At 41.7% G+C, this 70,613-nt stretch overlaps 2 protein-coding genes across 2 annotated transcripts; both read right to left on the reverse strand.

Moving 5' to 3' along the window:
- Positions 1-3,835: 3,835 nt before the first annotated feature.
- Positions 3,836-7,780, reverse strand: ppp1r3cb (protein phosphatase 1, regulatory subunit 3Cb). Its single transcript, XM_079595331.1, has 2 exons — positions 7,565-7,780; positions 3,836-6,437 (listed from the first exon to the last, which is right to left on the reverse strand). Exons 1-2 carry the CDS (start codon positions 7,576-7,578, stop codon positions 5,495-5,497), a joined length of 957 nt encoding a protein of 318 aa, XP_079451457.1. The 5' UTR covers positions 7,579-7,780; the 3' UTR covers positions 3,836-5,494.
- Positions 7,781-20,159: 12,379 nt separating this feature from the next.
- mpp3b (MAGUK p55 scaffold protein 3b) lies at positions 20,160-57,258 on the reverse strand. The gene is made up of 20 exons (XM_079596241.1): positions 57,033-57,258; positions 50,481-50,607; positions 50,133-50,251; positions 49,973-50,050; positions 40,455-40,535; positions 39,764-39,901; positions 38,988-39,069; positions 34,391-34,476; positions 34,200-34,274; positions 33,910-34,106; positions 31,236-31,300; positions 30,447-30,467; positions 29,839-29,880; positions 28,743-28,808; positions 28,265-28,426; positions 27,977-28,057; positions 27,695-27,788; positions 25,571-25,679; positions 23,486-23,614; positions 20,160-21,068 (listed from the first exon to the last, which is right to left on the reverse strand). The coding sequence occupies exons 2-20, from the start codon at positions 50,503-50,505 to the stop codon at positions 20,889-20,891; spliced, it is 1,830 nt and encodes a 609-aa protein (XP_079452367.1). The 5' UTR covers positions 50,506-50,607; positions 57,033-57,258; the 3' UTR covers positions 20,160-20,888.
- Between the last annotated feature and the right edge of the window lie 13,355 nt (positions 57,259-70,613).

The following is a 70,613-nucleotide window of genomic DNA, read 5'->3' on the forward strand; positions in this document are numbered from 1 at the left end:
AGCCAAAGTAGTCCTCCCCTTTTTAGAAAAGGAACTAGATTGGGGAAAAAGCAAAGGGACTCAACCTCGTAGAGGTATATGAGTCTCGACCGCGCATCTAGAGCGCCGAATGACGCGCGCTGGGTTGCCGTGACAACCCGCGCTGTCAACCGGCGCTGGACGGCACACGGTAGGCTGAGCAGCTCGAGCCTTTAAAAAGGGGAGACGAACAACGTGCCGACGTGGTCATACACTCCTTAGAGAATATGAATCACCCACGAACGTAGTCTCACACACTGATTAGGCATGTGAAACAATGAACGTGGCCGTCAAATGAGGACAGGAAACGATCGCATCCAGAAACACATGAGTGAAACGTCATCCTGAAAAGGACGCGATCTTCACTCGTGTTGCTCTTTCAGGAAGAAAATACTCTATTGTGCTGAAGCACATAGGGACCCAACGCGGCAACACAGCGGGGAAACTGCAAGCTTGCTGTGCACACTCAACCGTCTACCAGCTGTGAAAACAGCTTTTGAATTAACAGCGTGTAGACGCAGCCGGCAGACAGGAAATCGTGCAGTCGCTGAAACGCCGTCTCACCAACATAGAGAGATCCCGTCCCGAAACAGCAGACTCGTAGAGCGTAAGATACAATCTTAAAGCTCATTCACTCAGAGAGGACACCACCGGTCGGCTCCGAAGCAAAAAGCACTGGCGCAATGTTTACTTCCGCCTTTTATACCCGCGCTGGGTATTAAACGTGAAGCCAGAGCTGAAGTGGTCTCATATGAATCAATCCGAGTGGCGTTGCTGCGGCTGCGGATGCCATATGCCCCAGAAGCCTCTGAAATAACTTCAGTGGAACCGCACTCTTGCCCTCGAAAAAAATATTATTCTGTTACAAAATTACATGTTGTTGCCTGGGGTCTCTGAAGTCCCCAAAGATCACTAGTGTCACCCCAAATGAAGAATATCAGAGGGTTAAGGTGGACGATGATGCAATTTTCTTCTAGAAACTAACTATGTTGTATTATTTTCATGTATCACCGTGAAGCTGCTTTGATACAATCTGTATTGTAAAAAGAGCTATATAAATACATGGAGATGATAACGGTAGGCTATTGTTTTTTTGTTTTTTTAAATCACTTTGAAACCTATTTCAAAGTTTGCGTTCTCAGGCCACTAAAACGCTGTTGACGTGTAAATGAACTGCCAGAAAGCATTCAAAGTTTTCTGTTTTCTGTTGAAAACATTGTCGTTTGAACACTGGAAACTAAGTTAATAACTAATGATTTTTCCAACAGAATTGAATCAATCAAAACTTACTTAAGCTGGACAATGACTTTATTCTAGAGCTGCTGTACAGCCAAAACAATCTTTGTTGCATTAATTTCCTATTATCACTGTAAAGCTGCTTTGAAACAATCTGTTTTATAAAAAAATGCTATATAAATTAGGGTGACTAAAAGTAGCCAACTGCCACGCATTATGTATGGCTATCGACCTGGATTTATTATAATTTTTATGCAATCTCTTAGTGAAGAAATAGACTTGTTTACTTATTGTTTATTATTTGTGGTAGACATGCAGTATAATCAAAGCTGGAATTTTAATCAGCCACTTGTTTGCCAGTGTGTCGTGTTTAATCAGAGAGCCACAATGCTGTCGGTTTAACAGGCATAGCCTACTTCCGAAAACTCTCTACATTAAGTTTTAAGACCTGTTACAGATGGAGACAGAGAGGTTGACATTTAGTTGGTTGAACTCCAGGCACCTATTATTAGCACATGCTAATATACCTTAACATTTAATCATTATTCTACATACAGTAGCTATAGACCAAATATGTGTGTTTTTAAAGAGGCTTGGATAAATAGTTGCTAATGGTGGTGTTTTACTGTTAAATCAACAGACTGATAGTCTTTTGCAAAATTGTCAGGTAAATACCCATGAGAAAATATCAGGGTGGCAACATGTCAGAATGATAGGATGAGAATGGAAGGACTAGTTGATGTAATGTGGAGGGCTTGTTGTCATTAATCAAATCTGTACTTCGGTAATCAACCCATATAACTAGCTTAAAGCACTGTCAATCATCCGATTATTACCTTTTCATTGAAAAGTCATTGCAAACAATATGAAGACTGCAGTGAAGGCTGCAACACTCTATTCTGTTGAAGAAACAATTTTTGACTTTACGCAATTGTGATCCCTATAGTAAAGTTAATTTAGTTTGCAGTTGCTTTAATCCAAAGCGATTTACAACAGACTTATTACTCAAATAAGTAATAAATAAAAAATTATTCAAATTTATTATGAGGATTATCTCCCCTTATCAGCCCAGTGTAAAGTGATTGTCTTAAGAGCACATGGCAACAACTCATAGGTCAATCCTTATGTTAATCAAACCAGCAACCTTCTGGCTTTTAGCCCTGAGCTATAACCTCTACACCGCAATACCCTATAACAATGCTAATATTCTATACCACATAAAGTAATTATTGTTCCATCTTGTGACAGAAGTTTAATGATTCTGGATCAGGAGATTCAGCAGCTCTGGTTTAATGGCTGAAGTCTGGTTTGCTGTGATGCTTCTAATGGAAGAAGCCTGTTATAGAGCACAGTGCCAGCTCTTTACTGAAAGGGCCCTTTTCCAGAGACTGCCTCCCCATAGTGTTCTTTTTATTGCCACACGATTTAAATTACTGCATCACCTACACTGAACACGATACCATGATTGTAAAATAATGCTTTGCTGCTCGTTTGCAATTTGGTTCAAACATGTTGTAGTAAGCCCTTGGGTTATGACTTCACATAATTTTGAGTTACTAACTGAGGATAAAGCTCTGCAACTTCTTTTTTGATTTCAAGAATAATAATACTATGATTTATTAGAGTGCATATGACATACCTTATGCTGGTGACTAGCAATGCAGCATTTTTCAGCAAGTTTAATGACAGCAGCACTGGAGCTGCATCGATGAACTCCACAAGTTTGTGTAAAACTTGATCATTGTGTACTCCAGCATGACTTTAGTCTTCTTACCTCAAACATATGTCTTTTTCAAAGAGTCACATTATCAATGTCACAAATTTATTTGATTAGTGACCAAGACATGCTAAAGAATCTCAAATAAATATTCTAGTTTATTTCTATAGTTTAAATTAGATTTTAAATCGCAGATTTAAATTGTGGTCTCAGACTTTTTAACCCTTTTTATATTTCCACTAAGTATTGCAGTTTTTTTATGTGCAGGGTGAGACTTAAAACCTAACAGGATTAATTTTTTAGTCAAATTAGTAGAAAAATCATATCCGGACAAGAATGTAAATTACTGAACATCAATACCAAAATTAAACATTTGGCTAAAGAGCATACTAAAGAGCACTGACATTTTCCCACAAAAAAACATCATGTTATACAACATCTGGTAAATGATTGTGTATATCAAGAGTAAACAATTGGTTTATTTCCAGCTGAACTTCCCCTAGCTATGGGAGCAAATGTTTGTCAGCGATCTTACCAGCACTCAGTATGTTACTGGAAGTGTGTTCTACATTAATTTAAACAAAATTGTGCTAACTGGCAGTCTGCTCACTTGACACCTTATTTCTCTCTCTCTCCTTTTTGAGGCTAACAGCTATTTATTCTTCATATTCAGGACTATTAGACCCTAAAATTTAAAAATATGCAGACACAAACCAAAACATAACATTTACAGTCATTAAACCAGAGGCCTGGAAGTTATTATATTCTGAGTCGTCTTACATTTCACTATGATATTGAAGTGATGGTATTAATCTGAAGAAGTGGAAGTAGAACATGCCATATTTACAAAAACAAACAGAAGTTCATTCATCATAGAAACATTAGGTTTTATTTCTAACAGAAACACAGAGTATAGTACAACATTCTTTCAAACAAACATCTTTCTTTGCAGTAGAAAAATATGTAGGCATACACTGTGGCTTGTGTAGGCCCCTTTTTACATTCAACCTACATGATCCCTCTCCGCAATTACAGCAGCTTACGGTTCATCACACATCCACCATCACCTTTGTTCAAGGCGTCAACCTCAACCGATTTTTCTATTTCAGTGAAAGGGGGGACATAATCATGAAAAAGGCAACCATCTCATTCAATATTATCATTCTCCTTAGCCACTCTTCCTCACATACTACAACTTCCTTAAAGTTACATCCAAAAATCCCTCATCTTCTATCCTCCAAATAACACTGGAGAGTTTCCACACACCACGGGTCATAAATCACAATGCAGTACACACAGGCACGCACAAAAACCATAGCAGCAAAAATGTTGTAGGAAAGAAGTGTAAAATACATCAAGAGTGGAGCTTTAAAAAAGTACATCAAACGTAGGAAAAATCGGAAATGCAACAGCAGGGATTTAGCACTTAATGGGCTTCATTATCTCTCATGGACTCCCTTATAATGCATCATACTTTAGTGCATTCACTAAAAAGTGACCGATAAACTAAAATGAGATACACAAACTTCAATATGAAGCAATCTCATATTGTACCAGCTTATTCCACTTCCATAATCTGAGAATAACGTGTTTTATGCAGTGCTGCTCTTGAAGGGACAGGTCATCCAAAATGGAAAATTCTGTCACCATTTACTCGCACTTATGTCATTTAAACCTTTATTCAATATGTTTTTCTTCGGTGGAACACTAAGGAAGATATTTTGAAGAACTGTTTTTGTCCATACAATGACAAAGAGAGTCAGTGGGGTCCAAAACAATATTATACCCCATTTACTTTCTTTATATATCATTATATTTTATCTTCTTTTGTGTTAGAAGAAATAAATGCATACAGGTTTGGAATGAAATAAAGTTGAGACAATGACAGAACTTTCATCCTTTTAAGGATGACTTGAATTACATATTTACGTTCAGTTACATTTCAGAAGCAGGATTCCCCAAATTCAGTGATTTCAGATGGGTAACAACAAAACGATTACCCTTCAAGGTAACAAAATAGTGTTTTGAAGAATCTATTTCAGAGTAAGTGCTAGTTGTTCACTTTGTAAAGGACATTTGTAAAGATATCCAAAATTATGTCATTGTATTACAGTTAGTCACAGAACAACACAAAGGAAGGCATCTATGTTATGAAAATTATTGGTTTACCTCATGTCAGATCTACAGAATAGCGTACATAGTGTGCTACAAAATTAGAAAAATAACATAAACCAACATTTTTCATTCTGAGTAACTGCCATATGGTTACCATGGTTAGTCTCAAATTTGCATAATTTCAGAGCCCAAACATCTAATTTTAAGCTAAACGTGTATCTTAAAAACATACACCAACAATGAAATAATTTGGACAAACATGGCCAAAGAGTTTTCTTTTGAGGGTGTCATTGCTAATTTCTACTCTTCAGACTTTTCAGAAGTCAATTTTGAAATGAATGAAGCGCTCCATTTGCATTTGCCCTTGTTACAAAATTTACTTCAAATTCGTCAGAGGGTCTTGAACTGTCACCAGTAGGGGGTGGTGTTCTCAATATGACCCCAGCTCTGCCACTCGGGGAAGAATCCACTAGATGTTCTCGGGCTCCCGAATTGATCAAACTCCATCTCTGGCCGTTTGCCTTGATTCTTAAAATCTGTTGTCATCGTTTGGGTGACATTGGCCTGGCTGGGGTCGTTCTCTGTATGTACCAGCTTGTAATTTTCCCCGTCGTTATTGTCCCAGTATGTCATATCATGTGTTTTGTAGGATATGCAGAACTCCACCTGCTCATGTGGGGCCACAGAACTTGGAAGGTTGATGGAAAACGAGAAGGTGTCAACATCCTCGCATCCATACACATTATTCATGTACGTACAAGGAATGTCAGCATAGCTTTTCCATGAATCAAATGTTATTCGCACATGGACAACCTTCTCAAAGCTTACATTGATCACTTTGACCGTGCCGGTGAGTGATCTCTCTTGAATTATACAGTTTTCCAAGCATACCAGGTTCTTCTTTAAACCGTTTCGGAAGTCCAAATAGTCAGCGGCAGGCTGAGGAAAGTCCAAAATAAAATTCTTCTCCTTCTCGTCGGCCTTTAGGCCCACAATGGCATCCTCCAGGTCTGATAATTCAAACTGCAGGTCTAACATGGGGTCTTCCTCGAATTCCTTAAACACATGGACTGCTGTCAGAGACATGCCTTTGGAGTCAGCAAAAACCACTTTCTTTTTAGCTTTGGCCTCGGGACTCTTCCATCCTAGGTTGGCAGTGTTCACGTCAGTCTTGGAGCTGATGCAGGATCGCAGAGGTTTGTACTGGTTGACTAAGTACCTGGACTTGCAGTCCTCATATGAACTGAGAAAACTGCGAAGAGGCGGTGAGTGTGCCAGACAGATTCTCATAGCCACATCCACAGGCATAATTGGACTTGGCATTGGCCTGGGGTTCAGTATCTGCAGGACCCTGTCATGAAGACAATGGTGAAAAACATTACAGTGACCAATTAAGCAGGAGACGTGACAGTCACATAAAAAATTTGCCCATAATTTAGAGATTGAGTAAACAAAACCACTATTGTGCAGCTAGATTAAGCTATTTAAAAAAAAAAATAGCCATAGCTGTTGATTTAAGCATTTCAAATTATAAAATATTTATTTTTAATATATGACAAAATACCAGATGTAGAGTTAAGAATTGGGATAAATCCAAAAGCAGCAAAGTATAAAATATACAAAACTAAAATATCAATTCCAGTTTTTACTAAAAGTCACTACCTTGTTAGACAGTTTGTATTTCAATTGTTACTAGTTACATTTTTGTTTGATTTTTGCCTATAACGTAGGCAATCTGGCTAGTCATTACTTCAAATAAGAAATATTACTGGTTACATGTGGGATAGACCGTGATTTTTACCTATAACGTAGGCAATCTGGGTCATCATTACTTCAAATAAGAAATATTACTGGTTACATTTGGGAGAGACAGTGTCTCATAAATAGGTACTAGTATCTAACAAGTACTAGTAAAGCTGAGACTAGAAACTAGAATATGTACTAGAAAATAGAATAAGTACCCATACTTAAACAACATATGCAATACTAGTCTGGACAAAAGTGAATAGAAGTGAAATATGTATGAAACCCCATAGAATTCACTGGTAAAATTAGTAAAAATAAAAATAAAAAAAAGGAATAGAATAGAATATGCCTGTGACTATAGGGTAGTAACAGTAAATTAAATATGAAGTAGCCTATAGTGACAAATAGATTAATAGCAGGCTAGTAGTCACTTTTGGAAAAAATAGCCTACTATCTAAAAAGGTTAAGTATCTAAAAAGATAGTTAACCAATTATCATCAGCTATTACAATTTTACCAGCAATTAAAAAAAAAAAATACTAGTAACATAAACATATACTAGTAAGAACAGCTTAATATTGGCAATGCAATAGTAGCCTACTTTAATTAAGTAAAAAAATACTATTTTAAATTGAATCTAAATTATAAGTGATATTCAGAGGTAATCTTTTCCAGCACTCAGTGAGAAGTGATAAACCCCCTTACTGCACTATGACGCACTGTGTATTCTTACCTGGTGCAATTCATTGAAACCCGTGGTTTGTTTCCCAAACGACAGACGTTTGTTCTGCTATAGTTTGAAGAAATACAGGTTTTTCCTACGTGCTTTTAAACTTAATTTAAAAACGTGACGACCACCATAACTAAAAACCCGCTGACGAACAGTCGTTTGCTGCGGCACCGGCACGCCCCCTCCGCGGTCCAGCTGTACTGCAAAAGTCAAGCGAGCGTTCAGCCGGTACAATAAGCCTATGCGCGCATTGGTTCACGGTAACCCATCCTGGGAGCCAATGGGAGAGCACGAGAGCGAAGTGTTCCAGCAATCAGAGCGCAGGGAAATATCAGCCATGGCGCGCGTGCAAGGCAGTGGCAGATCAAGCAGTGAGAGCTGCGATAGAGGCGGGAGAAGAGCGTCACCCAAATTTAGATAGCCTGTAGACCCGATGACGCGCGGTTTGTGGATCAGAGTAATTTCCTTTGCTTTATTATTTTGCATAGACGAGTGTCACTGTAGGAGATAGTATAAATATATTTTGAAGTGCTACGGTCTTCACACATTTAGATATAAGGAGGTTGTTAGTTTGTCACATGTTTGTAAGTCTAATAGGCTTGCTTAGCCTACTTGTGGCACAACAAGGAAATTGCTGCTTGAGTTGTGGCACAGTCGGTAATTCATATGCTCGTAACATAATGGCTCATGGAGATGCGTGCTTGAATCTGGCCTGCTGTCATTTCCCTTCCCCTTAGCTTGTCAAGTTTACACTTTTATAATCTACATGCAAATAGGTAGAAACCCACTGATTTAAATTAGGTAGAAATCTTCATGAATGGAATAATATCAGGGAAATAGGGGGACATTTTTTTATTTTTTCAATTGTGTTAGACATTTCTCTTTGTGAGTGTAATCACTTTGAAATATTTGTTTTATAACACATTACCCCATAATCATAAATGTATGTAGCCTAAAGAATGGAAAGTCATTGATCAAAAAGAGTGGGAATTCTGTTCATAAAAGCGAGATCAAGGCATTGGTGTTAAAGATTATGGCACAGAGCATTGATACCAATCTGTCATTTGTGGGTGTTAAACATTTATGAAGCTGTCATGCTCTATTGTTGTCACAGTGGATGGTCAATAGCCTACTGTATGTTGCAATGACAGCAGCCTATTGAGTAATGTGACCTAAATTAGCCAGATCCATATCGCAACAGTTTACGAAGTGTATAATATGATTATCACAAGATGACTATTATTTATGATAAGAATGAAAAAATACAAAGTACAGTACTTCATGATGTTGACGTTAACTTGGGCTATAAACATTTATAAAACGTAATAATATTAAACAAGTAAAATAAAAGCTAAAAGCTCTCTCTCTCTCTCTCTCTCTCTCTCTCTCTCTCTCTCTCTCTCTCTCTCTCTCTCTCTCTCTCTCTCTCTCACACACACACACACACACACACACAAGCTTTCATTTCTATCCTTGTGGGGACATTCCATAGGCGTAATGGTTTTTATACTGTACAAACTGTATATTCTATCCCCTTACACTGCCCCTATCCCTAAACCCAACCATCACAGGAGACATTCTGCATTTTTACATTTTCAAAAATATATAATTTAGTATGTTTATTAACCCATTCCCCTCATGGGGACCGCTGGCTGGTCCCCACAATGGAGGTGATCTCAGGTTTTACTATCCTTGTGGGGACATTCGGTTCCCACAATGCATAATAAACCAAGCCCACACACACACACACACACACACACACACACACACACACACACACACACACACACACACACACGTTTCCATGTTTTATGGGGACATTCCACATAATGATGTTTAAATTATAGCCTACTGTAAAAACTGTATATCTGCTAACCCTTAACCTAGCCTACATAGACAGTGATTTTTACCTAACGTAGGCAATCTGGCTAGTCATTCAAATAAGAAAAATTACTGGTTACATTTGGGATAGACAGTGTCTCATAAATCCGTTAAAAAAACTGATGTCTGGACAAAATATTATATATTTTTTACCTTTTAAGAAGGTCCTCTATTCATTTTGACATGTCTGAGACAGTTTTGTCAATACATTAGTCTCTATCTCAAGAATGGAAACTTTGAGCAACTATTCCATTAAGCACACTTGCAAAACAGGAAGCGCACTGACAGCCTTCACAATCAATTTAGCTACAGCTGGCCATCAGCATAATGCTGAAATACACTAATCAAATCACATTCTCTTTACACTGTTAGTGATGATGTTCAGTAATAATTAATTTACCTCACATAGACATGACTTTAACTATGTTTGGGGCTTTATTTAACATTTTGAGTATTGGGTTGACTTTCAGGCTTATTGTTTTCACAGCGAGTGGTGTTGGTTATAGATGATTTCCTGAGGTACTGTAGGTTGAACAATGCAGGGAGTGTGCTTGATATCAGCAGTCATGCAAACATGTATTGAGCCAAAACAAGAGAGTCCAAAACAAGACAGAGCTTGCAAGGATTTAGTCATTTCAGTCAGTAATTTTTTTTTCTTTCTTAAAAATATTTTTTTTTACGTGGTCACTCACTTCCTCAGTTACCTGAGGTAGACCTGAGGTAGTTTAACCAGCTGAAGTGTGGGTAGTTTTGCATAGTGTGGCAATATTTACAGAGCTATTGCAAGAATAGCAGTATTTAGAGAACCAATAATGTGTAATGTGAGTGTTTACAAATGTTGTTTTCAAATGATCTTTTTAATTCAGTTACAACAATAGCTCTTGAATTGACAGAAGATACTTTTGTATCTTTGTAAAATTGCAACTTCAAAAGTAAACAAAAAGAGGTATTTAAAATTATCCATTTTGTCTCATTATAATCTGCCTGTCTGAGGTTTACATATAACTAACAAGTTCCCTAAAGCCTGTTACTACCATCTGCTGCTCGATGGCTGTATTAGCAGTCACTGAACTTTATAGGCTATATCAAGACCAGAGAGAAGAGCACACACACACACTCATGTGGAAAAAGAAAGAACACCCTTTATAATTTTATGGTTTTATGTATCAGAACATAATAAAAATCATCTGTTCATTAGTAGGTCTTCAAATTAGGTAAATACAACAGGAGACATAATACACTGTGTCATTATTTAACAAAAATAAAGCCAAAATGGAAAAGCATGGGTGACAAACTAAGTACACCCTATACTGCTTGTAGAGCCACTTTTAGCAGCCATAAGTTGAAGGAATCCTTTTCTGTGTGACAGTAACAGGAGTAATTTTGGCCCACTCTTCTTTACAACTTTGCTTCAGTTCATTGCGGTTTGCTGGTATTTGTTTATGCACAGCTCTCTGAAAGTCCCGCTGCAGCATTTTAATCGCGTTGGGGTCTGACTGTGCCAGTGCACTCACAGTGTATTTTCCTTTTCAGCCATTCTGTTGTAGATTTGCTGGTGTGCTTGAGATAATTGTCCTATTGCATGACAATTTCAGACAGATGACCTCACAATTGACTCTAGAATACTTGGTATACAGAGGAGTAGATGGTTGACTCATTGACTGCAAGGTGCACAGGTCCTGTGGCTGCAAAACAAGCCCAAAATAATCAACCCTCCATTAGCATGATAGACAGTTTATATGAGGTGTTTGTGCTGATAAGGTCCATTTTTGCTGCGTTTACACTTGGCATTAACATGCGATCACCATGATCCGATCAAGCAGCTCTATTTGTTCATATTGTTGTAACCTGGCCCTTTAAGTCACTTAACTGCCTACTGTGTTATTGTAGTTCATTGGTTGTTCAGATACGCACTCCTTAGTATAGAGCATGAAGTTACGTTAGTTGTTGTTAGAGGTTGCTCGCATGCTCATCGCACGTCGGAAAAACTGCCGTCCAGTGCCGGAGCAAGAGTGCCTATCAGCTGTACCTACCTGATATAAGTATGTGTTCATGAATGTGACACTGTTGGGGAGTGTGCTGTGAACTATAACTTACATCTGTGTCCGAAGAACTTCAGTAAAACTTGTGAAAGACTATCCTTGTCATGGCTCATTCCACCCGCGTTTCCATATACATATCGACAGCACGACAACTGGTGTCAGAAGCGGGGATGTGTTTGAAACTCCGTGAATTAACCCAGAAGGATATCGGATATCGATAAAAAGAAAAGAAAAGTGGATGCTGCAGTGGCATGCTAATTGTTAGCGCTTCACTTGAGGCTGGAGGCACAAGTTGGCTGACGTCATCGCGTCCGATAAGAACCGTGTTGACTCAAATACACTGTGAATTGCCAGAGACATTAAGAAAATCAAATTCTCCTGGAGGTCGCCTGTAAGGAAAATTGACTGAAATAAAAATGAAGACAAAACTATATAGATAAAAAGCCCTAAAATCAAATGCTCCTGGAAGATTTCTGTGAGAATAATTAACTGTAAAAAGAAAAGAAAAAGATAATAAAAAAAGATAACAAAAGATAACAAAAAAAGAAAAAGAAAAAAAAGATTACAAAAAAAAACACAAGAAAAAAAAGAGATACCCCCCCCCCCCCCAGAAATATTAAAACATGTCCCAGGAAGATTTATACCAAGGAGTAATAGCAGCAGCAGCCCCTGATCCCGACCAACCTCCAGACTAGTTGAAGGCGATGCTTGAAAATCAGAGCAAGAATAATGAGCAACTCCGAACGATGATGACTCCAATATTGCACCATATTGCAAGTAGTACCCAAGCCCCGCAAACATCCATTTCCACTGCACCTAGGTGGGACACCCGTGAGAGCTTGCAGACCACTGTCAGAGATAGGCGGATGCCTTACTGTGATTCACAGTTTCCCTCAGAGGACCCAGAGAGGTCACGCAACATTACAAGCGGACCGTTTGCTGCTGAGCTGGAAGTCATACAACAGAGAGCACATACTTCAGGCCCCACCAGAGCTACCCCCTCTATAGACAGGTGTTAGGCAGCGAAATAGTGAGGGTGGCTCTCAGCTACTGCCACCTTCCTACGCTGTTGAACAAAGACACAGCATTCCTCATCATCAAGGCCAACCTGTTTCTCAAGAGGGTCCCAGAGCAAAGCTCGCTATTTTTGATGGTAGTGGGGACTGGGAATCATTTCTAGTACCATTTGAACGGCAGGCCAGGAAGTATGGCTGGAGTGGAGCCCACAGGGTGGACTATTTACATGAGGCAGCAATTAAGTACGTCTGTTTACTTCCTGAGCATATTCGAGAGGACTACACTCTTCCAAAAGAGCAGCTAACTCAACGTTTTGATCAAATAGACCCCCCAACCACAATTAGAAGGAAACTTGGAGAACTCCGCCAGTTCAAAGAGTCGGCAGCAGAGTTCGCAGAAGAGGTACAACGCTTAGTCACCTTAGCCTACCCTGGTGTGGACCTTGATCTGCAAGACCAACTTGCCACAGATTTCTTCCTCAAGGGGCTTCGTAACCAAAAGGGGGCTTATGAAGTAATGAACAGAGATCCGCATTCATAAGTGGAGGCTCAAAGACTTGTCGAGGCCCATGAGCACAATTATCGAGCCACTGTGGGGCGTGATGTTGATGCAAAGAGCAGAGCCAGGTGTATTTCATGGGTAGATGATGATGACGTGTCCGTTGAAACTCCAGCAGCCTCACGCAGGGTGCATAGTCCGAGCTATGTCACTGCAGACCAGCTAGCCCTTCTATCGCAGAAAACTGCAGCCCTAACATTGACAGTGGAGAGAATTAGTAAGAACTATGTGACTGCTGACCAGTTTCACCTCCTTTTTTTAACCGAAAATAAAACATGCACATCTTCATTAAGATCCTTGGCCCACACAGTTGTAGATAAGGGTTTGTATGAATGCTCAAGAAGATACCGATAAATGATCGAAACAGAAGAGGGAGATCTCTCAGAAGGAAGGATTAATTTACGCAGTGGGTGAATAGGTAAATGGGAGTCCCAAGGCACCGCATATGCCCGAAGGGCCATCATTTCTTTCTAAATAGGAACATAGTTGTGAAGATACTGCCTTTTCTAGTATTTTTGACAGAAAAGGTAGATTCGAGATCGGCCTGTAATTGACTAATTCTGTAGGGTCAAGTTGCGTTTTTTTAACAAGTGGTTTAATCATAGCCAGCTTAAAAGTTTTTGGTATGTATCCCAATAACAAAGATGAATTAATGATATTAAGAAGAGGATCTATAACCTCTGGAAGCATCTCTTTCAGTAGCTTAGTCGGTATAGAGTCTAACATACTTGTTGTCGATTTAGATGATTTAACGAGTTTAGAAAATTCTTCCTCTCCTATAGCAATGAATGAATCAAATTTTTCGTCAGGGAGAATACAATGCACTGCCTGATGCGATACTGTAGTAGACGGTTGCATAGTTATAATTTTGTCCCTGATATTATCAATCTTATAAGTAAAGAAGTTCATAAAGTCATTACTGCTGTGCTGCTTGGAAACGTCTGAGCTTGAAGCTTTATTTTTCGTTAGTTTTGCCACTGTTTCAAATAAATACCTAGGGTTTTGTTTATTTTCTTCTAATAGGTTGAAAAATAAGCAGATATGCCTCTAGTTTTGTTTTCTTCCAGTTGCGCTCCATTTTTCTTGCTGCTCTCTTAAGGGCCTGAGTGTGCTCGTTGTACCACGGCGTTGGACTATTTCCTTTAATCTTCTTTAAGCGTAAAGGAGCAACTGTGTCTAAAGTGCTGGAAAAAAGAGAGTTGAAGGTTTCTGACGCAATATCGAGTTCATCTAAGCTATCTGGGATGCTGAGATGATGAAATTGATCAGGAAGTTTATTAATAAAGCAGCCCGGTCTCACCCCAAAACGTCATATACTGACGGGTCTTGACCATACGTCAACATACGACGAAAAGGGTACCCCTATAACGTCAATATGAGACGTAGACATAAGCGCACCAGCAGCGCCTCCTAGCGGTACCCTAATGCATACCTAAACCCAACCATACCCGAATTGTCACACATGGACGTTAAAGGGTACCCTTTTCGTTGTATGTTGCCGTATGGTCAAGACCCGTCAGTATGTGACGTTTTGGGGTGAGACTGTGTTAAATAAAGCAATCTTTAGTGGCAGAGGTGATAAGACTAACATATTTGTAATACGGAGTCGGCTTTGCAGCCTTTGGCTAAATGAAGTGTACACAAGACTAGATAATGATCTGAGATGTCATCCCTCTGCTGCAGAATTTCAACGCAACAACATTTATTCCATGTGATAATATTAAATCTAGAGTATGGTTACGACAATGAGTAGGTCCTTACACGTGTTGTCTAACTCCAATAGAGTTAAGAATGTCTTTAAATGGCAATCCCAATGCATCTTTTTCGTTATCGACATGTAGATTAAAATCACCAACAATTAGGACTTTATATGCAGCCAGTACTAACTCTGATAGAAAGTCAGCAAATTCTTTGATAAAGTCTGTATGGTGGCCTGGTGGCCTGTATACAGTAGTCAGCACACATCTCAAACGTGATTTATCATTTACACTAGATATTGTTATATTAAGGACCAACACTTCAAAATAATTAAATTTGAAACTAGACTTCTTAGTAATTCTGAAAATATTACTATAAATTACAGCAACACCTCCCCCTTTGCCTTTCAGACGAGGTTCATGTTTATAACCGGAATCTTGGGGGATGGACTCATTTAAAGTAATGTATATCTGGTTTTAGCCAGGTTTCTGTCAAACACAGTACATCTAGGTTTTAGTCTGTAATCATATTAACAATAAGTGCTTTTGAAGTAAGAGATCGAATATTCAGCAACCCGAGCTTTATCATTTGTTCATTTGTATTATATCTGTTTTTTATTTGTTGAACATCAATTAAATTTTGACCCTTAGATGGGTTTTGAAATTTTTTGTATTTCCTAATTCGGGGAACAGACACAGTCTCTATATGATGATATCTAGGTAAAAGAGTCTCTATGTGATGGGATTTATCTTACCTGGGTTATGTTAAGCCGCGTTTCCACCGAAATTACCCGGAACAATTTGTCCCAGGAACTTTTTTCCCAGGAACTTTTTTTGCCCCAGACCGGTTGCTTTCTGCGTTTACACCGCGGTCTAAAGTACCAGGAAGATTATAAACTGCGCGCGTCTGCTCCTCCCAGTCTGCGACGGACAGTAATCAGTTTTGAGCGCAACATTTATAATAAGTATAGAGGAGATTCAAGCTGTGCTGTAGTTGTGTTTGTGATGTATTGCGGACATTGAATGAGATGGCTAGGACGAACGCGCAGAAAATTTCCTGTTACAATACGCTTAATAAAGCCTGAACCTCGTCGTCGGTCCAGTCCAGCTGTGTTTTTTAATTTTTTTTTATTAAATTCCATATTTGCAGACAGACAACTCTTAATGCATGAAGCCACGAACCGCAATAGATTTTTTAAAATGCCGGTTAAAATAGAATGCTGCGTGGAGTCCTCCAGTCAAAATGCGGCGTGAACACAACCAATCAGCACACAAGTCCCACCCCCGAAAGTTCCTGAACTTTTAAAAAGTACTACCTCGCCAGCAGGGACTTTCGGAGGGGGAAATATTTACCCGGAACTTCATTTAGACCCTGGTTCCTGCGGTGTAAACACACCGAGTACCACCCCAAAGTTCCTAGTTCCTGGGGAAAGTTCCCGCGGTGAAAACGCGGCTTTAGACAGCTAGCAGACGGTCGGTTTAGCCAGTCTGTCTGCTTCCTGACCTGAGCCCCAGATTGTCATGGTTGAGCTCTAAGACTATGTGCCATATTACTAGAGAGAAGAGCAGCACCATCCCAGGAGGGATGAATACCGTCTCTTTTCAACAGGTCAGGTCTGCCCCAAAAACTTTTCCAATTGTCTACGAATTCTATATTATTTTGCAGACACCAGTTAGACAGCTATCTATCTCATCACTCCTGCGAACAGGAAGGGGGCCAGAGCAAATTACAGTGCCTGACATCGTACTTCCGAATTCACACACCTCTTTAACGTTAGTTTTAGTGACCTCCGGAGTCGAACATCATTAGTGCCGAAGTGAATAATAATCTTAGAGAATTTACGTTTAGCATTAGCCAGCACTTTCAAATTTGCTTTGATGTCAGGCGCTCTGGCTCCCAGTAAACATGTGACTATGGTGGCTGGTGTCTCTATTTTCACGTTCCGTATAATAGAATTGTCAATAACTAGGGCACATTCAACAGGATTCTCAGTGGGTGTTTTACTGAGTGGGGAGAACCTGTTTAATGTTGTAATCGGAACGGAAGAGCGGTGTTTTGTCCAGCGAATATAGCGTCTTACCGTCACCCAACTGCCCTGCGGCACGGGCTCTACTTCAGCCGGAACCGAACACTGTACAGAGTTCACTAAATTAGTCGCATCCAAAGCAGTATCTAAAGCCCTTGCACTCTTAATAAGTTTGGATGCGTGTCTCTAGTTCTGAAATCTTCTCCGTCAGCCTGACTATCTCCCTGCATTTATCACATGTAAATCCTGTGCTGACAGAGAAAGCTATGCTATACATGTTACATGAAGTGCAAGTGACAATAAGAGGAGAAGTCATGACTTACTGTGTTTGTTGACTGGCGAGAGAGCGCGAGCAAATGAAATAAATAAAGAGCGCATGGATGGCACGCTAAGAGGCTAGCGAAATACTAGCGTTTTGTGCTAGCAATGAATTAGATTGAAGCTAACGATCACAGGTTAATATGTGATGTTGAGTAAGTTATATTTAGCAGTTTAAACAACGGCGAATGATGGTAAACAGAGATTCAAAACAGAAAGATATACGAGGCTTACAGACGCAAACCAACTTAGCAGCTCAGCAACTCAGCAGTATCAGCAGGGCAGACAGGAGCAATCAATCAGCAAGGAGCAAAGTGTGACTTGTCTTTTCAATGTGTATGTGGACAACATCCAGATACAGGTCGCATGTTAATGCCAAGTGTAAACGCAGCCTTAGTTTTAGCCTAACTTGACGATGTGCATTATGGCTAAACATCTCAACATTGGTCTTGTCTGTCCAAAGGAACAGGGAACACTTCCTATAACATATGAAGTACTCGTTACATTATAAGAAGAATGACATCTACCCTAATGTTACAGTAGTCTTTCTGTTTATTCCGAGGTTTACTGTAGTCAGCTGGATCCGGGCCGTATCCAGATTAGATGGTGGACCTGCACTTAGACACGACCACAGTGCATGATGTAGTCAGCTGGATCTGGGCCGTATCCAGATCAGATGGTGGACCTGTGCCTAGACATGACCACAACGCATGATGTAATCAGCTGGTTCTGGGCCGTATCCAGATCAGATGGAGGACCTGCACCTAGACACGACACCTGAAGTGTCAACAGAGATTCTGTCAACTAGACTCTCCCCTGTGATGACCTCATTAACACAACAGCTATCGCCACTGATCCTTAACAAACCTTTCTCCATACCGGCATGATAACTCTGATCTTCAACCAGATAGAATGTTATGTTCCAATCCAATCTGACTTCTGACCTATAATGCTGCCTGAATCATAATCCTACACTGTCCGTCCGTTAGCCAGAGAAGAACAGTTTTTTTTCTTCTCCATTCTGTCACCTGATGGGAGTTTTGTTTCCTTGCTACTGTTGTGCTGTCGATGGCTGTTGTGTTGATACTTCGTCGCTTTTGGCTTGTTAGATGGGGACACTTCATATTCAACAATATTGGTGCATTGACACCATTATATGAGAACTGAACTGAGCTGTACGTTCACATCACTGTTTTCTCCAGAGCGGCTACAGTATATATAAATGAACTAAATTAATAAAATTTTTACAACAAAAATGACGCAACTATGACGTTATTTTCTTCTAGATCTGCTGTACAGCAGAAACAAACTTTGTTGCATTATTTTGCTATTATCACTGTAAAGCTGTTTTAAAAACAGTCTGTATTAAAAGCGCTTTATAAATAAAGGTGACTTGACATTGTTCCCGAAGTTTTGAGGTTTGTTCAGATGCAACTTTGTTAACCTACGCCATGTTCTTTTTAGAGAGTAAAAGCTTTCTCCTGGCAACCCTTCCAAAGAAGCCATACCTGTCCTGTCACCCCCCCCCCCCCTCCCCTCCTCCACCCTCCCTCCTCCCTAATTGTACTGCCATAAACTGAGGCCTGTAGAGTCTGAAATGTAGTTTTTGGGTGTTGTACGATCAGGGCCGGATTAACCATTAGGGCAACTGGGCAATTGCCCAGGGGCCCAGGACATCTAAGGGGCCCTGGGCACCGTCAAATATTATGTCAAATATTATGATTAAAATGTCTCCACAATCTGCTTTTGAAGAAATGTAGGATCGTGCATTCTATCAGTTTGCCGTTCTGGCGCCTCCGTCTCAACACTGTACAGCGCGACGTATATTCACATGAAATGCAGAGGAACGGGACACTGTAGTTTATAAAAATTAATTATTTGCATGTGCTTTAAAGCCTTGCCGGTTAAACATGTCATTCGCTGCTGATGCACTGTTCTAATGGGCGCTTTTCTGAGCGCAAACACCCGACGCGCACATGCACTAAACGCCTGTCTAACAGCGCCTGTTACTGGACTAAGTTATCTTTCGAGTCTTATTGCTCTAATACTGTCAATACACACAAGGTTTACATAAACAAAGTTGGTTATGTCTAAAGTGAAAGAACAGTAGAAAAAAAATAAGAAAAAAATCTGTTTGTCAAATGCGTGTATATTAGACTCGTTGCGCGCAGATCTTAAAGTGACAGTAGCCCTAATAGTAAACATGATGCCGTTTGTCCTTAAAGGGATAGTTACCCAAAAATAAAAATGATGTCATTATTTACTCACTCACTAATGTTGTTCCATACATGTATTAATTTCTTTCTTGTGCTGAACACAAAAGAAGATATTTTGAGGAGTGTGGCTAACCGGGCGGTTGCTGGTCCCCATTGACCATAGTAGGGAAAAAACTATTATGGAAGTCACTGGGGTACATCAACTGTTTGGTTACCCACATTCTTCCAAATAACTTTTATTTACAACAGAAGAGGGAGATTTATTTGGGTTTGAAACGGCTTGAGAGAGTAGGCTAAATGATGACAATTAAAAATTTCCCTGTTAATAAAACAACAAAATACAAAGAGCAAATCCCTCACTCTTGACTGAGAACTTTAATAGTAGCTTTAATAAGAATCAATGTACAATTTATTCAGTGAAGTCTATGTTGTTTTATTTTCATATTTCATATCATTTAATGACTTTCTTCAATGCTGTTAAATACACATACTGTAGCTGAAAAAATAAATATGTTTATTTCATTTGTATATTAAGTTAAGAAGGGGGGGGTCCTACAAGTCATTGTGCCCAGGGGCCTCTGAACTCTTAATCCGGCCCTGTGTACGATTTCTCTGAGCATTGCAGTTTGACCTTTGGGTAAATTTAGAGGGACGTTCACTCCTGAGAAGATTGGCAACTGTCTTGAATGTTTTCCACATGTGAATAATCTTCCTTACTGTAGAATAATGGACTGTACAACCCTTCTCAGATTGATGGCAGCCATAATTGCTTCTCTAATTAAATATTATTAATAATATTTTTGTTGTTGTTCTCTCTAATAAAAAAGAAGTTCAAAAAAGAGAGTCTTTTTTTTTATTATAACGATCCACATTAAAAAAAAAATTAAATGGTACACATTCATAACGTTACTGTATGGCCCTAAAGACATTGACATGCTCTGTGACTTTATTTGCCAAATGAACTACACAGACATCTACATTCATCAGTTTTATGCAAAAACATTGAAAATTACAACCAAATTATGACAGGCTGTGACCAAATACGAAATTTTATTTTACACAGGTATAAACACTTTTGCAAATATACAGTATGCTATTTTATATCATTCCCATTTACATTTGACTAAACATACACAGTCAGCATAAGATAACTTTCACACTAGACGGTTTGAGCTGGTAAGAAACCAGCTTTGACACAGTGAGTAAACCTGAGTCAGTGTTGTCCTCTCATTCAAGTGGTCCTGTCCTCATTTGATGTTTATCTGTGCAGCTCACTCGACAGAAATAAGGACAACCATTATTTTTCGACAGAAAATTAATTCTTTCAGCGAATAGTTATACATTTCTTGTCAATGCTACGGTACTTTCATGCAAAATCTTATGAACAGAAATCTTACTAGCGCACTTTCAACATTTCAGACGGCACTTTTATTTTGCTTTATATTACTTATGTCAAACAGGATGAAACAGAAACTGGCAGACAGTAGACTCAGAAAGAGGCCGAGAGGTTTATGTTTTCAATAGCCTACACCATATGCGAGTGTTTGAATTAAGGAAGGAGGGAGGGAGGATCATGATCGGACCCAGCTGACAGGCACCCACTGCGGCTCCCTCTCGAGTCGTTCCAGAATATTCCTCAGCTCCACACATGCGCTGGCAGAGTCCTCCTTTACTAGGACCCTGTCCACTAGATGGCCATATTGCTGGTCCATCTGCTCGGCTGACTGCCTCATGTCCTGCAGGTCTTCATTCTTTTCACAATGTGAGAGAGAAAGAGATATAGAAAAAAAATCCCTTTTAAAATCTACTCTCAATGCTACGCTTGATTTAAGCGCTATGGGAAAACATCTTTGTTTTACTGGCTGTGAACACAAGTGGCAAACACGCCAATAATTCACTGTAAAAAAATGCGCTGTAAAATAACGGTAATCTACTGGCAGCTGTGGTTCACCAGCAATGTACTGTTAATTTACAGCCATCTACCGTAAATATACAGCTCTCCTTTTCTTCTCTCCTATTTTACCATAAAATACCATGGAAGGTAACTCATATCATTTGGGAAACCAATTGCTTATATTAAAAACTAGTATTTATACTGAAAGTACTGTGAAGTTACTTCATTTGAGTTCACTGAAAATTGATATCTCTTAATATTGAACTGCAAACACCTAATGTGTAATAGTGAATTGATTAAAAACATGACTAACTAAAATCTTTGCAGTTCGCATTTAGCAAACATTAGCATACATGTATGTGCTAAAGTACTTAGCAAGGAGATTGTCACTGCATTAGCGATACACAGTAACTGCTTTTAAATAAAGCAACCGGCAGCATAACATCAGTGCCTCTTGGCTCATCTTTGACTGAAGCACAGGCTCTACTCTCCAGCAAAATGGTGACCCACAAAACTAATTAGTTCAACCAACAGATCTCTCCTATATCATCTTGTGCAAAAACCCATAAAACACTTCAGTTTAATATTTACTCTCCTTATCAGTTATTGACTTTGCATAACTTTTTTCTATAAACGTTTACAAATATTTCAGTAAACTTCTTTTGTTTAGTAAATCTGACTGTTACGTTTTACAAAATATTACTGTTTTTCCTTGATTTTATGTTATTCTACTGGCAGCTGTGGTTGCCAGTAAATTGCTGTTTTTCTACAGTTTTATGCTGTAAATTAATTTACAGTTGATTACCGTTAAATTACGCTTTTTAACCCTTTTAACCCCACTGCAAAATCTTCAGTTTTCTCTACTACTCGCCGACAGAAGAACCATTTCAAACAATGAAATATAAAAAAAATAAAACAGTATTAAAAAATGTTCATTACAACTTTGTAAATAGTGCTCTTTTGAGAAATGCATGTTCTCTTACGAGAGTATTCTCGTATTGCGTAATATCTTACGCTAGGGGAAAAACTCTTTTCCACGAGATATTGAAGCCAAATATTATCCTTAATTTTGAAATAATGCAAAACGCGTTGCGGCAGCATGCAGACATAGGCAAGACGGCTTGCGCGCCTATTGGCTGTCCTGCGGCAACTGCAGCAGCCTATCGAGAGAGGCCTCTCGTGACGTCAGATCCAATAAGTTACTACGTCACGTCCTGCCAAAACAGGCGTGGCCTAGTCCTATAAATATAGCTTGACAGACTGATATACTTTGATTTTCTTCTCTTCAAGTGAAGCTCTCGCCTTCAGTCGCTGTTCCTGCTACGCTATCCGGCGTATTATATCCTTTTTCTATACTAGAGTGTGTGCTCGCCGCTGCGACTCACACTCTCATCCTAAAAGAGCCGAGCGCCTTTTTCAAGATGCCTCGTACCTTCTCGTACCTCTCGTGTCAAGCCCCACTCAGCGACGGGGACCGCCATGTAATCTGCGTTTCCTGTCTGGGTGAGGATCACGCAGCTCTCGCGCTCGCTGACGGCGGATGCCCTTACTGTGAGCAGATGCCCATGGTGACTCTGAGGACTCGCATGGCATCTTTCGCCGAGACTGCACCTCCGCCTGCTGCGGTGCCGCGCCGTAAAAAGCGCCGTGCTCAGCAGGCCCCGGAACCTCCTCCAGCCCGCGAAAGCTCGCCGGTCCGCGTTTCTCACAGGTTCACAAAGTTTCTCAAATACTTGTTGGGGGCTGTATCCGGGGGGAAGCTGCCACAAAGCAGACTATGTCGCATTGGATGAGGGATGCTATTGCTCTAGCCTATTAGGCAGGGTCAAGCTTCGTCTCTTGGTGTTACGGCTCATTCTACCAGGGGGGTTGCATCTTCCATGGCTTTAGCAAGAAGATCCCCTTGCAGCAAGTATGTGATGCAGCAGGCTGGTACTCTCCACACACATTTTTTCGATTTTATAGCTTGGATTTTATGTTACTCCGGGCTCACATGTCCTTGAGTCGACATCCCAAGCTAATGTCTGAGGCCCTACTCGTGTTTGTGCGCACAAACTACACAACCTTGAGGGGTACAGTGTGGGAAAAAGATCCTGCGCTTTATTGCCGTACTGGGGGCCTGTCCACACGTGTTCACAACCGGTCAAACAAAGATGTTAATCCCATCGTAACCCAAAACGTTTTTGTCAACTGTGTAAAATTTAAGAGTTGAAGTTGAATGACTGAGATTTACTAGCCCCATTTGGGTAGTATGGTGATATAAATCAGTCTCACCGTGATGTGTCCATTGTCACCCCTTCCTGGCGATGTGGGAGAGCTCCGTTGCCGACAAATCTCAGGGATGCGTGGCTTTACAAAGACCACATAGGGCTTAAACTCTGCCGTACGGAGGACTTTCAGAGCCTGGGAATTACAGTAAAAGGAAATAAAATCATAGCATGGCCATAGCATGGCCATGGCCTAAAATAGCATAGCATGACCAATTATGTGCTCAGCAAAAATCAAGACCAGAGTCTCTGCTGATAACAAAAGTTGTAGATTCAAATCCAGATTAGATTGAGCAGAAACCTTACCACTGTGGAAGATATCACCTTTTACACTTACATTTATTTATTAGCAAACACTATATCCAAAGTGACTTACAAATCTGAATATTATACACCCCTAAACCGCATGACTTTTTCCCATGGAACAGGGAGCTATTTTTCAAAATATCAAAGCAATTCTTTTACAAATACAAATTAATACAAATGCATAATGCATAATGCAATTTTCGTGAGGATTTACGCATTCACGTGGGTCATACTTTTCAGGTACAGAAATCTGTGTAAATACAGAAAAATCACATCCCTTCTTTAAAATCACTAAAAAGCTAATTTGAGTGTTCATGGTTTGGCGTATACTAAATGAAGCAAGGGTGTAGAGTTAAATTCAAGCTATTTTAAGCCATGAATAAATTATTTTCACAGGAAAAAAATCTGTTGAAATATGTCATTTTGATTATAAAACATGAATTTTAAGGAATACAATTATTGACTGCAGGCCGACTTGGCCAAGGCCATGCGCTATCTGTATGCATATCACATGATTAAATAGTCTAGACATCATTGTTTGGCACCAGGAAGGTGTCAGCTGCCACTGTCAGCCCAGATGATTATAACCAATCAAATTTAAGAAACTGTTCAGCTTGTGCAAACCATGTGTAACTTGGTTATTTTTTAACATAACCTGCAAGGTATAAATTTGTGCTTATTTTTCTGGTCTTAGAGTTGCTCTGCTGTGTCTGAAGTACTCCCGGACGCTAATAAACCTTATTACTGCAAAGAGTAACTTGGGAGAGGTGTCTTGATGCTGCACAGCTAAGGAAGGGAAACACTAAAGAATCTAGTGGACACTTTGGAAGTGGTAAGATGGTGATAATCACCCCCAGGCAACTGGGTTGCTAAGCACCTTAAAGTGCCCCTTAACGTTTAAAAAAATATATATATTCCCTTTCATGCAGTGTGTAATATAGCTGTTTGTGAATGTAAACGTTCTGCAAAGTTGTAAAGTCGAAAGTGCACGATAAATAAAGTTATTTTCTCCCAAAAGAAAGAATCGACTCTGAACCGCCTTATGAGTTGTTTGTGTTTCAAATCCAACTGCTTTATGGTTCTACGTCACTAGAAGATACATTTGCAAAATGCCCGCCTAAGTTGTACGTTGTCCATCCGCATACAACTTGACCAACCCTCAAATGTAATTTTACTGACGACTGCTTCTTAAATCTCGGAGTTCAACGCGGGATTCGAAAAACGCTTGCTCTTGAAAGATGGGTCAGTACCCAGTATATTTGGAACCAGTGTATGGTAAATATACCCAGTATATGGTAAAATCCCAGTACCCAGTATATGGTAAAATCAACATCATCATTACTGTCTTTAGTTTACAATCACCGAGCTGTAGAAAGCCTCAGGACACTGCTAAAGTTATTATGGTAATGGTCATTTTTGTTTCCAACAGGCACTGTACTAGATCAATTACAACAGACTGTGCCATCTGGCCAATCAGAGCAGAATAGCTCACGGAAAGTAGGGATTTACAGAGAGTGATTCATCCATCGATTCTTTTGAGAATCATTGAACAATGTGGTGATGTGTAATGTATAAATGAAACAGTTTTTTGACCTTTGATGCTGTTTTAGGAAACCTCCAAAATAAGACTAGGAGACTTTAATAGCATAATTGGGGCAGTTTAAGTCATATTAAATTAGTCTAAAATTGTCTATGACACTTCACATATCACAAGATATGAGAATTAGAAATACAGAGAAAAGTAATTAAACTGACAATAGTAAAAATAAGAGAATGCTACATTTACCTCAGGTTGAACATCTACCAGACACACTTTATTTCTCGCCAGGACACTCCGGATTGACTCCAGACTAGTCCCATATTGGTTATTCTTATATTCACCATGTTCAATAAACCTGGACATACACAATATGCGTTTATCATTAATTAAAACGCCAGTAAAATGAAATTTTATAACATATCAAAGGGATAGTTCACCCAACAATTCTCTCATTATTTACTCACACTCGTCGTTCCAAATCTGAATGACTTACTTTCTCAGAACACATAAGAAAAGTTGGTAACACTTTATTTTACGGTGTTTGTGATACAGAGTAATTACTTAATTAATTACTTAGTTGTGGACGTTGTAATAACATGTAACAAAATGTAGTTAACATGTAACTAAGTTATGGAACTTACAGATTTTAATTATGCATATGTAATAGGCAGCTACTGTTACATATGTAACAAGCCGAGTCGGATACATACGCGTTACAGACTTGGTACAGTGTAATTATATGAGAAAGTACTTAGTACTACACAATGTAACAACAAGTACTTAGGCTACTAAGGTTGGGAAAAGCCTGCAGTTACACATGGTAATTTTGTACTTTCTGTAGCATTACACGTATTGTCTGAAAGACTATTTGTTCAGCGCTGAGGTTTCCTAAGTGCGCTTGAACGCTCAATCACGTGAACTGCGCCTGGTCAGAAAATACAGCGCGCTGCTCAGTTGTTCGCGCTCAGAGATGATGAGAGAAGACTCAGAGACCCTTTTCTTTAATTTTGTGTGCGTTTTATGAAAAGCAAGTAAGTTTTACTACTGTTGCATGTTTGTACTGCATTGTGACGAATGTTGTGAAAGTTATGTATGTTCGTGCAAACTAGTTTATTCGTTGAACTGCGTGACCAATTAGTTTAGTCATGATGCCAGAGCGTGCTGTAATATGCGACATGTTTCCTGTGTGCAATAATTAGCCCTCTATATGTCGATTTAGACCTTATTTGTGTTAGGTATTTAGAAATATGCCTCTGCGTTCGAGTGCAGTGCATTTACTGTATATTTGGTGCTACCTGTATCGAGTGTTATAGTGATACAGTGATATGCTGCATAGCCACTTAATGGTGCAGCAGTACAGATATTAAAGGGCATATAGTGACATGTTTGTTGCACTGTATTAACGTCAATTATTATTTTCTGTACTATACTGTTGTGAATGACAATAATGAGCATAGTTTAGTATTCCTTTATTTGTTTATTAATCAGTAATTATTACTATTGCATTATTTCTTTTTCTTTCTCTCTGTTTAGACCACATACACTTATTTATACAAACTTGTATATTGGCATCCTGATCCTGGAAATAAAGCTGATAAAGGATTCTCTGGCCGGAATCTTTCTGTAGTGCTCCCATCCTAAACGAACCACTAGTCCATATTTTACACGTATGTAACATAAAATAAAGTGTATCAAGATTGTATTGAAGTGCACTTCATGCGTATCTACATACCTTATCCATTTAAACCACTAGTTCACAGCTTAAATCAATGCAGAAGCTTCTTAATTACATTAAAATTACAGAATAATACACAGGTATAAGCTACGTAAAATAAAGTGTATCAAGATTGTACTTAAGTGTACTTCATTTCTATCTTACCTTATCCATGTGCACCTTACTTTGAATTAACTCACTAGTTCACAGCTTAAATACATGCAGTAGTTTCCTAATTACATTGCAATTACATAATATTACACAGGGATAAGCTACGTAAAATAAAGTGTATCAGGAATGTACTTAAGTGTACTTCATGTGTATCTATAAACCTTATCCAACTCGGCTTGCTACATATGTGTAACAGTAGCTGCCTATTACAATGTGCATAATTACAATCTGTAAGTACAGGCTGTTCCATAACTTAGTTACATGTTAATTACATTTTGTTACATGTTATTACAACGTCGACTACTAAGTAATTAATCAAGTAATTACTCTCTATCACAAACACCGTAAAATTAAGTGTAACCGAAAAGTTTAATGCGGTTATGATAGATGGTAGACAAAGTATTCAGGTTTTTGGGTGAACAATGCCCTTTAACAAAATGTCACAGATGTGTTCCAAATTATTTAAAATATTTCATAGAACATACTTATTAGATTGTATGTCAGCCTCAAAGGCCTGCTTGGAGATGAAGTGGTATTCTACGCCCTCCTTTTCATGGCTCTTTCTGGGTCTTGTTGTGTCTGTTAGAAAATTATTATATATACAATCATTTCAGTTAATGTCACATATTTGAATTTGCAATATATGATATGTAGTTATTGAGATTAGAAGCTCTTCAACTTCAGGAATTTCTTTGATTCAGCTTCTAATGTATCAGCCAGGACCTCCACAGTCTCTAATGTAGAACTAATCGAAAGAGTTAACTCACGTGGTACAGCAACACCGTACCGATGAGGATTCTCAGCAATCACCTTCTGCTTCAGCTCATTGATCCGAGCACCAAGAGATCCTAGAGAGAGCGAGAGAGAGAGAGAGAGAGAGAGAGAGAGAGAGAGAGAGAGAGAGAGAGAGAGAGAGAGAGAGAGAGAGAGAGAGAGAGAGAGAGAGAGAGAGAGAGAGAGAGAGAGAGAGAGAGAGAGAGACCAAATGAAGTTACATTCTGAAGACAAGCTGATATTTGGTCATTTAGATTCATCTGAAATCCCTCGAATCTTACCTATCAGCACCACAAGCCTTGGTTTATCTTGAGGTCTCATCTGATGTAGGGTCACCTCTTCATATATGAGGAACTCATTCTCTGCAGACTCCGCTAAATGAGACTCTTTGGTAGAATCCTGATGATCCTTGCGGCTTAGCCTGAAGCTTCTCCTTAGACCAGCTGTGAGAGCAGAGAGATTTTCCAATAGATCAAAGTAGGAAAAGAACATCTAAAAACGAAGATCAGAAATAGACATGACAGAATTGATACATAACATGATACAAAGATCAGACAAAAAGACAAGGGTGGAAAGAGGTGCATCCTCCAGACTAAAAATATTACGTCTCTCACACTGCAGCTGATTTTATGTTACAGCTGCATCTCAGGGTCAAATAGCAACACGCTGTTCATCTGCTTTGTACATTTTAATATGCATTGAATAAGTTAAAGCAGCAATGCATCTATTTACCTTACAAGTATGAAAGAAACGTGGTACCTGAGTAAAACTCCCAGGAAAAGGCCTGGCCACAGGACGGTGCCACCGCCTTACACTTTGGAAAAACTACAACTAATGTTAGACCATCACACATCCAGCATAATTCTATAGAGACTATCATGAGCTATCAGCCATGCCAAAGCCTGCGTGAGCCATTAGCCCAAAGCAATAGTTCCCTGGCTATAGAAGTGCACCTGTGCTTTATACTTAAATGAATAGTTCATCCAAAATTAAATGTTCCAAATCGTTTTTTTCCCCCAATGGAAGTCCATTTCCATCACATAAGGAAAAAAAACATGCTTTGGTAAATCATAAATATGAGTTGAAATTATTCTCAAAATAATTGTCATCATTGTCTTTTGATCTCATAATTATGTCTTTTTATCTCATAACTTCTCAACTTTTTATGCCATAATTATGACTTTGTATTTTTTTCTTATGTGGAGGAAATGGAACAATAAAATAGAAATGCTGAAGAACGTACTGGCCGCTTTTTTCCATAAAAAGAAAGAAGTGAATAGAGACTGGGGCAATCAAAATTAAAAATAACAAAAAAGCACCATTGTTCATGTTCTGAATCCACATGCGTGCAAATATGGTGCCTTTAGGTGCAATGTGTCAGGTTTTATGTCAAAGTGACATGACAAATAATTTAAATTTTAATATGTGAAAATGCAAATGAGATATGAGATCTACAGCAAAGGGGTAGATTATAATAATTATATATGTGAATAATGACTTAAATGTGTTCCTCGCAGACAGAATTTTGGGGTAAACTGTCCCTTTAAGTAGTAAGCGCCACAAAGAATGAGCACAGAAAAATCTTCCTCTTAGCAAAAAGCACACACTAAAAACCATTGAGACTAAAACTCAGAGGGAGTTGTCCAAAGCTAGCAGCGGAGCAGTGGGCTGTCAAGATGTGACCAATGGCTGGGGTCTTAGGATGTGCCAAGCGCTTGATTGCTGTGGTGAAGTGCACCGAAGAGCTCACAATGAACCCAGATGATATTTAAAGTGATTAACTCCACACAACAAAGCGTCATCCAGAGCCAAAGCCATATGGAGTGCATTTCAGTGTGTAGGGTACATCTCTCACCTACGTGCTGTCCACTGACACTGCCCTCACTGTCACAGTCCTCTGGAGGGTGGGTGGGAACACAACAGATGAAAGGGTACAGGAAGGAGAGGACAATCAGTGGGGTGACGGGATATATACATTTTACAAGGACATTTTGTAGGCCAGATACTCAGAGGTTAGAGTTATTGGAGAGGCAAAGAGAACCACAATAGCAAAATGAAGCAGCAAGCACTGAGCGCAGGGATTTCAGCATCTGTACTGCATTCAGATGTTGAGTCCTGTAGTTATTTTCATGGACTAGCCATAATTATAAGTTAGTAACTAATACCCGACCCGTCATACAATTTTACAGACTTAAGAATGAATTTGAGAAGAATTTATAAATATTTTTATTTCATTAGGTTACACTTTATTTTAAGGTGTCACTGTGTAATTAATTACACAAAAAAAAGTTACTAAGTAATTTGAACTAATTAACAACTTGTATGGTTTATGGTTAATTGCTTTTTTAAATTTACTGTAACTACTATACTAAGTAGGCTACAATTGTGTAACAAGGACAATGTAAAATAAAGTGTTACCTTTTAATATTTCATATTTAATGACATTTTGTCAAAATCACCTACCTTTTTCACAAGATTGTTCACCTCGGGTAAGCAGAATAAGAAAACAAACACAATTGCTGTAACATGAACAAGTATGAAAAGCAAATGAATATGGAATATTGCAACAAGTATTGTAAATTTTGATATAGGCCTGGTCAAAAGTATAAATCTAACCCTTCATTTAATCTATCCCAATATCTATTCTTAAAATCCTACAAATGTTTTCAGTGAATTGTACAGCACTTCTTGCAGATGGGGTACTCAACTGAGTACTGAATGTGACGAGATACTTGTGACTCTTATGAGTCTGTATTTTTTAGTGAATCAAAAACATAGAGCTCTACCAACATAGTCCCATTCCAGAAACGAATGAACTATGCACTGTTTTTTAAAGGACTGTTAAAAAGCTTAAATGGATCAAATCAAAAATGGAATCGAATTGAGACCTTGTGAATCTGAATCTGAATCGATACAAACATTTTTAAACATTTGAAAGCATCTGAACGTAAACAAAAACGTTTTCTTGCAAATAACACTGTATTTCCTGGGTCATTTAACAGGAAGGGATTAAAAACGAAATAATTAATCTGAATATACCAGCGTTCTTCTCCATTTGGCTTTGGCAGGTACGCTTTCACATTTTCTCCAAGGGGTTTAGTCAGCACACCGCAAAAAAAGATGCAATTCCACCTGTCTTCTGAGTATCTGCCTCATTTTCGGAAATTTAGTTTTAAAGTTAGCAATCCACATCTAGTTAATTAGTAGGTACCCTATTTCTCTAAAGCTACCCAGTAGTTTCTGAGAACTTACATGGTGTTGCTCTGGGTGATTTAGGGCTCTGATGTGTTCCCATTTTCATCCTATACAACAGTCGTCTGCAAATTTAGAAAAGAGACGATATAATTACAATAAGAAATTTTATCTAAGAAGAATCATAGCGGCATAATGTCCTCAAATATTTACTCAAAATAAATCAACTGCTGTTTTAATGAATTTCTCTAAAGCATTTAATCTATATATATATACATATATATATATATATATATATATATATATATATATATATATATATGTATATACAACAATACAACATTGCAGGGCAGGAGGAGGCTAATCTGAATAGAAAATTGACCAATCAGAATTGATTTTCAAATAAGGCAACATACATTTTTCTCAAAAATGGAATTCCTTCCCTATTAAGATCCAATCAATTGTTCTTTTGAAACCAGTTTCATTTTCACTTTAATGGGTTTAACCCTAACATCATTATCATTATCATGACAGTAGAGAGACTTCAAATGTATCCAAACAAATCCAAATTACTGAAGGATCTCAGAAGTGAAAGAGTGAACAAAAGAGCAATATAAATATGAACAAATCATGATTACACCCCTGAAAATCCCTTTGTGGACCACTACTGCATATCAAGGACATCTAGGGCCCTATCTTGCACCCAGCGCAATTGACTTTGTACACCGACGCATGTATCATTCCTATTTTGCACCCGCGCACAGCGGACTTTTCCTTCCACAGACGCACGTCGGTAAATTAGGGAATGAACTTGCGCTCCCGGAGGCGGTTCAGCAAAAAGAGGAGGCGTGTTCCGGCGCAAATGTTCCCTGGTGCTATTTTGCAGTTTGAGAAACCAATTCCGCCACTGACCAGGAAAAACCTAGGCCATTTCTCAATACCAAGTATGCAAACTTCGGACTTGCGTTCGACTTAGGAGAACGAACTCCCGATGACGAGAGGACGCAAGTCCGGTTATTCTGCAAATGGAACAGCGGCGTTCTTGATCGCGTCACTCAGCACGCTCTGGCTACTCCGGTTATCTTTTTATGTATATTTTAGGCAACAATAAAACTAAATATGTTATAAAACAACTCTCTGCCTCTTTTCATTAAAAAAAAATCTTAAACACATTAAATGGCCACACAAATGTGGTTCAGGCACTGTGTACATTGATTATCTTCACTGCATATATTTATAACAACACAAAATATAAAACACAACCCTGCTTCTTTTTGTTTTCATTTAAAAAATATGAAACATTATTGAACATTAAAACTGACATTTAAAAAACAGAGACGGGGTTGTGTCATTTTATTTTATTATACGTGTACAGTGAAGAGAATGTATAATAAAATAAATATAAAAATATTCTATATTTTAAAATATATAGCCTAAAATAAAATTACACAACCCTGACTCTCTTAAATGTCATATCCAAATCTGATATCCAGTATAAAAGTATAAGTAAATAAAAATAAATAAAGCAAACAATTCAGTCAAACATAAGTCAGCTTAAAATAGCCTAAATATATAAAATTATGAAACTTCACTTTGGCCTCAGCCAAAACGATTTGCCATGGAACAAATTATAGATTAATGAGACCAAAGATCGCCCGTTAGATATACACAAGACGAATTATATCTCATTCACCAGAGCCAGAGCCAGCGGCAAACATCAGAAGCCTGGATCTCACAACTACGAAAACATCAGATACATTTTTCAAATAGGCGCTATCTTTATAAATAAACCACAGATTTGAGCTTTAAACAACTATATTCTCGACTGAAACACTCTTAGAATTACATTTCGTGACACAATAACAGTAGTATTTTGATATTACGTGGGTTTTCTCCTCTGTCATTGACGCTTGCTGGTGGTCCGAGATGCATTCTGGGATACCTGTCTGTCTCAAGTCCGCACATGTCACCTCTACATGCATCCTCGGTAAAAGGGGCGGATCAAGAACACATCCGGGGATCTGAACTGGACTTGGCTAGATGTGAACTTTGAATTGGAACAGTACTCGGGCAGCGACTGATGACGTTTCACAAGTCCACAAGAACACAAGTACAGACAAGAACGCATATTGAGAAACGGCCCTAGTCTAAAGACAGTGGCGTGTTGCGCGTTAGTCATATGCTATTTTAAGGGCGCGTGCTTGGCCATTATGTAGCGTGTGAACAATGCGCATACACTTTAATTATCTAATCTAAACAGACGCAGCAGTTTTAATTTTTGCCAATCATACATTATTACAAGGAAAAATATTAACACACTAGGGAAATCATCGTTGTGTCCATGAAGATGTCCCATCCCCATACAATGTCACTTCTCTGTCTTTTAAGGTCTTTTAAGAACGTCGGTCTCCTCGGCTGTGAACCGCTCCTGGCGTGCGCCTGGCAAATCCGCTGTTATAATAGCAATCCACCATGGAACAAGCGCCCTTGCTCTTAAAGGGAATGTGAGATGACACTGAAGCTACTTCAGACCAACCCATTTTAGATTTGCGTCGGGCGCAAGAGTCATTTATCCCGCAGGTATAATAGCAACAGCGCCCGGGATTCGCCCACAAAGTTACTTGCGTTTCGTGTTTGATACTTGTGTTTCAGATCGTTAAAATAGGGCCCCTAGTCTATTAGGGACTGCCAAAGGTAAATAAGGGTAACTGTTGACATGATTTTTGCTGTGTACCTCTCCTGGAACTGTCTTGAAGGAACAAGGCCGGCACGCAGGTTGCTGTCTCCCACTCTTTTGGCCTGCCACCACGTTGGGTCGTCCTGGCTCACCACCTGCAGGATGTCCCCACATGTGAAAGGCAGTCCTGCCTCCTGGCAGGGTGTGGCCTTGTCTTCATATGGAGTGTAATCAAACAGGGCTCTTAAATAAACCTTAAAGAGACATAAAATAACACTGCATACATTACCTGCAGCAGCTGCTATTTATTCCCTCCTATGACTTTCAAATAAAGTGATTACATTTACCTTACTCTCACTGAATCTGTCCTCCTCCTTAATGGCAGGGATAATCTTCAGAGTGATCGAGCCCTGAGACTGAGACTGCAGCCCGACAAGCAATAATCAAGGACAATAAATCACGCAAGTGCTTTTTTAGATGAAGAATCTTAAGGGAATGACTCAGCTTTTGTAAAACAACAGAGGAATAGTGAACACACCAGAATCTGGCTGATCTCCTCAGGACGTTTGTGTATGATGAGATTTCCATTGACCTCTCTCAACTCATCTCCAACATGCACCAGACCTGAAGAAGAAGTCAGTCAAAAGTCATCATGGTGCATTTAAAATACAGTGGGAACCGAAGGTCTGATACTAAACATTTATTTCACGTTCCTTTCTCATTTAAAGTGTAACTTTAATTTAAAGTGTAACCGATTTTCAGCTGCTTTGTATTGTTACAATCTTTGTATTGTTACAATGTTGGTAGTATATGTAAATAAAGAATGTTTACTCGTATTACGTGTTACAGAAAAAATCATGTTTATTTAGTTGGTTGGATGATTTGTTTCAGGCAGAGGTTTCGGGTGATGTTGGAGCTGATCCGCGCATCTCTACTGACCTGTCTGAGGGTATAGCAAGTCTAGAAAAACCCTTGAGGGTGGAGCCTGTTCTAGGCTGACAGGACTTGTGCCTGAAGGGCCAGTACATCTAGGCTGTAGAACCTGATAAATTTGGACTGCGATGATCAGCCGGCTGCCGCACAGATGTCAGCCATGGATATTCCACTAGACCACACCCAAGAGGAGGCCATCCCTCTGGTGGAGTGAGCCCTCACTCCTATAGGGCACTGCAAGTTCAGGGACTTGTAGATTAGCGCTATCGGATCCACTATCCAATGGGACAGTCTCTGCTTTGTAGCTGGCAGCCGCTTAGAGCGTCCTCCGAAGCACACAAAAAGCTGCTCCGATTGCTTGAATTGGCTGAAGTGCTCAATGTACACCCTAAGGGCCCAGACCTGGCAGAGTGGGTGAGGGGGGAAAGGGGAGAGCAGAAAGCGACATAATCTGTGCTCTCAAGGGCGTGTAGAGCACTTTAGGCACATAGCCTCTTCTGGGTTTAAGGACCACCTTACTGTTGTTAGGCCCAAACTCAAGGCAGGAAGGGTCTACTGAGAGAGCCTGCAGATCACAAATTCGCTTGACCGATGCCAGAGCCAACAGGAGAGCAGTCTTTAGTCTTTAGGCCGAAGGTCAGCTGTCGAGAGCAACTTGAGGGGAAATGGAAATGGAGGGCCTCTGAGTGCCCTCAGAACAATGGACAGGTCCCAGGAAGGGACTATGTTGGGGTGAGGCGGGTTTAGCCTCCTGGCCTTACCCTTAGAATAACACAACACTCGCACCACACTCGCGGTGGGATGCAGGCCTTCAACCAGTGTTGCAGAGGCCGCATGTATAACAGGCCCAAGGGAACTACTGAGTAGGCTGCTGTCATGAGGCCCAGTAGCTTCTGAAATGTTTTTAAAGGGAGGTTGCTCCCCGGTTTGAATGCCGTCGCAGCTGCAAAATTTTCAGGGAGCAATCTGGCGAGATCCAAGCCTGCATGTCAGACGAGTCGAGTACTGCCCCATGGAAATCAATGCGTTGGCTGGGTGACAGCGAGTTTTTTCTCAGGTTGATTCTGAACCCCAGCATTCTAAGTGGTTGATGAGCAGATACCTGTGAGTGCACAGCTCCTCCTTCAATTGGGCTAAAAGCAGCCAATCGCCGAGGTAATTCAGGATGCGAATTCCCCTCTGTTTCACTGGGGAGAGAGCTCTATCCATGTATTTCATAAAAGTGCTCAAAGTTAGAGACAGTCCAAATGGCAGGACTGTACATTGATAAACCACCCCCTCAAAAGCGAATCTCAAGAACTGTCTGTGATGGGGGGCTATCTGGATGCGAAAGTATGTGTCCTTCAGATCCACCGATAAAAATCATTCCCCTGGGCATATCTGCAAGAGGATTTGTTTCAAGGTTAAGTGTGTTTATCAGGCTGTGAGCTAATTGGAGTGAGTAACCCCATTTTATTGTCTCTTAAACCCAATTCGACACACCCGGAATGGCTTTGGGCAGTGAGGGGTTGGAGAACCACAGTTGGCAGCCTATCGTACTGTGATGAAATGCTCTTTTTGTGATTTTTTTTTATTTTTATTTATTTGATTCGCTATAACAGTGGGAAAAAATATTGGCGCCCTTACAACAGGAGATGGGGGTCCAGTACTAGCAACAAACACAATGCCTCCAGCACCCGGAACTGAACAGGGGGTTGGGAGGTGAACACACATTTTTTTCTGTGGCGGTTCGGCCTTGGAAGGACTTAGCCTTCTCCTCTTTGTGCCCAAAACATCAGGACTGCTTAGTTGGCTCAGGGTCCAGCTCTAGCTTAGGGTGGGGTCCCGCTTTGGAAATGGGTAGCAGTTCACCGGGCAGAAGCACTGTTTCACCTTGGGTTCTGCCATCTGCTGTGGCTGAGCAAGGGTGGATGCCCTTAAGGCGACAAAAAGCAGCTTAGGAGCATACTCTTTAAGGCAAAGATTGGCTCATGGCTTGTGATGTCTTCTGCACTGCCGTGAAGCCGTCCACTGCAGGACTGAACAAGCCCGAGGGGGAAACCGGGGAGTCAAGGAAAACTGTCTTATCAGCATCCTTGATTTTCGTTCAGTTGTGCCAAAGGTGGCGCCCAAGGACCACCAAGTTGGCCATGGTGTGCCCAATCGCCTGGGCTGTGGTTTGGTGAACCGCAGGGCACCAGCGGTCGAGCAGCGCAGCTCTCTGAAGGTAGTCGGGTCAGAGCCACTCTCGTCTATGTCTGGAGGAGATGTCGTCCTGCATGGCTTGGACAGATGATAAGCTTTCACCTTCCAGCCGAGGGCCATGGGTGGAAACAGATGCATGGCAACAGCTTCTTCTCTATGTGTAGCCCTTTTGTCCACTGAAGAGGATAAGTTGACGCGCTGTATAGGTTGTGCATGGCGTCTTAGTAAGTTCTACGTGGACTTCTGATAAGAACAGGGCTGGTCGCTGGCAGGGGGCCTGTTGGCTGCAGGAATCATTCATCGAAGCGGCTGCGGGCAGGCTCTTCCAGAGGTGACCAGTCCATGGCCAGCTCAGTTACAGCCTTGGTGAGGACGTGGATGAGCTCTGAGCCCTGCTGAAGTCTCGTTAGTCAGTCTCTCTAGGTGCTGGATGGGCAGAGTCGTCACCGGAGTTCGCCCAGTCCTCTGCATCAGATGCCACGAGACATCGAGCCATCACAATCGCCCTCGGAGTCTGCGAATGTAACCGTGCGGCTCGAGCCAAAAGAGGGGCGTTGGTCATCACGGGTGAAGAGCACTGGTAAATCAGCACGCTGTGGGGAGAGTGAGGCACGCGGGCACTGGGCCAACATGACCTTTTCTACCTATTTGGCAAACGGGAAGACAACAGCCTTTTTTCTCTATTTTCTCTAGTCAGGAAGCACCTTTTTCATTTTTTACCCTCACCTTTCGACTGTAAAAGCAGCCAAGTTGAATTGAAAGCCCATTTTGCCAGTGGTGAAGTGCAACTTTAATACAAAATGTTACATAATAAATGATCTTCATAACAGTACATTTTATACTTTATAAACTATATATTATCTTTATAATTCATAATAATTAAAATAAATAGTACAATAGGTAGCCTATATATTTTAACATGTCTTTGTTTGAAACTTGGGTCCCACTTTATATTAAGTGACTTTAACTACTATGTACTAACATTGAAATTAATAATTTTATACAATGGACTTATTGTGTACATATATGTTTTTATATTGTACTTATATTTTTAAAATACCTGCATGTATTTACAGCGGTAATTAATTTATGTAATTACATTTGTAATTACACTGTTGACTCTTCCCTCACACCTTAAACCACCCTTAAACCTACCCATACCAGCACACCTGTCCCTAACCTTACCCGTATCACACCTCAATAGCAGAACACGTATTTACAACACAACATGAACACAATAAGTACATTGTACTTATTTTTCTATGTAAGTACATAGTACTTAAAGCCACTTAATATAAAGTGGGACCGAAACTTGTATTATTTTCAGGATTAAATAAAAATCTTAGATTAGTCTCAGATTTTTGGACCCCACTGTATAGAAAAACATATTATGTACAAATATTTCTCAATCTTGTTTTTTGTTTTTCTTTGAATGTTACAGGATTTCATGCATTAACAGATTTGTTCAATAGGACAACCTTGCACACAATGTGCACATCATATTTCAGCAGAATTTCCATGGCAACCATGAAATCTGCTCTGTATATTTCCAGTATAATCTGTAATCCCGAAGCAAATCATAATCTCAAGGATTTTAGTCAATATTTTGCTTGTGATCAGAAAAATCCACTATGAATGCTATTAATATCAAGGAAAATAATGATTCTGCTGTGTTTGCAGTATCCTTGCTAACTTCTCATTTTCATTTCATTCGATTTGTATTTTTTTTAATCCTTTTTTATTTCTAATAGAAGAGATTCTCAGTAAATTATTTGCATAACAATTGAATAAATGCTTATTCAATTCCCTCACTTTATCTCTCCATTGAGAATTAAGTCGTCTGTCATGGTTTTACAGACTGAACAGTGTTTGACTTAGATGGTCCCTGATTGCGTCATTACAGATTATGTTACATCAAATCTGCTGAGATAGTTGTCTGGCTACAGTCTAAAAACACACAGTTGACATGGGTAAAAAAATGTTATGCAGATAAGGGGAGGGACCAGGCTGTCACTCACCACTGCGGTCTGCAGCCCCGCCCCTCATGATCCTTGCAACCACCACCGCTCCAGTTACCTCGTCCCTGCGGATGGTCGCACCCTAGGAGACACAATCGATTGCAAAAGTTATACTGTATAAGACTATTTCGTATGTCTTGATGATGGTGGACAGAATAGCCATTTTATAGAAAAAACAGCTCAACCATCGTAAAATACATTTTATGTAACCTGTTCTGATGCATAAGGTACACAAATATTTGGTAACGCTTTAGATTACAGCCCGGAAAGTACTGTGTAATTAAGAGGAATTTACAGTGTAACTTTCTGTAATTATAGTGTGCCTATAAAGTACTTGCATGTAAGTATAAGGGAGCAATATGTAAAGTTTTGGGAATAAGGGGATAACAACCAGGATAATTAAACAAATATTTATACTGTAAGTATTATAGAACTAAGGGGTACTTATTCTACTATTATGATACAACAATCTTACATTTGGGAGCAATTTAGCGAGAACAGACACTGCGTAACTTTTTGAAATAATGGTGAACCAGTACATACTGTATAGCCTTTTTAAAAATTACATTTTCTGGTAATTTTTAAAAATTACACAATCCTGGTTGTTACCCCTTTATTCCATAAACTTAAAATATTGTTCCCTTTTACTTATATTGTAAGTACGTTATAGGTACACTATAATTACCGAAGGTTACGCTGTAAAATCGCTTTAATTACGCAGTACTTTCCGGGCTGTAATCTAAAGCGTTACCAAATATTTTTTTGCAGAAACTCACAAGAGGCTCCTTGTTCTTCACCAAACGCACAATCTTCACTGATTCTTCCTCCAGTTCATCATCTAGATCATCTGGTAGAGGGGGGAGCACAGGCTCAAAATTCTTCTGTGCAACCGTGTCATGTACTGTTAGCACTGCCTGGTGGGTCATGGAGAGAATAATCATAACAAAAGTTGACAGGATGATCCACTAGTGCTGTGGAAAAAGAATGTGCACGTGTGTAAAAGGGAGAGATAATTAACAATTAACATGCAGACAGAGATGTATTGACTTAATAGTAATACAAAAAAGAGAGAGAATAGAGAAAACCGATGCCTGGGGCACATGGAGGAAATGATAAAACGTCGATTTAAATGATAAAAAGTCCAATTAAAACGTCGTAAAATGCAAATCTGATTTTATTTTGTCAAGCCGCACACAATTAAATTAAAATTAATTAAGCTTAATTAGGCCAAGATTCTTTTAAATACCGATTTAACAGAAGTTATTGTGTCAGCCTCATATATGTAACAGAATCTGCATAGTGATGTTGAGGCTTTCGAATGGATTTAAAGGAGCAACTGTTTATATACATCTGACCTTATTTCTAAAAATATCATAAATTGTATTTAGAGATGAGATGATTCACCAAAAAGACACATATACACACAGTTAAGGAAATCTCTACAGAAGGCACAAGTGACTTTCACACCTTCACATGTGGAGTGGTAAGAAGTGTTAATAGCTCTCTCTCATCGTCTTCCAGTGGTCCATTCTGCAGCTCCTCTGCGACCTGTCAGTGCAAAGCACAAGAGTGTAATCAAAAATGCCAAAACCTGACAACAATTCAGGGGCGGATCTACCGGGCTGCCACACTAAAAAAAAAAAGCATTGCCACCCCATCTGCCATCCCAGATTTATCCCAGCATAAAAATAAAAGCAACCATTTTTTTCCTGTGCCTCATTTTAGCTGCTGCGCTTTAATATATGATGACATAAAAAGGCAACAAAAGAAAAAAGGCAAGAAAACATGCTGTGTAGGCTAGTCAACTTCATTAACAGGTGATATAGCCCAGTTCAATTGTTTTTCCATTTGTGTTTGTGAATCGGAAAATTTGAGAAATTTGCAGTAGGCTATTGTTCTCTTACGAGAGATACTCTCGTACTGCGTTGTCGTAGCAACGCATTGGGGAAAATCCTTTTCCACGAGAATACTGAAGCAAAAAATTATCCTTAATTTTGTATCAATGTAAAACGCATTGCCACAGCATACAGACCTAGGCGAGACAGCTCGCGTGCCTATTGGCTGCTGTGCGGCAAATGCTTAAGCCAATCGAGCGAGCCCTTGAGTGACGTCACACCCAATGAGCCCTGCGTCACGTCCCGCCGAAACGGGCGTGGCTTAGGGCTATATAATTCGCTCACAGGCTTATGAACTCTGATTTTTAATCCTTCAGCGAAGACACCTCATCGCTGATCCGAGTGAAGAAGCAGCGCCGTCGAGAGAGCACTTCAGCGGGAGAGTCGTGAAGCTGCTGGCACCGCCGCCTTCTTCGCCTTCCAGCTGCGCGTTCCGGCGCCTATATCCTTTCCTCCTTATTGAGTGTGTGTGAGTTCGCCGGCGCGACTCACACTTTTTTCTCTGTATCAAAAGAGCACGTCTTTTTCAAGATGCCTTCCTGCGGCTCGTGCCGAGCCACACTCAGCGACGGGGACCGCCACGTGATTTGCGCTTCCTGCCTGGGTGAGCAACACGCGGCTATCGCTCTTGCGGATGGCGGCTGCCATCACTGCGAACTTCTGCCTTTGGCGACTCTGCGGACATGCCTGGCGTCGTTCCAGGAGCCCGTGTTTTCCGCTATTTGGACGATTGGCTCATTCTAGCCCAATCTCATTCAGAGATAGTGGCGCACAGAGCCCTGCTGCTGAGTCACCTCGAGAATCTCGGTCTCACAGTAAACTGGGAAAAGAGTTCGCTATCCCCCAGACAGAATATTTCTTTTCTGGGACTGGAACTGAACTCGCTGTCAATGACAGCGCAGCTGTCACAACAGCGCGCGCTGCGTATTCAGCGCACAGTCAGCTCATTCCGCTGCGGCGCTGTTCTCCCTCTAAAGAGCTTTCAGAAAATGCTAGGTCTGATGGCCTCAGCATCATCAGTACTCCAGCTGGGCCTGCTACGCATGCGCCCACTGCAGATATGGCTCAAAGGGAGGGTGCCCTGCAAAGCATGGGCCACCGGTCGGCTTCGCCTCAAGGTCAATCAAGCTTGCGTTGCAGCTTTGAAACCTTGGAAGTCAAAAGACTGGTACCTGTCAGGTGTAAGCCTAGGGACTTCCTCGAGTCTGAGGGTGGTGTCTACGGACGCATCCAACGCAGGATGGGGAGCACTGCTCGAGGGCAGACCGCTGTTTGGCCTTTGGTCAGAACGAGAGAAGCTCTTACACATAAACTGCCTCGAGATGTTAGCGGTGTGCAAAGCACTCACTCACTTTCGTCCCCTGATAATGGGCTGCCATGTACTGATACGTTCAGACAGCATGTCAGTGGTGTCGTACATAAATCGCCAGGGCGGCCTCAGGTCCCTGTCGTTATACAGGCTGACCAAACGCCTTCTGGTATGGGCGCGCTGCAACCTCCTTTCACTAAGGGTGGCGCACGTGCCAGGGCACCTGAATGTTGGACCAGATGTACTGTCCAGGAACCGCGTTCCGGCAGGAGAATGGTCGTTACACCCACACACAGTACAACTGTTGTGGAGGAAATTCGGCAGAGCGGAAGTAGACCTCTTTGCGTCTCCAGAAAATGCTCACTGTCCAGAATTCTTCTCAAAAAGCAAGGACGCCCTGGCTCATCAGTGGCCGCGCCGTCCTCTATATGTTTTTCCTCCTGTCTCCCTCCTGACCCAAGTGGTGGAGAGGATCAGGGAAGAAGGATGCTCGGTGCTGCTGATAGCACCGCTATGGTTGAATCAACCCTGGTTCCCAGCTGTGATGCAGTTAGCCAGCACCGCCCCATGGCCAGTGCCTCTGAGGAGGGATCTCCTTTCTCAAGCAAATGGTTCGATTTGGCATCCTCACCCGGAACTATGGTCCCTTCATGTGTGGGCCATCAACGGGTATCCGCTGACCTCCCTCAGGGAGTGTTAAACACGATCACACAAGCTAGAGCTCCGTCTACGCGACGGCTCTATGCGTCTAAATGGTCAGTTTTTTCTGGCTGGTGCACGTCTCGTAGTGTGTCACCCCCAGACTGCGGAGTAACAGAGGTTTTGTCCTTCTTACAAGAGCTGTTGGATAACGGGAGATCCCCTTCCATGCTCAAAGTGTATGTGGCGGCTATAGCGGCGTTTTCTGAAACCGCACACGGCCAGTCCATAGGAAGGAACGATTTAGTCATTCGGTTCCTTAAAGGAGCTAGGAGACTTAATCCACCCAGACCTCCCACAGTTCCCATTTGGGACCTTTCCACGGTGCTGGACGCCATGAAGGGTCCTTACACGAAGGTCATGAAGGTTGGGGACTTACACGCGCTCTCAGTGAGCGCGTCGTTAATGGAATTTGGGCTCAATGACTCCAGAGTCGTGCTCAAACCTAAGCATGGTTACGTTCCAAAATACCTAAACACACCGTTTAGGGCGCAGGTTATTTCCCTGTCTGCCCTTCCGGTCATCGGGGATAATATGGACGAAAATTTCATCTGCCCAGTGAGGGCATTGAGAGCTTACGTGTCGCGCTCGTCTGCTTTCAGACAGACAGAGCAGCTTTTCGTTTCGTTCAGTGGGCGTCTCAAGGGACTGGCCACTTCGAAACAGAGCCTATCCAGATGGATAGTGGACGCTATAGCTCTAGCGTACGCATCCAAAGGCATTCAGTGCCCTTTGGGTGTTAGAGCGCACTCCACGAGAAGTATGGCTTCTTCGTGGGCTTGGTCGAGTGGGATTGCCTTACAGGATATTTGTATGGCGGCAGGCTGGGCCTCACCGTCTACATTTATCAGGTTTTATAACCTGGAGGTGCCCGCCTTACAGGCCAGGATATTATCGGTTTGATTAACCGTATTTGTATTAGACTGATTTTATGGCATTGTTATGCTGAACTGCTGAGTGCAGTCAATTTTGTGCAGATCTGCTAAGTGCAGTCAATTTTGTGAGAGATGGTGGTTAGAACCCACCTCTTTCAGGATTCTCTGTGAGTCCTACAGGTGATTATGTACTATATGAACCCCAGCTCAGTGCTCTGGGTCTATGGTGTCGGATCACTGCATACACGGCGTCTTACAGGGTGTTCCCCAATGCGTTGCTACGACAACGCAGTACGAGAGTATCTCTCGTAAGAGAACGTACTCGGTTACTAACGTAACCTCGGTTCTCTCTAGAGAGAGGAACGAGTACTGCGTTTCTTGCCGTGTATGCGCTCTGGTTGTTTCGCTTTAAAAATCAGAGTTCATAAGCCTGTGAGCGAATTATATAGCCCTAAGCCACGCCCGTTTCGGCGGGACGTGACGCAGGGCTCATGGGCTGTGACGTCACTCAAGGGCTCGCTCGATTGGCTTAAGCATTTGCCGCACAGCAGCCAATAGGCGCGCGAGCTGTCTCGCCTAGGTCTGTATGCTGTGGCAATGCGTTTTACATTGATACAAAATTAAGGATAATTTTTTGCTTCAGTATTCTCGTGGAAAAGGATTTTCCCCAATGCGTTGCTACGACAACGCAGTACTCGTTCCTCTCTCTAGAGAGAACCGAGGTTACGTCAGTAACCGAGTACGTTTTCCACAACACTTCTTATTTATTTTTAACTGCATTGTAACTATTTTTGGCGTGCAGATTCTCCGACTGCCTGCTCCACTTTCATCGTGGATATAGGCATATTTGCCTTCTGATCTGACTAAAGAGCATATATGGTTAATATTTTCTCTCTACCTTAGATCACATGTAAGAATTGCAACCTTGTGCGGGAACGGCAGGGGTAAAGACAAAACTCACTCTCGCACGCACGCACGCACGCACGCACGCACACACAAAACACACACATAAACACACGGATATGTGATGTACGGTCATTCTCCGTATAGGCGTAGGCCTACTGGTTTTTCTAATGTACATGTGTTTTGATATAGGCTATATTCTTCACAGAAAATGAGCCAAGGCCAATGAGTCTGAGTTTGAAAAAATAATTAATTGTATGCTTTTTCTTTTGCTAAAGAATGAAAACAAACACCATACAAGGGTTAATTTAGGCTGGTTTCACAGACAGGGCTTAGATTAAACCAGGATTAAGCCTTAGTTAAATTAAGACATTTATGTATCTTTTATAAACTTGCCTTAGAAAAAAAAAAGATAACTGGTGTGCATCTTGAGACAAAACAATGGCAGTGACATATTTTAAGATATTATGTCAGTTGCTTTCCGTTAAAAAAGCTCAAACATGCATTTTAGGGTGTGTTCACATTTGTAGTTCGGTTTGCCTGGTTCGTTTGGGCTGGACCAAAAAAAATAAAAATTTAGTTCTGGTCCGCTTAGCGTTCAGATTGGCATTTTTAACATAGAACCTAAAAAGGCATAGGGATATGTTTACAACCTGATTGGTTGGCTTTTATGACGTATTGCCTATTTTAAGACAGACCTTACCCAACATCCAAAACAATGCTTTGTGCTGGGCTAAATGCACTCGTTTTATGTCCGTAGTCCACATATGATGGTATTTTGACCAGCTGAGAACTTGTGAAGAGCTTATAAAATGTGTGAAGTAGTCAAAAACACAGACAGGGATCCCTCCGTCACACAGAAGAGAAGATTTAGGTTTTGACGCCTGTATTGAACTCTGACGGCAACATCACGATCTGTTCCAGAAAGGGAAGCCATGGAGAAATAAATTTCTGATTCTCTCAGCCAAACTCATCCGCCCTTCATTTTCCACTACAGGTGCAGGATTCTTCTTTGTGGAAAAGAATGCTTCCCTCTGCCTTTGTATTGACTATCAGAGTTTGAACAGCATCACGGCAAAGAATACATATCCTTTGATGACTTCAGCCTTCGAGCGGTTGCATGGGGCTTCCGTTTTCACAAATTTGGATCTCCGCAACACGTATCATTTTGGTCCGCATCAGGGAGGGGAATGAGTGGAAGGTCGCTTTTAATACCTGTATTTAATACCAATATCTGGTCATGCAGTTTGGGCTGTCCAACTCCCCCGCGGTCTTCCAAGCAATCATTGGGAGAGACATGAGAGACATAGTTGATCAGTTCATATATGTTTACCTAGATGACATATTGATATTTTCTGCCTCTTTCCATGATCATGTTCAAGTCAGGTGGGTGCTTTAGAGGATGCTTGAGAAAGGGCTTTTTGTCAAGGTGGAGAAATGCGCTTTTCATGCACAGTCAGTCCTTTTCTTGGGGTTCATTGTCTTGTCCGAGGGGGTGTGCATGGATCCCAACAACATTCAGGTTTTGGTGGATTGGCCAACCTCAGATTCCCGCAAAGACCCGCAGAGGTTTCTGTGCTTTGCCAATTTCTACAGCCATTTTATTCTTAATTACAGCAAACTGGTCGTCTCTCTGACTGTCTTGACCTCCACCAAGGTGACGTTCAGGTGGTCTAGTTCAGCTGAAGCTGCCTTCTCCAACCTGAAGAGTCACTTTGTTTTGGCTCCCATGCTTGTGACCCCTGATTCCTCATGTCAATTTATGGTGGAGATCGACGAGTCTGAGGTGGGGGATGGTGCGGTTCTTTTCCAGAGCTCCTGGACTCAGGGCCGGCCCTGGGCATAGGCGGAATAGGCAAATGCTAAGGGCGCCGCCCACCCCTTGGGGCGCCCGAGCGCCCAAATTATTATTTTTATGAACATTTTTTTATTTTTTATTACCAATACTACTTAAACATTATGGATTAAAAAAAGCGATCGTCCGATAAAGACAAAACTACAACATTGCTTTCCCGAATCCCGATCCACCCCGGTAGGACTGAGTGACGCATCAATCTCCCCCGCCCCCGCCCTGCTGAAAAAAAAAAAAACATCCGTTACCTGTGTGTGATTGTGATTGACAGATGGCTGAATTCACTGACACTGATAAGTTGTCATTATGTCAAAAAGACCGGTGCCCAGGGAAGAAAAAAAAGAAGAGAAGAGGAAGAAAAACGCGAAAAAGACAGAGGTAGGTATGATGATCAGTTTATCTATGTTGCATTAAGTTAGTTCAACGATGCCTGTAACGTTCGCTAATTTGAATTAGCTAGCTTATGACATAGCCTAGTTAGTTGAACTTGTGCAGTAGGCTATTTTATGGTATTTTTATTTGAATTGGCTAAATTAGTAATGTTTATGTTATAGCCTATGTATTATTTTTTCAGGAGATATTTTACTTTAACTTCACTATTTGAAAGACAAATATCGTACTTTTTACTCCACTACAATTCTGTCAAGGTCCTTGAGTAGAAAGTAGTGACATATAAATCTTTATTTAAAATGAGTTCTGCATAAAATGTATGTTGCTATATAAACGTAAATCTTTATTTAAAATGAGTCCTACATAAAATGTTGTTATAAATGATGTTATATATGTTATACATATGTATGGATTTATTAAAAATAGCAACATTAAAATTCAATTTAAATAAAGATTTACGTTTCTCCTCTGTTTCATGGTTATAACATCATAAAGTGTAGTTAGTAGGACATTGCCATGCCAGATATACTGGAAAACAAACACTTTCAAAATTAATTTTGAAAATGTAACTACTGTATGCTAGAGAAGTGCTCAATGAATAGAATTTTGTGCATGAATACCAGATGTAATTATTCTTGCTGTTTGTATGTTTAAGCTATAATGTGGTTTAGGTGCTGCCATATTTTTATAGTTTCACTATCATCAGCTTTTTAATAATAAAATGTAACACCCAATGGTCACATATAATCCTCCTCTTCTCTCTTCAGATGCACTTTTGAAATATCTGAACCCCGTCCCTGCAAATCCTGGGCCACCTGTTGCAGACATCTCCATCTCAGCACCGCCCAGTGATTCAGCATCAAGCACATCTCTTCCCTCCACTTCAGCAATGTTTCTGTAATATAGTTTTTTCTGCACTAACATAATATAATATAAACATATTTATATTGTATCTATAATACGTTGTGTGTGTGTTTCCAAAATATTTTCAAAATAAAGAAAAACAAGACAAAGCTGTGCAGTTTGTTTCTGTGTAAGTTTATGAACAAAATTCCAGGGGCACCAGGTGAAATCTTGCCTAGGGCAGCAAATTGGCCAGGGCCGGCCCTGCCTGGACTGCAAGATGAATGAATGAATGAAGCATTTATATAGCGCTATCATATGTACTACTGTACACCCAAAGCGCTTTACAATCATATCAGGGGGTCTCTCCTCAACCACCACCAGTGTGAAGCATCCACTTGGATGATACGACGGCAGCCACAGTACAATGGCGCCAGTGCGCTCACAACACACCAGCTAGGTGGAGAGGAGAGAGAGTGATAGAGACAATTCAGTGGATTGGTATTATTAGGAGCCATGATTGGCAAGGGCCAATGGGTGGAATGTGGCCAGGACACCGGGGTTACACCCCTACTCTTTTACGAGAAGTGCCATGGGATCTTTAATGACCACAGAGAGTAGGGACCTCGGTTTTACGTCTCAAACCCGAAGGACGGATGATGCACTCTTGTGCGTTTTATTCCCATTGTTTGTCACTCACAGTACGGAAGTACAACATTGGTAACAGAGAGTTGTTGACATTCAAGCTTGCGTTGGAAAAGTGGCGTCATTGGTTGGAAGGCTCGGGGGTGCCTTACATCGTCTGGACTGATCATAAGAACCTAGAGTACATTAGATTCACTAAACGCTTAAACTCTAGGGAGGCTTAGTGGGCGGTTTTATTTTGTGGTCGTTTTGATTTTTCCATTTTGTACTACCCGGGCTCTAAATACATCAAGCCCGATGCTTTGTCTCGCATTTTTGATAATTACGAATGTCCGTCCTCTCCCGATTCGATCGTGCCAGAGAAACTGGCAACCTTACAAAGGTTTAGATGATTACATTAATAGTGTATTTTTTACACTAAGTATTATTTGAGCCAGAAGTATGTGGTAATTCTGTATTAATTACTATGGGTTCCCACTTTAGAATACTGTTTCAGGTTCTAAGTAATTCCTGAAGAAGTATCTAATAATTCTTTATTAATTTCTAATATGTTCCCTATATTTTCACTTTAGAATACTGTTTCAGGTTATAAGTAGCCTAATTCCTGGATAATTCTTTGATAATTCTTTATTAATTACTAATGGGTTCCCTACTGTATATTTTCACTTTAGAATACTGTTTCAGGTTATACATAATTCCTGAAGAAGTATCTAATAATTCTTTATTAATTACTAATAAGTTACCTATATTTTCAGTTTCCCTCAGTCGTTGCCTCAAATACATGAATTTACTCATTGGCATTCTATGCTGAGAAATTGTTCTGAATTAAGCGACTGTTTGTGTTTTATTCATATTGTGTTATCCAGTAAAACATAAATCCTTAAATGTTTTATGAATTTATAGTTTAAAAATGTGTTGCTGTTTTACATAGGCTACACAAACATTTAAAAGTGTGGTTTCAGTAAGATTGTTACCAACTAATAATAATAAGAAGAATAAATGTTTCATGTGCACCAAGTGAGCATACTATGATGATTTCTGGAGGATCACTGACACTGATGACTGGAATAAGTTACATTTTAAAATGTTTTAAAATAGAAGACAGTTAAACATTAATATTACTGTTTTGCTGTTTTATTTATTTATTTATTAATATCTTGTCAAGTCACCTTTATTTATGGTGTTTTATATAATGCAGATTGTTTCAAATCAGCTTTACAGCGAAAATGACAGAAAAATTATTCAATGCTGCAAACATAATTAGTTTCGGCTGTACAGCAGCTTTAAAAGAAAATAGTGTCATTGTTCAGCTGAAGTTCAGTGTTGATTCAGTTCCACTGTAAAGATCATCAATTATTAAATTAGTTAATTTCATCTTTTAAGCAGTTCTGCAGAAAACAGTGTCATTGCTCAGTCCTTTTGTGTAAGTGGAGTCAAATCAATAATATTTTTGACATTAAGTCAAGTATCTGTTTGAACGAGTGTATATTGTATATAATCTTATGAAGACATATATGAGTTATAATGAGGATTTGATTGTTTGCGGTATGAGGGTACAGATGACACACACTTACGTCTTCGGCCAGGCAGGATGCGCTATGGAACACTGGGGTCGGACTCTGGAGCTGGAACTGCCTCAGTCGCACATGAATCTGCAAGACAGGTCAGTTCAGATTGATAATCATTCACAAAAACACTATTAAGATATTAGACATTTTCTCCAGCATTATGTACTTTCATAAGATAGCTGAGGCTCCTCTCACTGAAAACCTCCCTGAGGAAGACCAGGTCCTCCTTATGATTAGCTTCTGGATGCAGCTGGGAGGTGAGGAGCGCTAGCATCTCATGTAAACCTGCAGCATGCAAGACAGAAAAAAAAAGTTTACTTTTTAAATCATGAATAATATAATAGTTGTTGCGTTAACCAATACATCAGGATTACTGACACCTATTCGTGTGGATGTACTGTAACATCACATAAAAATTATAAAATATTTTTAGTAACATGGAAACATTTTGTTTTTAATATGATGATCAAGTGAGTATAGTGTATGAGAGCATCACAGCTGCTGTATGAAGTACCTGTGGTAGGTGAGAGAACAGGCATGGCTGCTCATGAGACAGACAGAGAGACAGGAAAAGGGGTTCTCTTCTTCTCTTAGATCATTCAAAATGCAGGCTCATCTGGAAAGCCTGTTATCCACAAAACCTTAAGAGAGAGAAAAAAAATTGGCAAGTTAACATTTTAATTGTTCCTTTCTGTGGATTGCATGGTAATAGCTTTTCAATAATTATTTGGCACGTCAAATCAATGAGGCAAATCCAAAATAATGACAACTAGAGGGTAATAACATTGTATGCTCACTAGATAATTTCATTTTGGCATTAAATGCCATTGCTGTGAGGTTTGCTATGTGATGAAGTATAACAAACCACCACTAGGTGAAATTGTGCTTTTAAAAAAAGATGAGAAAAATTAGACTGGTTACAGAAACAAGAAGAAAAAAATTGAGAGGAACGGGGGAGAATGAAAGACGTGACAATAGCATTAGGCATGGCATTTAATTCAATTACACTTAGTCATCTCAGTTTAATCCGGATAGGATTTTGCTGTGATGAGTCAATTGAAGAAAAGCATTTATTCAGAGGGGATATAGATTCTTGTGTTCTACACAGATCCCTGTAAATGAGTGAAGTAAGTAGAAATATGATCACTTCACTTGAAAACGAGTCCCCGGGGAAATAATCCCCATGGCAACAACAATCAATACTTTATCACTGCTTTTCATCCAGAGATAGATCACAAACAGTGTACGCTGCACTACTTTAAAGTCTCTTTAACCGAGTCTGAAACTGATGCTTTTCGGTTTTACTGCAAGCATGGTTAAATCATTTAGCCCATTTACAAATCAAATAAAACAGCCCTAAACATTTTTGTGAATGCAGTGCTCGAAAACAGGATTTCTTGAGAATGCAATGCAGATTCATACAATATGCTTTTATGCTCCCATGATCGCATTGGAGAACCCTTTTAAATGGCACCTATTATGGAATTTTGAAATTTACCTTTCATGTAGTGTGTAACATAGATCTAAGTGAACAAAAACATCCTGCAAAGTTTGAAATATGAAAGTGCACCGTATATAAAGTTATTGTCTTTCAAAAGTAAGAGTCGACTCTCTCATTTTTATGAATCGTTAGAAGACCGAAGCTTTTTCTCTGACTAGATGACGTCAACTTGTCAAGTTATTTGAATACGATACGTCCACTTATTGCGCTCCAAGGCCAGGGAAAACTTGACAACATCATGGCGACGAGACGCTGTGTTCTGAAGTGCGACTCAAAAGCCAACTTTTTTCATCTGCCCAAGGAGGAGCATTTGAAGACTAAGTGGCTACAATTCATATATACAACTATACCACAGAAGTATAGTCCGAGCCTTGTGCTTTGTTCGCGCCATTTTGAAGACGATTGCTTTACCAACTTAAATGCAATCAAACTTGGATTCGCGAGCCGACTGATATTGAAGGAAGGTTCAGTTCCAAGTGTATTTGCATCAGCTTCCACCTCCGTATCACAACCTGTAAGTGTTATTAATAATTGTTGCTTTTATGTTTTATGTAGCATGCTTAATAATTATTTTGTTTGTTGTGTAAGCACCGTTTAGCTTCTAGGTCTTCAATGACAATTGTATTGAGATATGTGAAGTGTTTGTCGTTGTTTTCGGAGTTGTCTTAAAGAATAGAGTAATACCTCGTAACGTAACTGCATTTTTTAATTTGTTTTTTGTAAAAACGTTATGTTTATGCATCGGGCTAACGCAAACAAAGACTGATTGTGCTTTTACAATATGAACTCTGGGCTATGCTCACACAATCTCTGCACAGAGTATACCAATCACAACTGACTGGGTCATCTGACCAATCAACGCAGATTAGCGTCGCGCAAAGGAGGGGTTTGGAAAAATGAGTCGTTGAACGAATCATTTGGGAGTCGGTGAGCAAATCAGGTAAAAATAAATACATATTATACGACAACAAAGGTGTTTTTTGTCATTGCATGCATGTAAAACTGTTGTTGGGGACTCCCAAAACAACATTAGGAACATTTTAAATGTCATAATAGGTGCCCTTTAAGTTCAAATGTGTGACAGTGGTGACATGTATTATGGAATGGCAATGTCACGGGCCTGGTTGTATAAACACACAACGAAGAAAATGAAGATCCAAGACAGGCTTTAATAGTATCCACAGGCAAATCCAAACATAGACAGGCACGCTAACAGAAGCATAACTGATGACACCGGACACCAAACTGAAACAGAACATATATACAGATGATAATGATGGTGATTGATGAGTGCACAGCTGAACATAATTAGTGTCCGTGACAACAAAAGAGTGACGAAGGCAGACGATGACGAAACATAATGAGTCCAAACAAATGTGATTGTGACAGAACACCCACTCCCGGTAGGCGCGACCTCACGCCATGGAGAAGAGGAGGCGAAGAACATGAGGGGATGGTAAGGGGCCTGGCAAATGGATGGTGAAGAAGGCTGGCGAAGGGATGGCACAGACAGGCAGGACGGACGACCGGGAGGATGACGAACCACCAAGGATGACCTTGAGCAAGGTATGATGGTTCTTCATCTAGGCCACAGCCAAGGGAGTGCCCCACGGTGGTGTTGATGGAGGGAGAAGCCATGGAGGAATACTGATGAGGGTCGCCATGGGGATGACCAGAGGCAATGGTGGCGAGGATGGAGCCCACCACACAGCCGATGAACCGAGGTGGTGAAGAGATGGCGAAGATCTTGGTGGCAACGATGGAGCCGCAGCGACGACCTCTCGAGATAGAGGAGGGGATCCAGAGGTCTAAGGGCTAGTTGGAGCGACCGGGATGGAGGCGGTGCCTAAGGTAGGGTGGAGCAAGCCGCAGCCAAAGGGGTTGTGCACCAGAGAGCAGCAGACAGTCCGCAGCTGAGACAAAGCGTTGTCTGACCCAGTTGGAGCCAACATGCAGAGGGAAAGGGGAAGGCCGAACGGCCGATGATCTACGCTGAGGTGGAGGGCAGAAGGAACGCAGGCGCAGGAGCCAGGGTGACGAGTCGAGACATAGCATTGCGCACCGAGGCTAGAGATGGAGCCTTGGGCTCCTCATGCCCAGGAAGAGATGGCTCCCAACAGTTCCAAGGTGGTGCCATGCTACTGAGAGGAGGCAGAGGTGGTACCAAGGGACTGAAGGGAGATGGTGATAACTGGGTGGCACCGATAGTTGAAGACTGGGGAAGAGACTGAAAGCCAATGTAAGTGGCAAAAATTAAATAAATAAGAGTGTTCGAAATAGTCTTGAGAGGTGGTGGAAGAGAGGGGGCTGGGAGGGGCAAGCAGGTCTGAAGATGAAGATTCAGGCGGGATCAAAGGGGGCAGGGAATCCTCCTATCAAAATACAAAACAAGTGTTCTTTAAAGTCAACAGCAACTCAATCTCAATAGCGGGCGGGCTCACTTCCGACTCCTTGAAGTCCACAAGTTTTCTGTGATTGGTAGGTTTAGGGTTAGGGTTAGTGTAGGGGGATAGATTATACAGTTTGTAAATTAGAAAAACCATTATGCCTATGGAGAGTCCCCGTAAACCACATATCCAAGTGTGTGTGTGTGTGTGCGTGCGTGCATGTGAGTGTGTGCGTGCATACGTGTGAGAGAGAGATTGTGTGTAAGTGTGAGAGAGTGTGAGTGGAAGAGTGAGTTTTGTGTTTCTACCCCTGCCGTTCCAGCACAAGTTTACAATTCTTAAAGAGATAACATATTTGTTTTTGATTTGCATTGCACAAACGATCTAACTTTGTGCAATGAAGCATATCATATAAACTATGCACTTTTTGCATTGCATTGCAGAACTAACTCATTCCCATGTGCATTAAAGAGATAACATATGTGTTGTTGCATTGCATTGCACAAACGAACTAACGTTGTGCATTGAAGCATATCATATAAACTATGCACTTTTTGCATTGCATAAAATAACTAACTCATTCCCATGTGCATTAAAGAGATAACATATGTTTTGTTGCATTGCATTGCACAAACGATCTAACGTTGTGCATTGAAAAATATAATATAAACAATGAATTTTTTGTATTTCAATGCATACCAGTACTGACTAATTCTGTTGTGCAAAGAAGAGATAACAAGTGCTGTTGCATTACATTGCACAAACGATCTAACGTATTGCATTAAAAAATAACATATAAGCTTGCACTTTTTGCATTGCATTGCATTGCATTGCACGAACGATCTAACGTTGTGCATTGAAAAGTAAAATATAAGCTATGCACTTGTTGCAGTGCATTGCATAACAACTAAGTCATTTACATTAGTATTAAAGAGATAACATATGTGTTGTTGCATTGCATTGGACAAACGATCTAACGTTGTGCATTGAATAAAATATAAGCTATGCACTTTTTGCATGGGATTGCATACCAGAACTGACTAATTCTGTTGTGCAAATAAGAGATAACATATGTGTTTTTGATTTGCATTGCACAAACGATCTAACGTTGTGCAATGAAGCATATCATATAAACTATGCACTTAAATGTGATCTAACAAAGGTAAAGAGAAAATATTAACCATATATGCTTTTTATATTGCTTGTAATTGGGATGAAGTAAACATCTGTTGAATATTTGAACATAAAATTATTTGATTATGTTGAATTAAAAACCCAAAAATGCAGCGGGTCCACCAGACCCACGAACACTGGATGAATAACAAAAATATGAGGAGGACCCGACATAGTGGTGTTGAGGGGGGTGGAGGAAAGGTCCCGTCTTGGTGGAGGTTGGGGTGGATGAAGGTGGTTGAAGCGACAGCATCTGCGAACTCAAACATGTGTAAGTACCACCCTTTTATATTGGGCTATTAGGATATGATTGGATAGATGAGAAGGTAATAAGTGACGTGAACGATTGAGTCTTCCTGGCAGAACTTGCGCTAGGCTTCATTTTCAGAAATCACAACCTTGTGCTGATGAAATATTAGATCTGAGAGACACAATTTCACACAAGGAGATGAAACCCTTCAGTTGATGAAATATTGAGGGGTATCATGATTTAAAATTTTGGTACAGCTCGTTCCAGACCAGCTGAAACCTTACTACAGACTTTTTTTTAAAGCCCTCTAATCCATGCTGATTCTCTTAAAAGACTTTCTCTTTCCCATTCGCTCTGATTTTGACGTGCGTGATGTAAAGATTAAGCTGCTCTGTGTCTCTCTCCATCCTCCTCACATGCTGCAGCTGCATTACGGGGATTCTCACCAGACATATGGTCAGATCAGGGTCATCTCGCTAGTACTTTGCAGCCCAGCTTACCATTTGAGAATACCATCGGTGAAAGTGTCATATGCAAAATGCCGCCCCAACACTACCAAACACAAAACCGAATTGTTATGAATGCCAAATTGCTAATTATTCTCCCCAGTGAAACATTTTGTTTTCCAGTCTGAAGACCTTGGGCCTGTTCTGTCTGACCTTTTATCATCCTCTCTTTCTCCAGAAGAACAGTGGGTCTTTTGCCCAGTTTCCACCCTTACAGAATGATTCATGAAAGTCTGAAAACGTGCCTTGCTGGGGGACAAGGTCAATCAGCCACTCTTCTGCCACCATCTGTCCCTTTCACTATCACGTACTGCTGAAGGCCACCATTAGTGTTGGCAGCTCTGGCTCTCTCTCGGTGTGTGTTTGCATTGTGCACATAAACGCCTTGTATGGACACAAGCATGGGCAGCAAAGACATCAAATTAAATCTCTTTGAAGAAGATTATCACAAATGACATCAGCAGGAGGCACTGAGCCCTATGGAGCCAAATTCATTCAAATTCAGCAAATGATCAGAAAACAGCCTGTCCATCAAATCAAAACATGTCACAATACTGTACATGCACCTGCAAATGTGTTGCAAGCAGATAGTTGACAGCTTGCACATGATCATGCATGCCTGTGCACACACATAACTTTAACTTCTAACTTCATTAACTTATATTGGTCTTAGAGAGCAGATTATATTTTCTATCCACTACACCTCTATAAACCTTTTTTGCATTTTTATATTGTCACTAAGATATTTAGTATGTTTATTGGAACATTTTTATGGTTAATACCCACAATATTGGTAAAACCTGATCCACACACACACACACACACACACACACAGTCATGACAACAAATCACAGTTGCAAGAAGGGAATACCTTCAAGATGGCTCAAGACAGTAAAAAAGCAGAAGCTCAGGGGGAACAAATAGAAAACACACAAAATACAACATATACATCACTATTTTTCAATTCACCCAATTCAGTAATGCTTTCTGAATGCATTTACTGTGACAACCTAAAGGAAATTCGAGAAAAATTAAGGGACACCCCGCATCCCTCTACCTCATTCCAGCATACGTGCATCGCAGAGTCTCTCCAAAACTGTCTGTCATGGAATGTGGCCAGTGAAAAATGCATCACTGGATGCTGAGATCCTTTTAAGTGCAGGATCCTTTCTACACTGCTGTTCACTCTGTCTACAGAGCGGATTATACAGCCAGCATGCAAAAGGGAGAACGCCTCCGTATCGCTTACCTTTCACCGCCCGTGTGTGTGGGAGAGTGTTTCCGCTTTCATGGAAAGACCCTCGGCATCTCTGTGGCGATTCCTTCTACCTCAGTGTGTCTCGGTTCTTCGTTACCTCCCCCCCTCTCTCTCTCTCTCTCTCTCTCTCTCTCTCTCTCTCTCTCTCTCTCTCTCTCTCTCACACACACACACACATACAGTCTTCAGCCCTCCCTCTTCAATCTCTTGCTCTATCACCATCCCCCCACTGGTCCTCTTCCTCTCTCTCCTCTAATGATGCTCGCTGTGATATGGCAGGAGCTGATCAGCAGCGCCTGATTCTGGACAGTGTCATGTACTTACAGTACAAATACCTGGTGTTCATAACCAGAGGTGTAAAGAGAACCTGAAAACCATACTTGAGTAAAAGTACAAATACTGAATGAGAAAATGACAATTACAGTACGACTTGAGTAAAAGCCTTAGGGAATCTGATTTTAACAGGACTTAAGTATTTTACTTGTAAAAAACAATTGAAAAACAAGAAACAGTTGAATTTCTGAGAGCAATCATGTTTATTTTCTAAAACCAAAATAAAATGTCAAAACCTCTAAATTGCAATAAATCCGGGTCGACACAACAGCCTTTTAAACGTCTCAGTTGAGGTCAAGTGCTCAAAAAGTGCATAAGTGAACCATATCCTTCAATATAACGGATAGATAAAATAAAGTTAAGTAACATTAATTAGTCAAAGCTTACTTGCAATGGACGTGCAAGTTTCGGCCTCATCACCAGCTGAATGTCCTCATCTCATTTTTGAAACGCATGCGATTCAGCAACTACCTGCTAATGCACTCACATTCAAAGTAGTCATGTTGACAAGTGGGTGAATGAGGGCAAAATACACAATATATAGAACCTTCAATGCCCTGTAGATGGCGATGTCACTTGTTTAGTTGCAGAAATATAAAGAACAGTCAAGCAACAGGAGATGACAGTAACTGTAAGTGTTTGATTTTAGCGCAGTTTTAGTAACTAGGAAACATTGTTTACTGTGCTCACGTGATTCGGCGGATCACACCTGATGAAACCCTTGTGAAACACTTCGAGGCTTCGTTTGGCCATAGTCACGTGACATGGGTGTTTTGAATCATGCTTCGGATCAGTGTTTCGGAACATCTGCGCTTTGGGATCTCGCAAAGCTTCGGAACGACTGTTTCGCGTCAGTCATCCCTAAGTCTAGTTAGTCTCCATTGTCCTATCTTGTTTTGCCCCCTCGTGGGCTTTGTTTTCCCCGTTATTTGTATAATAAATCGTGTTGCCTTGACTACTGTCTGCGATTGGGTTCGTCCTTCCTCACCTGCATAACAGAATGAACCGACCAAAGAAGAACCCAGCAGAGAGTATGTCCTCCCAGCGACAATCGGAGTTCCGTGAACAAAGCTGGTTGTCGGCTCCCACCGACAGGAGGGTCAACCTTCCATTCCCGTCCCAGGGTGAGTGGATCCTGAGAAATTATGCCCAACTCTGGGATTGTTTCTCCCGGGAGGAGCCGCCGGCTTCTTCCTCGAGGTCTCCACCTTCTGCCAAGCTGCCAGTGATCTCGGAGGGTCGTGTCCTAGCCGTAGCTACAGCTTCGACTCCTGAAGCGTCATCCGCACCTGTAAGTCTCCGCGGCAAGCAAGGGAGACGGATCTCGTGGGAGTCTGCTTCGGAGTCCTCAGCGATGGAGTCAACCCTGCCAGAGTCTGTCCTCCCAGCACCAGTTACGGTCCCCGCTGAGCTTCCCCTACCGGTCACAAGCCCGGTTTTGGTCTCTGCTCCGCGGCCAAGGAGAAAGAGGAGGAAGAAGGGAGCTTTCTGTCCTCCATCTCTGTCTCCTCCTGAGTCCGCGATGGCTCTACCAGTCAACGCTGTTCCAGAGTCAGCTTCAGTCAACGCTGTTCCATAGTCAGCTTCAGTCAACGCTTTTCCAGTGCCGGCAGCAGAGAGGGTTGCTCCTGAGTCTGCTGTACGAAACGTTGTTTCTGAGTCTGCAGTTGTGAGAGCTGAACAGAGAGCCGCGGCCGATTCTGCTGCTAAAGCAGTGTTACAGTCGGTTTCAGCTAGTCAGGAGATGCCTGTCGTCATTACTGCCAAGACCCTGTCTGATTATTTGTCACGTCCCGTCAAGATCCTAGAAGTCCCTGTCAGGCCTGTCTTGTCCCCAGACACCGTGCCTAGAGCTGCAGAGAGGGCTGTTCCTGAGTCAGCTGCACGGATTGCTGTTCCTGAGTCGGTTGCAGAAAACGCGAATCCTGAATCAGATATGAGAAGCGCATCTTCCGAGTCTAATGTGAGGAGCACTGGTTCTGATTCGTCTGCAGAGTTCTATGACCCCGTTCCAGCTCCGCAGCCTGCTGCTGCATTGCCTTTCTCCACTGCCCAGCCACCTACTACACCCCCTGTCTTGAGTCCTGCTTCGTCTCCTACTGTTTCCCCCATCAAGATTCGTCCTGTATCATCGCCCCCTGTTGTCCTTATCAAGACTCCTATGAGGTCGCCTTGTGTTTCCCCGGTCAGCCCTGTCTGCACTCAGCCCTGAACTGTTTCCCCCAAGACTGTTCCTCGTGTGTCCCCATCCAAGCCTGCCCGGATTCCTTGTCCACAGCCCTCGTCCGGAAGACCCAAGACCACAGACCACGTCTGGAAGCCGCTCCTTAAGGTGGGGATTCTGTCATGATTCTGCCATCTAGTCCTTGTCTGTCTTTAGGTCTTGAGGCAGGATCATGACAGACCCATGTTTCATGTGCAAACACATGGCCTTTTGTTGGGACATGTGCTTGTGTTGTCTCGTCCTCTAGCCCCGCCCTCCTTGTTATCCTCGTTTTGTCATTATTGCTTTACCTGTGTCACCTGTTATGTTATCATTAGTCTCCCTATTTAATCCCCTTGTGTTTGCTGTCTTGTGTCGGTTCATTGTTAATCCTTGTCAAACCTTTGTCAGAGTCTGTGAGTATCTTGTCAAGAGTTGTTGTCCTGTTGCGCTATTGCCTGTATTAGTTATTTGTTTTCTTGTAGTTATCTGCCTCAGTCTAGTTAGTCTCCATTGTCCTATCTTGTTTTGCCCCCTCGTGGGCTTTGTTTTCCCTGTTATTTGTATAATAAATCGTGTTGGCTTGACTACTGTCTGCGATTGGGTTTGTCCTTCCTCACTCATAACACAATGCAACTGATACTCTCTTTTCCTGTAACACTATAATAACGTTCCGTTTTAAGTAATTTATAAGTGGTTAGTTAATGATGAACTAATAATTTATAAAACCTTCATAAATCATTAGCAAGTGATATGCTAACATTTTATGTATGTTTTGTAAATTCCGTTACAAGTCATTTACAAGTGATTAGTATGATTAATGAATTATTTACGAAACATGACTTATGCGTTCATAAATTAACAATAAGTGATATTTTAATTATTTTATGTATGTTTTGTAGATTCAGCTATGTAATTTACAATTGATTAGTTAATGATTAACTAATGATTAAACATGACTGTGCGTTTCATATATGTTTAATAAATTATGTAAAAAAAAATTTATGCTCACATCAGGTGCACAGTGGTTAAAGACTCCATGTGTTTCAGAGAAGACAGCTGTCTATACCCTCAACAGTCAGCACTTACACTGCAGTACACAGTATTGAACCACACTCCAATGGTTCAAGTCTTACCTTACCTTCAGGTCCTTCAGGGTGTCGTGGAGGGGTGAGGTGTCTTAGTCGCAACATCTAGCTACTGGAGTACCTCAGGGCTCAGTACTTCGACCACTTCTCTTCTCCATCTACATATCATTGTTTTTCCTATCACTGTTATGCTGACGACACACAACTCTACCTCTCATTCCAACCAGAGGATCCATAGGTAGCTGTAGGGCTGTAAACGATTAATCACGATTAATCAAATCCAAAATAAAAGTTTTTGTTTACATAATATATGTGTGTGCATTGTGTATAATTATTTTGTATATATAAATACACACACATGTATATATTTAAGAAAAATATGTTATTTATATATAAAATAGTTATATTTATATATAATATACATCATATAAAAATATATATGCAAGTAGCATATAGATGCAAATGTTTCTCAAATATATACATGCATGTGTGTATTGATATATACAAAATAATTATACACAACACACACACATATATTATGTAAACACAAACTTTTATTTTGGATTCGATTAATCACGATTAATCGTTTACAGCCCTAGGTAGCTGCTCACATATCAGCCTGTCTGACAGACATTTCTTACTGAAGGACCACCACCTTCAACCAAATCTTGTGAAGACAGAGCTGCTTGTGGTGCCCAACACTACAACTTCTCCATTCAGCTAGGTTCATCATCCATAACTCCATCAAGGTCAGCCAGGAACCTTGGAGTTGAGATTGATGATCAATTGAACTTCATAGACCACATTACTAGAACTGCCCGGTCCTGCAGATTTGCCTTATACAACATCAGAAGGATCAGGCCCTTCCTATTAGAGCATGGTGCACAACTTCTTGTCCAAACGCTTGTTCTATCCAGACTGGACTATTGTAATTCTCTCTTGGCAGGTCTTCCAACTTGCACTGTCAAACCTCTGCAACTGATCCACAATGCTTCAGCTAGAGTGGTCTTTACCAAGCCGAAGAGGGCACACGTCACTCCTCTCCTTACAAAATTGCACTGATTGCCAATTTCCGCTCGCATCAAATTCAATGCATTGATGCTTGCCTACAAAACAACCATTGGCTCTGCTCCTTTTTACCTAAACTCATTACTCCAGACTTACGTGCCATCCACAAAATCACTTTCACTGACCTTAATCTTGACTGTGGACCTTTACCTCAATGCTGGTGGAATGACCAGGAATGAACAGCTGAAGACACATAATACTAACACTTTATTTTCTCTTTTACTCTATGGGCCCTATCTTGCACCCAGCGCAATTTACTTTGTACACCGACGCATGTATCATTCCTATTTTGCACCCGCGCACAGCGGACTTTTCCCTCCACAGACGCACGTCGGTAAATTAGGGAATGAACTTGCGCTCCCTGGGGTGGTGCAGCGAAAAGTGGAGGCGTGTTCCGGTGCAAAAGTTCCCAGGTGCTATTTTGCAGTTTTAGAAAACAATTACGCCACGGACCAGGAAAACCCCAGTCTAAAGAGAGTGCGCGTTGCGCGTTAGTCATACGGTATTTTAAGGGCGCATGCTTGGCCATTATGTAGCGTTTGAACAACGCGCATACACCAGTTCCGTTTCAGTTTATTGTCCCCTAAGGGAAACTTGTCTTGCAGCCAGGTAAACATACAGGTAGCACAACAGGTAAACACCACATAAACATATGAATAAACAACACAAACTACTAATTAAAAACACTGTTACACCACTACTCATCTAGGTCAAAGAATTGTGCAAATTTAACAACCGAATTGCACTTGGTATAAAAGAGTTCCTTGTCCTATTGGACTTAAAACAAGGGACTCTGAATCTCCGGCCTGAGGGGAGGACCTCAAAACAACAATGAAGGGGGTGATTTACACAGTCCAATATGGCATCTGCTTTCCTCATAACCTGCCTCTCATAAATATTTGTCAAGGAAACCTGTGGACAGCCTATTAACTTACCAGCCACCTTCACAATATGGCTGAGGTTATTTTTCTCCCTCAGGCTGATGCCCCCATACCAAGCAAGAAAAGCAAAAGTAAGGACAGATTCAATAAAAGATTTATAAAATAAAGACAGGATAACCTTATCGGCATTAAAAGAAGTTAAGCTTCCCTAGGAAGTACAATCGTTGTTGTCCCTTTTTGCAGATCATCTCTGTGTTTGTCAAATTTGAGTTTGCTGTCTATCACAGTACCCATATATTTATACTGCTCTACCACCTCTATGCTGATTCCTTTTATATAGGTGGGTGGAGAAAAAACAGGTTGTTTTCTCCTAAAATCTATGAGCATATCCTTGGTTCTCTTACGAGAGATACTCTCGTACTGCGTTGTCGTAGCAACGCATTGGGGAAAATCCTTTTCCACGAGAATACTGAAGCAAAAAATTATCCTTAATTTTGTATCTATGTAAAACGCTTTGCCACAGCATACAGACCTAGGCGAGACAGCTCGCGCGCCTATTGGCTGCTGTGCGGCAAAAGCTTAAGCCAATCGAGCGAGCCCTTGAGTGACGTCACACCCAATGAGGGCGCTTCGCGCCCTCCCGCGTCACGTCCCGCCGAAACGGGCGTGGCTTAGGGCTATATATTTCGCTCACAGGCTTATGAACTCTGATTTTTTTATCCTTCAGCGAGGACAACTCATCGCTGATCCGAGTGAAGAAGCTGCGCCGTCGAGAGAGCACCTCAGCGGGAGAAGTCACGACAAGCTGCTGGCACCGCCGCCTTCGTCGCCTTCCAGCTGCGCGTTCCGGCGCCTATATATCCTTTCACGTATTGAGTGTGTGTGAGGTCACCGGCGCGACTCACACTTGTTTTACTCTGTTGTATCTCAAGCGGCGTCTTTCTCAAGATGCCTCTTTGCGGTTCGTGCAAACGGACCACGCTCAGCGACGGGGACCGCCACGTGATTTGCGCTTCCTGCCTGGGCGAGGAACACGCGGCTATCGCTCTTGCGGATGGTGGCTGCCATCACTGTGAACTTCTGCCTCTGGCAACTCTGCGGACTCGCCTGGCGTCGTTCCAGGAGCCTGTGTTCTCCGCTGTTGTGCCGCGCCGTAAAAAGCGCCGTGCACAGCGGAACCCGGAACCTCCGGCAAGCCACCCAAGTTCGCCGGCGCCGGCGAGCAGCCTGCTAAAAACTGGCTGGATGACTATATTCTGCCCGGGGAGAAGTCGACGCCTGTCTCAAAGCCCGCCCCCTTCCTTCCTGAGCTTCACGAGGAGGTCGCGAGAGCTTGGACTTCCCCGTATTCTACGAGGACGAGGTCATCTGTTTCTCTAGCGTTCTCCGAGGTCGACGACGCTAAAAACAGAGGTTACCTTTCCCTCCCGCCGGTCGAAGAGCCTATCGCGGCCCACTTATGCCCACCCTCCGCTGGACGGCGGGCTAAGATGGCGCTGCCTTCAAAGGCTTGCCGCACGACGTCATCCCTGCTCCGTCGCGCTTATGCCGCCAACGGACAGGCCGCGTCAGCGCTGCACTCCATGGCGACGCTGCAGATCCTCCAGGCCGATCTCCTCCGCAAGCTGGACGAGAACGGACCCGAGGCGATCTGCGTGGCGGACCTGAGAAGCGCTACAGACCTGGCTCTTCGCGCTTCGAAGTCTGCAGCCCAAGCCATCGGACGCAGTATGGCGGCGATCACCGTGTCTGAGAGGCACCTCTGGTTAACGCTCTCAGACATGCCAGAAGCAGAGCGGACCGCGTTCCTCGACGCCCCGCTCTCCCCTGCTGGCCTCTTCGGGACTTCGGTGAAGGACTTCACCGACAGGTATGCGGAGGTGCAGAAGGCGACCCAGGCTATGAAGCACTTCCTGCCGAAGCGCTCCAGCTCTGCAGCAGGCCGTGCGAAACCGCCCGCTCAGAGCTCACAGCCGAGACCGCCGCCCAGCTCCTCATCTCAACGCCGCCAGAACCAGAGCTCGAGACCGCGCTCTCGCTCTGCCGGTCGCCGCCCCGCGCCGCGTGGCCCGCGACAGAAGGGCCTGCACACAACAGCCGTTTTCACGGCTACCCAGATAAATCCATTAAAGAGTGCATTTTCTGGTGTCCCGGCCACGGCCGATGGTGTTTCTTGTGTAGTAAATCTGCCCGCTGTAATGTGCACATCCCTACACACAAACACGGCCCCACACACAGGGCCCGCGCACATAAAATCGACTCAGTTCGATTGCGCGTTAAAAGTAGCACACGTGCCCACTACCCAGTGCCCACTAATGCTACCTCCTGCTCATCGCACGGTTTCTGTAAAAACGAAACCTGCGTGCAGGCGCTCCGCTCCGGCGAGCGATGCTATAAAGGTGGTAAACGTGCCCGGTCCCCAGTGCCGGCGTTCCCACACAAGCATCACGGTTCCTACGGAGCCCGTCCAGCCCTTCCTCTCCCGCCTGAAGGCTGTCGAGGGGTCGAGCGCGGACATTCTGCCCGCTTTCATAAGCGCGGCCCCGGCCTCAGATGTTGCGAGCGAGACATTACAAATGTCGCAGCTCACGAAAGCCGCTGTATCGCGAGTCGATCAGAGCGCGCTTTTCACTCAGCCCCTAGCTACACGTGCAGATGCATGGGAAAAGCTTCCCGGGGTTTCAAAATGGGTGATAAACATCATAAAAGAAGGCTATTCGCTACAGTTTCGCAGACGCCCTCGCCGCCACACGGCGCGCGTCGAGACTTCGGTAGATTCGAATGTAGCACATCTACTTCGAGCCGAAATTCAGAAACTTCTGAGGAAAAGGGCTATCGAACCTTTATCTCAGGCTCAGAGCGAAGGGGGGCTTTACAGCAGATACTTCCTGGTACCCAAGAAAGACGGGGGTCTCAGACCCATACTAGATCTGAGGCAACTGAACAGAGCGCTTGTGAAACGCCAGTTCAGAATGCTAACGACCAGAAAAATCCTCGCGCAAAATATTTCTTTTCTGGGACTGGAACTGAACTCGCTGTCGATGACAGCGCAGCTGTCACAACAGCGCGCGCTGCGCATCCAGCGCACAGTCAGCTCATTTCGCTGCGGCGCTGTTCTCCCTCTAAAGAGCTTTCAGAAAATGCTAGGTCTGATGGCCTCAGCATCTGCAGTACTGCAGCTGGGTCTGCTGCGCATGCGCCCGCTGCAGATATGGCTCAAAGGGAGGGTGCCATGCAAAGCATGGGCCTCCGGTCGGCTTCGCCTCAAGGTCAATCAAGCTCGCGTTGCAGCTTTGAAACCATGGAGGTCAAAAGACTGGTACCTGTTAGGTGTAAGCCTAGGGACTTCCTCGAGTCTGAGGGTGGTGTCTACGGACGCATCCAACGCAGGATGGGGAGCACTGCTCGAGGGCAGACCGCTGTTTGGCCTTTGGTCAGAGCGAGAGAAGCTCTTCCACATAAACTGCCTCGAGATGTTAGCGGTGTGCAATGCGCTCACTCGCTTTCGTCCCCTGATTATGGGCTGCCATGTACTGATACGTTCAGACAACATGTCAGTGGTGTCATACATAAATCGCCAGGGCGGCCTCAGGTCCCTGTCATTATACAGGCTGACCAAACGCCTCCTGATATGGGCGCGCTGCAACCTCCTTTCACTAAGGGCGGCGCACGTGCCGGGGCACCTGAATGTTGGACCAGACGTACTGTCCAGGAACCGCGTTCCGGCAGGAGAATGGTCATTACACCCACACACAGTACAACTGTTGTGGAAGAAATTCGGCAGAGCGGAAGTGGACCTCTTTGCGTCCCCAGAGAACGCTCACTGTCTAGAATTTTTCTCGAAAAGCAAGGACGCGCTGGCTCATCAGTGGCCACGCCGCCCCCTATATGCTTTTCCCCCTGTCTCCCTACTGACCCAGGTGGTGGAGAGGATCAGGGAGGAAGGATGCTCAGTGCTGCTAGTAGCGCCGCTCTGGTCGAATCAACCCTGGTTCCCAGCTGTGATGCAGTTAGCCAGCACCGCCCCGTGGCCAGTGCCTCTGAGGAGAGATCTACTCTCTCAAGCAAGTGGCTTGATTTGGCATCCTCACCCGGAGCTATGGTCCCTTCATGTGTGGGCCATCAACGGGTATCCGCTGACCTCCCTCAGGGAGTGTTAAACACGATCACACAAGCTAGAGCTCCGTCTACACGACGGCTCTATGCGTCTAAATGGTCTGTTTTTTCTGGCTGGTGCACGTCTCGCGGCGTGTCACCCCCAGACTGCGGAGTGACAGAGGTTTTGTCCTTCTTACAAGAGATGTTGGATAGCGGGAGATCCCCTTCCACACTCAAGGTATATGTGGCGGCTATAGCGGCTTTTTCTGAAACCGCACACGGCCAGTCCATAGGAAGGAACGATTTAGTCATTCGGTTCCTTAAAGGAGCTAGGAGACTTAATCCACCCAGACCTCCCACAGTTCCCATTTGGGACCTTTCCACGGTGCTGGACGCCATGAAGGGTCCTCCTTTCGAGCCTCTTCAGGAGATTGATATGAAACACTTGTCGCTCAAGACGGTGTTTCTCCTGGCTCTCGCTTCAGTGAAGCGCGTTGGGGACTTACACGCGCTCTCAGTGAGCGCGTCGTGCATGGAATTTGGGCTTAATGACTCCAGAGTCGTGCTCAAACCTAAGCATGGTTACGTTCCAAAATCCCTAAACACACCGTTTAGGGCGCAGGTTATTTCCCTGTCTGCCCTTCCGGTCATCGGGGATAATATGGACGAAAACTTAATCTGCCCGGTGAGGGCATTGAGAGCTTACGTGTCGCGCTCGTCTGCTTTCAGGCAGACAGAGCAGCTTTTCGTTTCGTTTAGTGGGCGTCTCAAGGGACTGGCCACTTCGAAACAGAGCCTATCCAGATGGATAGTGGACGCTATAGCTCTAGCGTACGCATCCAAAGGCATTCAGTGCCCTTTGGGTGTTAGGGCGCACTCCACGAGAAGTATGGCTTCTTCGTGGGCTTGGTCGAGTGGGATTGCCTTACAGGATATTTGTATGGCGGCAGGCTGGGCCTCACCGTCTACATTTATCAGGTTTTATAACCTCGAGGTACCCGCCTTACAGGCCAAGATATTATCGGTTTAAATAACCGTATTTGTTAGACTGACATTTCAGTCGTCTATTATTGCATTTTTATGCTGAAACTGCTAAGCGCAGTTAATTCTGTACTGATCTGCTATGCGCAGTGTATTCTGTACTGATCTGCTAAGCGCAGTCAATTCTATACTGATCTGCTAAGGCAGTCATTTTTGTGAGAGATGGTGGTTAGAGCCCACCTCTTTCAGGATTCTCTGTGAGTCCTACAGGTGATTATGTACTATATGAACCCCAGCTCAGTGCTTTGGGTCTATGGTGTCGGATCACTGCACACACGGCGTCTTACAGGGTGTTCCCCAATGCGTTGCTACGACAACGCAGTACGAGAGTATCTCTCGTAAGAGAACGTACTCGGTTACTAACGTAACCTCGGTTCTCTCTAGAGAGAGGAACGAGTACTGCGTTTCCTGCCGTTTATGCGCTCTGGTTGTTTCGCTGTTAAAAATCAGAGTTCATAAGCCTGTGAGCGAAATATATAGCCCTAAGCCACGCCCGATTCGGCGGGACGTGACGCGGGAGGGCGCGAAGCGCCCTCATTGGGTGTGACGTCACTCAAGGGCTCGCTCGATTGGCTTAAGCTTTTGCCGCACAGCAGCCAATAGGCGCGCGAGCTGTCTCGCCTAGGTCTGTATGCTGTGGCAAAGCGTTTTACATAGATACAAAATTAAGGATAATTTTTTGCTTCAGTATTCTCGTGGAAAAGGATTTTCCCCAATGCGTTGCTACGACAACGCAGTACTCGTTCCTCTCTCTAGAGAGAACCGAGGTTACGTTAGTAACCGAGTACGTTTTAGAGGTGTTAAGCTGGAGAAAAGACCTGTCGCACCAACTGACAAACTCGTCTACCACTGGCCCATGCTGAGATTCATGTTTCTGCAGTAAACTGACAATAACTGTATCATCAGCATATTTCAGGATGTGTCTATTACTATACTGGCTCCTACAATCGTTAGTGTAGAGTACACTTTGATTCTCTAATCTAAACAGACGCAGCAGTTTTCAGTTTTGCAAATCATACATTATTACAAGGAAACATTAACACACAAAGGAAATCATTGTTGTGTCCATGAAGATGTGAAAAAAAATAGGCATAAATCTAGCTTACACATTTACCCAAATTATTATACGCCTGTTTAACCGAAGATAATTTGGGTTGGTTTCTCCCATCCTCATACAATGTCACTTTTCTGTATTTTACTGCCCTGATGAGAACGTCGGTCTCCTCGGCTGGGAACCGCTCTTGGCGTGCGCTGGCAAATCCGCCGTTATAATAGCAATCCGCCATGGAACAAGCGCGCCTGCTCTTAAAGGGAATGTGAGATGACGCTCTGATTGGTTTATTGCACATTTTAGATTTGCGTCGGGCGCAAAAGTAATTTATCCCGCCTGTATAGTAGCAACAGCTCCCGGGATCCGCCCACAAAGTTACTTGCGTTTCGCGTTTGATACTTGCGTTTCAGATCGTTAAAATAGGGCCCTATATCTATTTATTTTTTAAAAATTATATTTTTACATATGCTGCGACTAAACTGGGAAGGGTCACAGCACTTACATATTGTTGTCCAATTGTTAGTTTAACTGCTTCTACTGCTCTCCTAATTTGTAAGTCGCTTTGGATAAAAGCGTCTGCTAAATGATTAAATGTTGAAATAAACTGCTGCAGAAAAAGTTAGGTGCCATGCAAAATGTAACCATTAATTGCATTACTCATCACAAAGGGTAAAATATACTCAAGTATATACAGTATAGACTTATTCAAAAATGTAGTCAAGTATAGAGTAAAAGTTGCTAATACCTTTGATTCTCAGTATATTACAAAGTTGCCGAAAAGATACTTAAGTACAGTAACATTACATTTACTCAGATACTTCTTGGTACAGGTACACCACGGCTTATAACTTTTCAATAACATGCGCTCACTGTAGACATGGGAAAAAGGATACAATAGCAACAAAAACAGACATTTAGCATGTTCTTCCTGACATGGGAAGTCAAGTGGATTATTTGTTAGACTCATGGGGATCTGGGTCGTAACTTTCTTTCTCAATCTTTATATTAGATCATATGCATTTAGATATGGAGAATAGCAAAGGCATTTTTGTAAGAAATGTTCAGCAAGGACAATTTGCTAATTTGATCAAAAGTGACAGTAAAGTAAAAACATTTTTTAGTTAAACTTAAAGCTGTTCTTTTGTACTTTCTTTTCATCAATTAATCCTTAATTTTTTTTTTCACTGTTTTCACAAAAGTATTATAAAGTACAACTGTTTTTAACATGGATAATAACAAGAGATGTTCCTTGAGCACCAATTCAGTATATAAGAATGATTTCTGAATGACACTAAAGACTGGAGTAATGGCATTGATCTTTGCTGTCAGGAATAAATTGCATTTTAAATTATATTCAAATATTTCACAATATCATTGTTTTTACTGTATTTTTGACCAAATAAATGCAGCCTTGGTAAGAAAAAGAGACTTTCAAATACAACTTACCAACCCCTAACTTTTGAATGACAGTTTAATTGCCAGGCACAATTATATTTTTTTAAGGATTTTTTTGGATTAAATTTAGGAGTAAACAAAAGCTCACACAAAATTAATTTTGCAAGACATAATTACACTTTATTATTAAAGTGAGAACAAGCAGCATAACAATTGATCGTACACACACTGGAAACTACATGAAACCATTCAAAGAGTATTAAAGATAATCACTGCACCAATTTACAGAAATCTGTAGTATCTATAAAAATATACTTAAAAGAAGAATCAACAAAACTATTCACAGTTTACGGCATGTTGATGGATGGATAGTACACCGCAGCATGATTTACCAGCCATACGTCTTAGCTACTG

Source organism: Phoxinus phoxinus, assembly GCF_949152265.1.
Source record: "Phoxinus phoxinus genome assembly, chromosome: 21".
Taxonomy (NCBI): domain Eukaryota; kingdom Metazoa; phylum Chordata; class Actinopteri; order Cypriniformes; family Leuciscidae; genus Phoxinus; species Phoxinus phoxinus.

Bases quoted from the DNA above. Each gene is read 5' to 3' on its own strand.
- mpp3b (XM_079596241.1), bottom strand. From the start codon at position 50,505: ATGCCTGTTCTCTCACCTACCACAG. The intron at 40,536-49,972 runs GTAAGTGTGTGT...TTGCACTGACAG, and splicing joins CATCCTGCCTGGCCGAAGAC to GTCGCAGAGGAGCTGCAGAA. The intron at 34,477-38,987 runs GTGAGTGACAGC...CTTCTTCTTCAG, and splicing joins CGGGGCTGCAGACCGCAGTG to GTCTGGTGCATGTTGGAGAT.